We start from the raw sequence: 72089 nt of genomic DNA on the forward strand, positions 1-72089 counted from the left end.
AGGGGGAGGAACAGAGTAAGAGGTAGGTGACATCATGGGGGGGAAGGATAGATACAAATGTACCAGACTGGAGGGCAATGTAAGGTGAAAGATGACAGACAGACTTCAGGGAGGGAGGTGTGTCCCAACAGAACACTAGGAAAGTCAAGAAATTGAAGGTTTATGCAATCCCTACACTCAAAGTTTCTTGATATACGTGCATCTTGTGGCGTGTAAGGCAGGCTCAACATATGGGAGTGTGTTGCAAACCGTTTACAACGGTTTGCATGGGCGTGCACATGTGTAAGGCAGTGTGCGCGCGTTTTAACATGAATCAGCCAAGTTCACACCGTGTAAGGATGTGTGCGCATGTGTAACACCGTGTAGGGATGTGTGCGCGCGTTTAAGTGACAGTGAGCGTGTTTAAGCTGGTGTGCACATTGCTCCCCCTCAGGAAACAGAGAGGAAACAGGAAACAACTAAAATACACGGAAACTGCCAGAGGATACTGCTGCAGTTAATTGTTGGAAACAATTGGAAGCAGGCAATTATGCAGGCAGACTAGAAGCCCAACCCAGCATTTAAACCACTGCAAAGAGCAGTGCAGGATGTTTCTCACAAGAGATACTGCAAGAAAGTAAGCTATCAGAATTGAAAACTGAAAAAAGCTGAACTCAGAGCAGAAATGCTAGGGGCTACCATAGCTGTTATAATCAGGCATAGGTGAATTGCTGAGGGTGGTGACAATGCAGATGCTGACAGACAACCCAGAGTGAGGAGAAGGAGAAGAGTATACAGGCCCAGGGTCACCTACCATGGGTTACATGAGCTGGAGATAGTAGAGCGCTACAAAGTGGACAGAGACCTTTTGCAGCAGATTGTTGAGCTGTGCAGGCCACATCTCACACACAGAACCAACAGAGGGGAACCCATCCCAGTGGAAACCAAGGTATGTGTTGGCCTAAGAATACTAGCAACAGGTACCTTCCAGAGACCAACTGGTGATATGATGGGGATATCACAGGCATCAGCCTCCAGGGTACTGCACCAGTTCCTGGATGCCATGTCAGCACATGTCGGTGATCATATATATGTCCCTAATGACCGTGAGGTTGTGGCCAGCAATATGCGTCTCTTCCAGCAAATAGCGGGATACACTGAGATGCTGGGTGCAATAGACTGCATGCACGTACGCATCAAAGCACCAGCTGGTGAGCGGGGTAGAGTCTACATTAACCGCAAGGGATTCCCCTCCATCAACTGCCAGGTCGTGTGTGATGCCCAGGGCATAATAATGAATGTGTGTGCTGGCTGCCCTGGGAGCTACCACGATTCCCACATCTGGCATCTGACGCAGCTGTACCAATCATTTGCCAGTGGGGACTTCCCACACGGACACCTAGTGGGGGATGCAGGTTATGCACTTGAGCCGTGGCTGATGACACCCATCAGAAATGCACACACACCTGAACAGGAACGCCATAATGAGGCACACGCACAAACACGTAATGTCATAGAGCATGTGTTTGGGCTGCTCAAGTCATGGTTCCGGTGTCTGGACACATCTGGTGGAGCCTTGCAGTACACACCAACTACATGTACCCAAATGGTCATGATATGCGCTATGCTACATAATATGATCCTGCGGAAACAGCTGCAGCAGGACCAGCACAGGGCTGGGCCTAACATCCCCCCACCATTGCCAAGGCCACAACAGGCAGAGGGTGACTCGGAGGAGGAACAACCTGACCTTGTCCCAGTAGGCAGAAGGAGGCGTGCCCAGTATGCCCTGGCCTTGGCAAAGAGGCAATGCATAGCACATACACTTGGTCAGTAGGAACACTGGGACTGATACCCGCTCTGACTCACTCATATAGTAACAGGGATGATTAACATGACACAACCTGCTTCCAAACATGTACAGGGAGTGTAGTATGTGCATCCGACAGAGTCAGCCCTGCAGCACCACCTGAGGCATGAATGCCATGTGTTAAGTAATGTAATACCATGTACCATATGCACACCTGAGGACCTGACTAACATCCACCCTCACCAATCATAAACCACAAAAAACACAAACCTAACTCATAGGTACCACAAGGGATAGTAACCTAGATGTAATGCTACCCAATGCCAGAAGTATAAATCGTGCAGTGTAGCACACAGTATAGAGAATGTAGATATCAGTGCTGTAATAGAAAACAGGGTCAAAGCCCACATCAGCACCCTGACACTACCAGGTCACACCTCTGTCCTAATAGCAGGAACAGCCCCAGGCCTACTCTGGCAACGTGAGTGTCAAATGAAATATTACTGTCAACCTGGGTGCCCAGGTCCCTGATAACCTCTTCTGTGCTTAGAGGATTGCCACCTAGAGGGGAACTAGGGGTAACCCTGTTGTTCCTGAAGGGTATGACTATGCATTGTTTAGCGTTTAATGTAAGGCCATGGCTCTGGCACCAGTTATCTGTGTCTATGAGACCCTTCTGAAGGATGTCTGTGTCAGATGGGTTTCCAACTATGGTTCCCAGTTTGCAGTCATCTTCAAACTTTGTCAGCCATAATCCTCCTGTGTTTGCTTGTACTTCTGAAAAGTAGATGATGAACAAAAGTGGGCCCAGGACTGAGCCCTGTGGGACACCACTTGTGACAGCTCTGGAGTGTGACATGGCACCAGCAACGTTGACCCTGTGTGTTCTGTCACTTAGCCAGTTTGCAACCCATCCTGTGATGTATGGGCTCACATTTAAGCTGGTGATGTTTTTAATGATACCTGAGTGGGATATTGTGTCGAAAACCTTTGCCAGGTCAAGGTAGGCTGTGTGGACTGCCTTGCCCATGTCAATAGCCTGGGTGACTGTCATGAAAAAGTCAACCAAGTTTAAAAAGCATGATCTGCCCTTGACAAAGCCAAACTGGATTGGATCCAACGTCTGCAAGTCCCCTATGTCTTCATTTATCATTCCCATTATGATCCTCTCCATAGCTTAGCAGAGCAGGCTTGTCAAGCTGATGGGATGGTAGTTTCCGGGGTTGGTGGAGGCACCTCCTTTGTGAAGTGGGTCCACCATTGCCGTATCACCTCCTTGGGCACATATCCTGAGGTGAGGCTAAGATTAAACAGCTGCCCTAACTGCGGGTGTAATTCCTCATTGAGTTCATGGAGCACACAACTGAGGACACCATCTGGTCCCATGGATAAAGTGTTTTCCACCTTGGATAGAGCAGTTCTCACCCCAGCATTGGAGATGTTTGGAGGGCTACAATCCTCTGGCGTAGATACCCCTCCAGTTGGGGGGAGGGGGGAGAAATCCGCACTGAACCTGTCAGCCAGTATGTTGGCAATGTCTGTAGGTTCAGTGATATTTACATCATTCCTAGCTAATTCTGAGCATATCTGGGAGTTCCCTCCCAGGTGTCAAACATAGGTAAAAGGCCTCATGATTGTCCCTTGAGTCCTGAGGTTTACTTCAAAACTTGCCTTGGATGATTGTATGGGGAACCAGTGTTTTACTCATAATGAGCAGGGGTGTCTTCCCTTCTATGGATGTCGCTCTATGTTGTAGTAGCTCCTTCCTTTTGTTGTAGAGCTTGTTTATGGCTGGGGTCCACCAGACTGGATGCTTGCCTGTGGTACAAAGATTCTTTGTTTTGTTTGGGATTGCTTGATCCATGCAGTCCTGGAGGTGCTGGTAGAAGGCATTTGTAAGTGATACAGCGTCTTGGGTAATGGTGTCCGCTGGCTTGGGGGCCTTGAAAGAGACCACACCAGTCCTTAGAAATGTGAAGTCTGCATTTGAGACGGTCTTCACTGTTTGTTTTCCATCTGGGGTGTGGGTGGGATGTGGACTCCCACTGAGATTAGTGCATGATCTGATCTCACCAATGATGGGTATACTGCTGGTGTTGAACAGTGTGACCCCATGTTCGTGATGATGAGTTCTAGTATGTTGTCTCCACTTGTGGGGATGGTGACCAGTTGTTCCATGGCATTTGAGTGTATGAACTCTTGGAACCTTTGGGTTAGAGTGTTGGGGCTTGACTAGTGATCCCAGTCTATATTTGGATAGTTGGAATCACCCAGTATGATGGTGTTTGGAGATACAGTTATCCCCTCCAGTGTTTTCGGACAGCTGTGTGAGGTACCTGAGTTTGAGAGGGTGGCATGTAACATGCTACAAACTGCAGAGCAGTCTTGCCTACGGTTACTGGCACCTGGATGGTCTCCGATGCATAGTGTGTTGCCACCAACCTTGAGGTGAGGGTGTCCTTGATGAATATGGACATCCACCCTCCTTTCCTGGTGTTGTCTGGATTTTGGTGCCGGAACGCATGATATGAGGTAACACCCGATAGTGCCAGGGTGCTGTCAGAAGCCGTGAACCAGGTTTCAGGCACAGCACAGACATCAATGTGCTACATACTGTGAAGGGCATCGAGTGTGTGCAGCTTGAGGTTGAGAGCTCTCACATTGAGCAGCATTACCCTTAGTGTCTTTCCTTTTCTGTGTTCTAGGGTGGTAGGTGTAGAATATGATTCTTGCATAAAAAAGGCACAATGGGGGTGGCAAGAGCATCATCCAAAATCTGGAAGCCCAGGGGTGACAGGTGCAAGCCGTCCCTTGCAAATCAGCGTGGCCTGTCCAGCATGTCATCCCAGGCAGACAGACATTGGACCCCCTTTGAATGACACCATAGTTTAAGCAAATTATTACAGCTGATCATCTTGTCTTTGTTTATGTGGCATCATACTTGGTAAAGGTAGTATACTGCTCAAGGTCAGGGTCATACCTGCCTGGCCTACATAATCAGAGGGATCCTCTATGTCTCTTTCCATGTAGTCCAGGGAGGTACATTTCAGGTTGTTCACACCAGAATGGATAATGACTGGGCCAGACTTGTAGTTGCAGTTGAGTGACCTGAGTGCTTGCATTATGTGGTGGATTCCAGTGCCCGATAGGCAGCTTACTGTGACCTCCTCCATACTCGATCTGGTGCTGCGGGACGTCAGTGTGTCTGACTATGGCGTCACCTATGACAAGTGTGTCTGGCATTGTGTTTGGCCTTAAGGGCTGTGACTGTTTGGCACAATGACTCTGTGGTCTATGTGTTGCATGTGCTGTGCCCTGTGGAGGCAGTTGTGTGGGTGTCTGCTGTGGTGGCCGCTGCTGTTTTGGTAGAAATCTGATCAGAGCCTCCGAGAATGTCTTTGTGTGTCTATATGTATGATTTTAAGTTGTGATAGTGCTATGTGAGACTGGGTTTGTGATGTGTGTGGCTACCTTCACCTTCTCTCTGGTCTTGCTAGTCCTATGCTGAGAGAGCTCAGCCTCCACTCAGAGCCTCCGAGAATGTCTTTGTGTGTCTATGTGTATGATTTTAAGTTGTGATAGTGCTATGTGAGACTGGGTTTGTGATGTGTGTGGCTACCTTCACCTTCTCTCTGGTCTTGCTAGTCCTATGCTGAGAGAGCTCAGCCTCCACTTTGGCTATATAGTTGCATCTCTCACATGTATGTGTGTTTTATGGGAGAAGGAGAGGGTTGTCAGTATACATGAGGCAATTGTAACATTGCCTCAATATTCCCAGGTTCACCAGCTGAGCAGGAGAGGACACTAGCAACTGATCCCTAGACATGCTAGAAGGAATAGACAAAACAATGTTGGAATACAGTGAGATATCAAGCCCCCCAAACCACATCATAGTGCTTGACTGACAATACCTACACATACACCATAGTTTCATAGTGTCATAGTTTACTAGTAGGCTATCTGCCCTAGTGCATGTATATGCCTAGCCATAGTGATGTGGCTATTGCCACCCCTTATAGTGGTAATAAGTGTACAGAATAGATTCGAATATTGTGCCTCTGACTTAGTAGTGACACATTATGACCCCTTACGTAATTGAATAACATGACTGTGCCTCTGTCTAGTCTGTGCCTCTGTCTCATATGCAGTTGTCCAGATGTCTCTTGAAGAGAGTCAGTGAGGGACTCTGTCCAACATGAACTGGGATAATCTGCTAGAGTGTGAGATGCCTCTGAGTTATGAGTCTGTCCCTCCAGCATGTCCTATACATGTATGTGCTGAGGTTCAAATCTGCAGCTCTCATGGTTCTGGTGGATTTGGATTGCTCGCAGTGGAGCATGTCCACCAAATCCTGATTTGACATGGTCTTGTATGTCAGGCATAGGTCACCTGTAAGTATGCGGTATGACACTGAATAAAGCTGGGTTTCCTCTATTCTGGAAGCATATGACATGTGTTGTAGACCCCTGATCTTCATGGTAAGGTACTTTTGAGGTCTCTCCAGCTGTTGCAAGTGCTGGGTGAGGTACATACCAAATGGGGCTTTGTATTCAATCATGGGCCTGATAAGGGAGAAGTATAGTGGTACAATGACCTCCTATGATCTGGATGGAAAACCCTCCATGATAAGGTGGCCAAGATAGATAGTCTTTCTAACCACTTTGGCAACATGGGTGTCAAACGAGATATCACTATCTACACGTGTCCCCAGGTGTCTGATTTGTTTTCTGTGCTCAGTGGGTTGCTGTCTATGTATTGATATGTGGGTACTTTGTTCCTCCCAAAGGGGATGACTACACATCAGTTGCATTCAGTTTCAGGCCATGAGTCTGGCACCAGCTATCCGTCTTTGTGATGGCATTCTGTAGGATGTGTGTGCCGGCTGATGTATTCACTATGGTGCCTAGGTTGCAGTCATCTGCAAACTTTGTCATCCACAACCCTCCTATGTTTGCTTTCACATCTGAAAAGTAAATACCAATTAAGAGGGGTCCCAGGACACATCCTTGTGGGATACCACCTGTGACTGGCTTTGAATCCGACAAGGCACCTGCAATGTTGATTTTATGGGTTCTGTTTCCTAGCCATTTTGCAACCTATCCTGTGACATATGGTGTTATATGTCAGCTATTGAGCTTGTCTATGATGCCTGAGTGGGGTATTGTGTCACAGGCCTTAGCCAAGTGCAGGTAGGCTGTGTGGACTGTGTAGCCCTCATCAATGGCCCTACTGACAGTTTCATAGTAGTCAACTAGGTGCAAAAGACATGATCTGCCCTGTACAAAGCTGAACTCGGTGGGATCAAGGGTCTGTAGGTCAGCAATGTCTCTGTGTAAGAGCTCCATAATGACTCTTCCCATAGCTTTGCAGACAAGGCTGGTTAAGCTTGTGTGGTGGTAGTTGCCATGGTCTGTGGAGGCATCTCCTTTGTGGAGTGGGACCACTGTTGCCGTACACCAGTGTTCAGGTACATATCCTGTAGCAAGGCTAAGGTTAAATAGCATTTGTATATACGGGTCCAGCTCCTTCTGGAGTTCACATAGCATGCAACCGGGGATACCATCAGGTCCCATTGATGCTGTGTACTTGTCTTTGCTGAGTGCGGCTCTCACATGGACATCCAAGATGACAGTGAGGTTACATACAGCTGTGATAACTATCTTCTTTTGGGGTGAGGGAGGGGTAAATCGCACTGCACTGAAGCTGTCTGCCGGAATGTTGCCAATATCTGTCAGGTCACTGGAATATATGTTGTTGTGTACCAACTCTGAGCATATCTGAGGGTTCCTAACCAGGTGTCTGACATAACTGAAGAAAGCAGTGTGGTTACCTTCATTGTCTTTGGTGATTTATGTCCCCGAGTTGACCTTGCATGTCTTTATGACATAATTTAGCTTTCTACTAGTGCTAATCACAGCTGTCTTCCCTTTTGGAGATGTAGCTCTGTCTTGCATTAGTATCCCTCATCTGTTATACAGTTTGTTTATGGCTGTGGTCCACCAGACAGGCCACTTTCCCTTTGTGGAGAGGGTCCTGTTTTTATTTGTGATTGCATGGTCCATGCTTTCTGACATCTAGCTAAGGGGAGGTCATTGTGGTTCTGCAGTTATCTTTCATTAGCATTAGAAATGACCACAACAGCCCCTGTGGGGTGTACCTCATGCAGACACATCCAGCAACTGTAAAGTCCACAACAGTACCTCACCAGGAGTATGAAAGAGTTGGAGCACATGTAATGTGTCACCTGATTAAACAGAGTGCAGCTCCACACACTGCCATGCTGTCCACCCAGACGCAAACTGTGCCTGATGTAGAAAGCCATGTCCAAGCTGGAATCAATGCACATGCTGCACCTTGTACAATCTGAATGGCAGGGAGCTATGCACATGAGGGACCTGAACCCCAGCACTGACATACATAGGACAGGCTGTACTGCATTATCCATAAGACAGAAGCCACCCCCACGCATGAGTAAACTACCAGTACAGGTTATCCGTAGAGTCACTCGTTGATTCCCCTCAACAGGAATTCTAATGAGTGGATGGGAGATGGTAGGTTTACCCTGGGTATCAATGTTATGTCACAGGTAGACAGAGGCACAGTATACTAAACAAGACATATGTCATGGCAAACTACACTTACAATGTGTTGACGGACAAACACACTCTCCGACTAGCATTAGAAATGGCCTAGGGCACATCGGTAGTGTTTGCCAATGTACACCCATGTTGTGGAATACACTACTGATGTTGGATGAGGCTGTTGTAAGTAGTTCACATCTGAACATAATGCAACATGGTCAGATAGGTTCATAGGTACATAGGGTTATACTAGGCTATCTTCCCTAAGGCAGGTATAAGCCTAGCCCAGAGTTTGTTGGCGTACACCACCCCTTATATGGAAACAGTACTGTGCCCATTATTTTGTCATGCCTCTCTCCAGCAGTGACACAGTGATGATCCCCGGGTTAAACGTATGACCTCCCATCCACAGGTCAAGATACCTCTTGAACACAGCCAGCAAGGTGCTCTGCCTCACATGGACTGGTATTGTATTCCACAGCATAGGGAGTCTCCAAGTGACAACTCCATCACTCCAACATGTCCAACGTACATCCATGCTAAGGTGTAAGTCACTTGCACTACTGGTTCTGGTGGATCTGCCGATTCTGAGGTGGAGCATGTCCATTAATCCCTGTTTGGACATGGCCTTGCATGTCAGGCACATGTCACCTCTAAGCAGATGGTATGTGACTGAATAGAGCGGGAGTGTCTTCAATCTGGCAGCATATGATAGATGTTGGGGTTCCTTTATCCTTTAGGTGGGGGACATTCAGGGTGTCTCCAATTGCTGCAGATGTTGGGTGAGATACATCCAGAATAGAGCATTCTACTCGATCACCGGTCTGATAAGTGAAGAGTACAGGGGAACAATGACCCACTAGATCTGGATGTGAATCCCATCCTGATCAGGTGGACAATGTAGAAGGTCTTTCTAGCCACTTTAGCAACGTGAGTGTCAGAAGAACGGCGACTGTCAACCTGGGTCCCCAGGTCCATGATAACCTCCTCTGTGCTTAGAGGATTGCCACCTATATGGTAGCTTGAGGTTACCTTGCTTTTCCTGAAGGGTATGTCTACACATGTTGTGCACTTTGACTTCAGGCCATGGCTCTGGCACCAGCTATCAGTTACCGTGAGTCCCTTCTGAAGGATATCCGTGTCTGATGCACTGTCCACTATGGCGCCCAGTGTGCAGTCATCTGCAAACATTGTCAGCCAAAGTCCTCCCATGTTGGCCTGTACTTCTGGGAAGTACATGACAAACAATAGGGGACCAAGGACTGAGCCCTGTGTGACACCACCTGTGATCAGCCTGGAGTCTAACATAGTGCCAGCAAGTCTAACCCTTTGGGTCCCGTCCTTAAGCCAGTTTGCAACCCATCTTGTGACATATGGGTTTACATTTCAGTTGTTAGGGTTTTCCACAATACCTGAGTGGGGTATTGTGTTGAAAGTGTTTGCGAGGCCAAGGTAGGCTGTATGGACTGCCTTTCCCCAACAATGGCCTAAGTGACCGTTTTGAAGATGTCAACCGAGTACAAAAGGCATGATCTACCCTTGACCAAGCCAAACTGGGACGGGTACAATGTCTGCATGTCCCCTATATCTTTGTTTATGAGCTCAATTATGATCCTCTCCATAGCTTTGCAGACTAGACTTGTTAAGCTTATGGGGCAGTAATTACCAGGGTCCGTAGAGTCACCGCCTTTGTGCAGATGTGCACAACTGGACCCTAACCAGGCTGTTGTGCACACTATGGAAATGTAAAGCAGTGATAGGACTAAAGCCCAGGATACTGACCACCACAGTGAAAGTACTGAACCACTACACTATACAGTACTACAGTGTTAGGTCAGTATGAATGGATGCTGACAATTGTGTGCAAAGTATCCCATGCAAAACCTGCAGGCACAGTATACTCCCTGTTGTGTTCACACAAAAAGCATTTGGACAGTAACTACACAACATGGCACAGAACACACAACCATAAACTGGAGGTATTTGTTGAAGGTCACACTCATCCACAAATGTGATGGGCTGCAGAGTTCAACATATGGAAAGCCCACACTGGGCATGCTCACACACTTAGATAAATGAGACATCTTTCACACAACATGCCATGGGAAGGCTGAACTGGGCATGCTCACACACTTGGTCCATATGTTACTTCTAGCAACTGTGAAAACACACCAGAGGATGCTCATTCCCCTTTCTAGACACTGATCATGTAAGCACCCTATAAGTATATCAGGAGAAAAGGACTCTTGCAGTAATCTGAAGAGCGTGCTCCGCTAATGTGTCCGTTTCTAGTGTCATAACATAGTTAGGTAGGGGTTTGAATCCAGCAAGTGGCAAGTGTGTGTGTGAAGGGGGGTAAGTGTGTGTGTATGAAAGGAACATCCCTTTTGGCAACTGGGGAAACACACCACAGGATGCTCATTCCACTTTCTAAACTCTGATGATGTCAGCACCCTATAAGTATATCAGGGGAAAGAAAATTTCTCAGTAATGCGAATAGCGTGCTGCGCAAATGTGTCCGTCTGTAGTGTGGTAACATAGTTAGGTAGGGGTTTGAATCCGGCAAGTGTGTGTGAAGGGGGTTAAGTGTGTATGAAAGGAACATCCATTTTGGCAACTGGGAAAACACACCACAGGATGCTCATTCCACTTTCTAAACTCTGATGATGTCAGCACCCTATAAGTATATCAGGGGAAAGGAAACCTCCCATTAATGCGAATAATGCGCTGTGCTAATGCATCCGTCTCTAATGTCCTAACATAGTTAGGTAGGGGTTTGAATCCAGCAAGTGTGTGTGAAAGAGGGTAAGTGTGTGTGCAAATGTGTATGAAAGGAACATCCCTTTTGGCAACTGGGAAAACACACCACAGGATGCTCATTCCACTTTCTAAACTCTGATGATGTCAGCACCCTATAAGTATATCAGGGGAAAGAAAATCTCCCAGTAATGCGAATAGCGTGCTGTGCTAATACGTCCTTCTCTAGTATAATAACATAGTTACATAGCGGTTTGAATCCAGTAAGTGTGTATGACTGAAATATCCCTTTTGGCAACTGGGAAAACACACTACAGGATGCACATACCCCTTTCTAAATGATATCACAATTATGTATGGCTTTTGATTACAGACATGCCACGTGTGTTTTGCCCACACAGAATGCCCATGTGTGTGGGTTGTCCCTCGCAATAATGCATGACATTGATTAAACCAGTTATGGCAATGCACACATGATGTATGTGTGCCAAATACACATATGTACCTGTGACCTTCAATAGTTACCATGTGTGATGCCTGCCACATGTGAATACATGGTATTTGCACAGGGTAACATTATGACTGTGGTCTTCTGTGCAGGTGCTGCATGTGGGATATGTATATACAGTGTGAGATGTAGATGCTATCAGCCTAGTAGTGAGGGATACACACCTGGTCTGGGGCATATAGTCTACATGTTGTTGATGTACAGGTGCTGCATGTTTTCACCTGTTGTGGGAGTGGTAAGACGTTATTCCATAGCAATGCAGTGACTGCATGCTAAGAACCATTCAGCTAAAGTGTTGTAGCTACACTAATTCATTAGCATTCAGTAATATGTCAGAATCCCTGGTGAGGGTCTGATGCCAACCAAGGTCAGGGGTCTACCAGCCTGTGTCACTTGCTCAGTGATCCCTTCCATGTTCCCTATCATGTATCCCAGTGAGGGACATCCCACATCAGCTGTGGTGGCATGGACAATGACTGAGTCATATGTGTCCATGCATCTGACTGACCTGTATGTTTGTGTTATGTGGTGGACCACAGTGCCCCATGAGCATATCACTGTGACCTACACCTTGTCCAGCCTGGTGAGCATGTTCTCACTGTACTGGACAATAAAAGTACCTAACACAACTGCGGCAGTAGTGTTGTATAGCTGTACAGACTGTGCTTGTTTGACACACAGGATTTGTGTGCTATGTGTTATGTGTGCTGTGTGCAGGCCTAATGTATGCCTGTGTGCCAGCTGCAGAGATGTCTGCCAGTCATGCAGGATGCTATCCTTAGGCTCCACAACTGACCCGGTGTGTTTCCATGCTTGTATTGCTGTCCGTGTAGTTCCACATCAGATTGGTATTGCTGTCACTGTAGTATTTCATGCCACCAGACAGGTTAGGCCAGTACTGGGTTCAGAGTACTTAGTCCACAGTTTGGCCATGTGTTTCCATCTCATACATGTGTTGTACATCCATGGGTAGGGGATAGGGTTGACTGTGTACATGTGGCAGCTGTGACATTACTACATGACACACATATTCCACAACTGTACCATAGAGGTGACTGACAACTGACCTTTGCACATGCTTCCATATTATTGAGATTGCATTGGTGATTAACAGCACATAGGGACAATGGTGATAAAGATACATAGGTCCATAGGGTCGTACAGGGATGTCTGCCCAGGGCATGTATCCACCTAGCCAGAATGTGTGTGCCTTTCAACATGCATTGTGAATCTGTCTTGCTATGCCCTTTTCCAAGGTTAGTATACTGTGCCTCTGTCTCACAGTGACACATAAGTGATAACCAGGATAACCCTACAATGTCACATCCAGTCATTAATATCACTCTTGAAGATAGTCACTGAGTCACTCTGCCTAACCTCTATTGGGATAATATTCAAGAATGAAGGGAGCCTCTGAGTTGTGAATGTGCCCCTCCAGCATGTCCTATGTATATCACTCCTGAGGTTCAAGTCTTTCCAGCGTGTATCCTTATGGGATCTGGATATTCTGAGGTGCAGCATGGCTATTAAGTGAGGGTTTGACATGGCTTTATATATCAGGCACAGATTGCCTATGAAGAGGCAGTATGCCACTGAGTAGAGCTGCTGTTTCTTTAACCAGTCAGTATGTGGCATCTGTTTGAGCACTTTGATCCTCTTGTCGAGGTACGTATGTGGTATCTCCAGTTGCTGCAGGTGTCTGGTAAGGTGCATGCTGACAGGTTCATCATAGTCAATTATGGGCATGATGAGGGATGAGTAAAGGGGCACAATGTCCTCCCCTGATCTACATGTGGATCCCATCATGATGATGTGGTCCATATAACATGCTTTCCTAACCACTTTGTCCATGTTGTTGTCAAATGGTAGAATGCTATCAACCTGTGCACCCCAAGGTCCATAATTCCTTCGTCTGCACTTAGTGGATTAACACATATGTGGTACTTTGTGGTCACTTTGTGTTTGACAAAGGGGATGACTATATGCTTTCTGTCATTCACCTTGAGGCCATGGCTGTTGCACAAGTCGTGTGTTTGCAAGAGGCCCTTTTGGAGGATGCTTGTGTTAGCTGGAGAGTTGATTATGGTGTCCAGTTTGCAGTCACCTGCGACTTGCTCAGCCACAGTACTTCCATGTTGGCCTGTACCTATGATAAATATATAATGAACATGACAGCTCCCAGGGCTGAGCCTTGTGGGACACCACTTGTACCAGGTTGGAGGCTGACATAGCTCCAGCAATTCTAGCCATGTGTGTTCTACCCTTGAGCCACTGTGCAATAACCATAGTGACATAGGGGTTAATATGTACACTGGTGAGCTTCCCTAGAATGCACAAGTAGGGTATTGTATCAAAGGCTTATGCAAGGTCCAGGTAGGCTGTGTAGCCCTCCTTCCCCTTGACAGTGGCCTTGGTGACTGTTTCAAAGAAATCAAACAGGTTTGAGAGGCAGGATCTGCCATTAACAAAGCCAAACTGTGTATGGTGACATGTCTGTAGGTCCACAATATCTAGATATGTGAGGTTCATGATGATCCTTGCCATAGCTTTGCAGACAAAGCTAGTCAGACATATGGGGCGAATAGTGTCCAGGATCTGTGAAGGCACCCCCTGAATGTAGAGGGACCACTGTTGCTGTACGCCACTCTTTGGCCACATATCGTGTAGTAAGGCTGGGATTGAACAGTGGTGTTATGTCTGGGTGTAGCTCTTCTTGTGGTTCATGTAGGACACAGCCTGGGACACTGTCTGGTCCCATTGATGCAGTGTTTATTGCTTTGGGAAGGGCATCTCTTACCTGAGCATCTGTGATGTCAGGGGGGCAGCACTCTGCTGTGAGACATATTTGCCCTTTTGGTATGGTGGGGGGGAGAAGGCAGCAGTGAACCTGTCCACTAGGATGATGGCAATGTCTGTGTGTTTTGTATTTTGTGTGACATCTTGGATTACCTCTGAGCATATCTGGGTAGTACCACCCAAGTTCCTAACATAACTACAGAAAGCCTTGTGATTATCCTCAGTGGCTTGTGGAATCTTCTCTCAAAGATGGCCTTAGACAATCGTATGGGTGCCTGTAGTTGTCTTCCAGTACTCATCAGTGGTGCCTTCACATTTTGGGAGGATGTTGTATCATGTAGTGGCGTCATCCTTCTATTGTATAGTGTGTTTATGGCTGGTGTCCGGCACACAAGACATCTGCCTTTGGAGAATTGGGTCATGCTTTCATATGTGGTTTCATGGTCCATGCATTCCTGAATGTGTCCATAGAATGCCTTTATATAGGTATCTGCAGTCTGGTCCATATTTTCAACAGGCCTGGGGCCTTTGAAGGTTTCCACATCATTTATGAGGGGTGTGAACTTGCTTGACATGAGCTGTTGACAGACGTGCCGCCCTCCAGACAGAGCAAGGTGAGGGTCACATTTAGCTACCTGTCGGGTGATAGAATGTGCCACATAACACAGGCACACAGGTCACTCCACAGCAAGTACAACTATGAGGCAGTCATTGTCCATGCAGGTGCAAACAACCTGAGACGTACCTCCCTGGACCACATGGAAAGAGACACAGAGGAGCTCTTACAGCACCCTCTCAAACTCAGGACTCCACACAGCCTTCATGCTGACACAGGAGAGTATAGATTTCTCTGCAAACACAATCATACTGGGTGACGTCAGCTACCCAAACATAGACTGTGAACATTACACAAGCCACAATACCCAAGCTCTAGGGTTCCCATAGATCAGACATTCTTTAGCTATGGAATAGGTAACCAACCTTCCCACAAGAGGGGCAGATATACTAGACCTGATCATCACAAACATGAGTACAAAATGCTCACCACTGGGAGTATATCCCTCATTGTTGCAATCAAACCATATACTAATCACACTGGAGTACTGGATCCCCCACATATGCAAACCTGGAACACATCGATGTGTGTGTGGGAAATGCCCCTATTAGCAACTGTGACAGTACAGTACAGGATGCAGACCCCCCTTTTGAAACACTGATGATGTCAGGACTCTATAACTATATTAACTGTATAAAAGTCCTCCACTGATTCGCATAGCGCGCTCTGCTAATGCGTCTTTTTCCAGTGTCATAACATAGTTAGGTAGGGGTTTGAATCCTGCAAAGGTAATGTATGTGTGTTAGTATGAGTGGGGCGTATGTGTGTGTACTATGCTGGGAGTGATAAGTGCCTTTTGCCAACTGGGAGAACACACTACAGGGTGCACATCCCTGCTCCTACACACAGATGATGTCAGCACCCTCTAAGTACAGCATTAGAAAGGATTTCTCCAACTACTGCAAATAGCACACTCTGCTAATGTGTCTGTTTCTACTGTCATAACACAGTCAGGTATGGGTTTGAATCTTGCAAATGGAAAGTATGTGTTTTACTGTGGGTGGGGTTAGTGTGTGTGCACAATGATGGGGTGGGAAGTGGCATATGCCACATGGGGCTATGCACTGCATGGTGCTCATTACCCTTAACAAGCAGTGATGTTGACAGCACCCTATACAAACAAAACTACAAAAGAGAAGGTGGTGGTACCAATAACACATGTAAGGTAACACTTCTTCAAGTAATGTCCACAAAACGAAGTAGGATAATCAAACAATTCTTTTATTCTATACAAACAACATGACAACAGACAACTGCCAGTACTCAGTATAGTGTTACATGCTACTGTAACACGCACATGTACCAGAATATACCTAGATAGTGTTTTGAAGCCTGAATGTGGCAAGTGTGTGGATGTGGGATGTGTCTGTGTGTGCATTTCCGTATGGGAAACATGTTTGATGTGGCAATCAGGGAACCACAGTACCTGATGCACATTACATCTTTGAACTGATGAGGTTGCCTGCACCCTGTGAGTACAGGTAGAGAAGAGGAAGTCAGTAGTAAACAACATAGTGCACTTCTCAAATGTGTACCTGTCATGTATCGACATCTACTCATGTAGGGTAATAAATAATGGGAATGGCAGGTGAGCGTGTGCATGTGTGTGGGTAGCAGGGTGTGTATAAATGCATGTGTGACAGAACAGATACATATAGCAACAGCACATGATGCGCATTCCTATAGTCAATGTTAGCATGTGATGGTGTGCAGCTGGTACACTTTGGTAAGTAGTATGGGTGCAGATAACAATTGAGGACATTCATACAGTTACTGCAGCAGGACTGCTGGGATATACACACAATCATACTGGAACAGTGAACAGTTACCAACATGTTACTACTTATACATATCTATGTAGTCACCCTGTGCATCAGCAACGTGTTTACCTTTTCCTGCACCAATGTTGTAGTATGCAGGAGGTGGCACAGTGTCATCATATGCACAGGGTGTGGGTTAGGTATGCCCAAGCCAGCCACTGGTAACACCAATTGACATGTGTGTGTATGTGTGTTTGTGAGGGGCAGCAGTACAGGGTGGACCAGTGTTGGTGCAGTGTTTGTGTGTATGTGTTTGCCCTAGGTGTTAGGTTTCTGCATGTGTGTAAGCACGCACACAGTCCCACATGATAGCTGCCATGTACAGGGTTTTCTGGACAGCCACAGACTGCACCTGTCAGGTCATCCAGATCAGTGTCTGTGGGCATGGACACGGTACCTGTGCCTGGCAGGGGTGCTACGGGCCGTATCCGGTACTAACCCAGACTGGGTACTGTCATCAGAAGCAGGGGTGTGTTGACTGGACACAGTTCCCTGTTGGGACTGTCCAGAGCCACATGCACGTGGTCTCCTGGGGCGTCTTGATGACAGCACAGACCCAGCATTGCTGGGGCTGGTGCTGGCACTTGAGGTGCGTGAGTGGGCCTGTTGTCATCCGCGGCCACTGCCAGCTGGTGCTGTTGCTGACATACGGCCACGTCGACGTCGCAAACGCACACCATCGCCCTGGCCCATGGACATCTGGTTGTGGAGCAGCTGTTCTATGCCCCCACAACGTCTGTCAACGACATCTGTGAAGTTACGGATAGCATTCGCAACGTCACGCATGCCGTCTGTCATGGCTGTGCGACATGCTCTCAGCTCCCTCAGACCCTGTCTGGTGTACCTTTCCATACATGCCTGTTCCTGCATGACAGTTCGAAACATAGTGGAGGTTGACATACCTCCTTGGGCACGTCGGCCAGAGGCAGTACGGCCACGGATGCCCCCACGAGAACCCATGGGCGACTGTCTGCGTGGTACCATTGGAGGACCCTGCTCATGGCTGCCTTGTGGGGATGCATGTACCACAGGTACCACATTACCCTGATCTATGCCCACTGCAGACTGTCCATCACCTAGGGACAATGGTGACAAAGGATGTAACGGCAGGATGACTGTGCGCATTGGGGTTGACAGCTGTGTACTGTCAATTGGCTGACCAATGGTGGACCCAGACACACCTTCCTGCACCATTACAGACATTTCATCATCATCAGTACCTGGGGCACAAGATTCAGGTTCCCTGCTGCAGGTCACCAGAGCAGCACCAGAACCTACGGGAGGAAAACAGGGAACCCAGATTACAGTCTCAACACATATTTGACAGAGATGCACTTCAATACTAATGCACACATTCAGAAATGGACACATGCCCTCATGGACACTAACACACATGCACACATGGGCACAGGCACACTCGCACACATGCACACCCCACAGTAAACACACACATCAGTACCGTGTTACACTACTCTTAATTTAGTACAACTGGGTATTACAGGTATTATTAAACACACTCACCAGCATGTCTAATACAGAGTTACACTACTCTTACTAGTATTATAAATTGTTTTTCAGGTAATGTTAAAAACACTCACCAGCATGTATGGCCTGCCTCGTTGCTAGATGGGAGGGACCTGGAAGTGTGAAGAGAGTAATGTCAGTGGGCACAAGTGTGCCATTTGTTTTGCACATGATACAGTACAGTAGTACACTAGTTCCCTTATACACATCAGCTGCTCATAATGTCTGTATCACACATGCACAATTACATATCATGATGACAGATACATACCACATGCACACCTTATGCGTGCATGAAGTAACAGTGTACAGAACAGTCATATGTACATACCAGGAGTTAACTCTAATCTCACCCTTACCTCTCTTCAAACGACAACTCAAACTGTACTTCCAAAACCACTGGCTTTGTTCTTGTTGGACTCCAGGCTAACGTCCCTCTCCCCACCCTCTCTTTACCTTTAACCCCTCATTGTGCATAAAAACTAGCTTCTACCCTGTTTCTTTCACCTTGATGTCCTTCTATGCTCTGACCTACTTCTCCCATCCCTCCCACCTCCTCTTGATTGTCTTCCTTCTTTTCCTCACTTCCCTTCTTGACTCCTGCCTCTTCCCTATTATTTTATCTTTCATACTACTACTTCTCTACCCTTCTGAGCCCTAACTATTATCTATATGGCTTTTGCCTTACTGCATAACCGTTATGCTTTAGGTAGAATTGTTTTGAAACCGACAGTACATTGTGTATGACTCTAAACTGTTTGAGTTCCTTAAATGTATGTTGATTTAATTAACAGGCTGGTGTATATTTCTATTATGCTGGTTGTCTGTATTAACAACTTGTCTGTCTGCCTTTATTATGTTATGTGTGGAGCTTTTCTCCCCAGGCCTCTACTGAAAATGGACATATATCCAGCTAGACTATCTTGGTCAACAAATGTAAAAGTAATAACAATAAATAAATATGGCATCTTACCTGCACGCTCAGTGTCTTGCTGCTGTGTGGATCCAACCTCCATCATGATGCATGACTGTTACTGTTGTTGTTCTGGGGCTGGATCCACAACACTTAGCAGTAGCCCCTCCTGTCTGGTGAGGGGGGGATATGTGGCCACCCCCCCACCTGTGGCAACCTGTTGCCTGTGGATATCTGCAGCATGCTGGCAGACATTTCTAATCAAATCACTGCAGTGATGTCTCACCTGCTCATATGTCCTATCATGCATGCCAACATCATTTATCCTGCTAACTAGGTTTTGCCACAGTGCAGACCTCTCCTGCTGATTCTGGGTGGTGCGTGAGAACAGGATGGCATAGTCACGCACCAGGCTCTGGTGAATCACGTCATCCTCTGCAGCAGAATATGCTGGGTTCCTTTTTGGAGCCATGTTAACCTGGAAAGGTACACAAACAGGTTATCAGCATAGTATCTCAGTAATACATGGTACACATTCTATACAGGGAGTATTAAATTGTACTTATTACTGCTTGGTTGTAACTTGATTACAGTGTAGCTATCATTCTAAGTCATTTGGACTAAGCACTTGGCCTTCAGACCAGTTGTTTTACATTAGGGAGGTTTGTGGCAAGCACTGTGGTGGCAGGACACATATCTTTCATCCATTGAAGTTGGGAACTGCTGATTGAGGGCCCAGTGTACAAGTGTATTAGTTCTGGTATAGGCAGTTGGCCTTCAGGCCAGTTATTTAACATTAACAAGGTTTGTGGTCTGCACTCGTGTGTGACAATAGGCTGTACTCTGCCATTCATATCTGGGGACATCTGGTTTCAGGTTTATAGTGCCTGCATATCTGAGCTGTATCTTACTGACATTGCTACACCTTGTTTGCTGTAGCAAACACTACATCCAGGCCTCCTGGATCTACCTTTGTTTATATGCTTGTTATTTGTTAGCGTGTTATGTCACTGGTATGCTATTTCCACATAATACACAGCTTCTCAACACGTCTGTGACTCACTACTGATATCTGCATTGCTTACTGTACGTATTTCCATGTTACACATGACAGCAAGTGACTGCTTGTCATTGTTGCATTTACTTAATTGTGACACATTGCACTTAGGTTACCTGGCACTTGCTCACTGACGCTTTTATATCAGTCAGCAGTTGTAGGTAATATCAGTACACCCTCACTCCCCACTGGACCTTGTTTTCAATTATTACGGCATTCACAATAGTATTCTAGCATGTCCAGAGGTCAGTTGTCAGTTCCCTCCCGAGTCCAGCTGGTGAGTGTGGTACTCCAGAGACAATGTTAGAACAGCTGCATGTACACAGACAACCCCCTCCTCCTAACAACAAATTCAAACTCATGTGAGTGATGCAACCATATACCAAACTGGAGGCTAGGCTCTGTCTACTCAATACCGCCATAATCAGTCAGGTGGCGAAGGAAACCACACTCACTACACTTCCAGTCTCACATAGACCTACCACGACAGCAGAACTAACACATGATCACACATGAACATACTTGTAGGCTCGGACTACAGGTCTGCCTACGCAGCAGAGACCTCCTAAGCAGACACTCAGGCAACCACTACCATGGAAACGAACACGTGCAACACATATCACACAAAGCCAATGTGCTGAACACTCACAGCCATTAACAGTAAACAACACACCTCATACACCTGTACTAGGTGCCTCTATCATCAGGCACACTAACATCACATTCACCAGGCTTAACGAGGTGAGGGTCACGGTGTGCAGCCTGTCGGGCACTATGACCTGCCACATAACACAAACACTCAGGTAACCCCAAGGCAAGTACAGGTATGACTCAGTCAATGTCCATGCTGGTGTGAATGACCTGACACATACCTCCCTGGAATGCTGGTGTGAATGACCTGACACATACCTCCCTGGACTACATGACATGAGACAGTACGGAGCTCTCTGAGCACGTAGCCCAAGACAGTTTGACCCTGACCTTGAGTAGTATCCTACCCTCACCAAGAACGATGCCACAATATCAAGGCACGATGATCCCTTCCAACAATTGACTGACATACTGGTGTCATTCACAGGTGTGCCAATGCCTGCCATCGTGGGGTGGTATGCTTTGCTAGGGACAGCTTGCACCTGTCACCCCTGTCCTATTGGAATTTGGCGGAGCCTCTTGCTACACCCATAGTGCCTGTATTAGGCAAGGCTCATAAGGCAAACCCACATCCATTTGTATCACAAAGGATGAGGAAGTAAGAGTGATGCTACTCAACACGGAAGTCTAGACCTCAGGATGCATGCACTCAAAACCCTACTTAGCATTCTGGACATCGATATCTGTGCAGTAACATAAACCTGTTTCAGGTTTCACAGGAGCACACCAGTACTACCAAGTTATAGCTGTTACCATTCTTGCCGGCCCCAACACTTGAACAAGGGAGGGGGAGTATCAGTATTCAAAGCAGATTCCCACGCCTCCACATTGGTGGCAAAGTACAACATAGGTGTTAGGCCATTGAGTACAGAAGACGTAGTTGGGGACCTGGGGAAGAAACATGGTAGCAGTCTGTCATTTGTCAACCACATGGCCAACGTGGATTGAAAGACATGTTATATAGCCCAGCTAATCATGAGGGATTCACATGTATGGCAGGGGAGGTCATTGTGCCTCTTTACTCATCCATCATCAGGCCTATAATTGCGTACAATGCACCTTTTGGGATGTACCTAACCAGACACCTACAGCAACTGGTACAGGACAACAGTACCTCATCAAGAGGATGACATGGCTCAAACAGATGTCATATGCTGCCCAGGTAAAGGAAATCCAGCTGGACTCAGTGGCATACTGCCTGTTCAGAAGCAATCTGTGCGTGCCATATACAGCCATGTCCTACCCAGCAGTAATGAACATGCTGCACCTCAGGCAATCAGAGTCCCATACAGCCACATGCTCAGGAGACCTGGACCTCAGCACTGACATACATGGACATGCTGGAGGGGCATATTCCTAACCAAGAGGCTCCCTTCACTCTGTAATGAGCTCACACTACAGGTTAGGCAGAGTCCCTCATTGACTCTCTTCCATAGGAATCTGGATGAGTGGATGGAGATCATAGTTGTACCCCAGGTATCACTTCTATGTCACTGTTAGACAGAGGCACAGTATACTAACGTCGGACAAGGGCATAGCAGCATAACTTGTAATTGGGTGGCGAAAGACAAACACATTCTACTAGGCTTATCAATGCCCTAGGGCAAATAGCCTAGTATGAACCTATGAACATGTGTGTACTGCTATAGTACTTTTGCCATATGTTGCATGTGTGTGTGTTGTGGGGGATGCACAGGTAATGGCCAGATATTTCTGCACAGGCGACACGTCTGACACACTCTGGGTGTTCATCCCTACATACTGGATGTGTGTTGCCATCCAACCCTGTGATGTGGACACACATTACTCAGCCTGGATATACATATCCGAACAACACCACAAGCACAGTACACTACCTTGCTATGTATGCATGTAATTACACAGTTATTCACTAGTTATGACAGTGATGCTATCCATGCAGCCCATTGGGCCAGTGGAAGCCACAACACACACCGCCGGCCTTTGCATATGCTTACCACAGACATCCCACATACTGCATGTACTGTGCACACACATATCTAACCCAGAACATCTGCACACCACTTATTAATCCTGTCCAGTGGACTACAGATACAGGCACATTGTATAACAATAGCAAGAGGCTACTGCAGCACAGGGCAGATTCACATGAAGGCAAGGCATCTGTGGTCAGCAGTGTTAAGATGCTTCACATTCACCAAATGCACAGATATTGGCAACATTGTTGCAGACAGTTTAGGTGCAGGTACCCCCCCCCCATTCTCCTACACATGTGGTATTAATTATCCCAGATGACTGTAACCTCCCTATCCTCTCACATGTCCAGGTGAGAGCCACCCTCAACATTGCAGAACACATAGCATCACTGTTACGAAATGGTATCCCTGGATGTGTGCTACATTCACCCCTGGAGGACATAGCACCACATGACAGACTGATATTAATCCCTGACCATACTACGGGATATGTACCTGAACAGTGCCATACATACACAGTGGTCCCACACCAATGAGGAGTAACCTCTACTGACCCTGGTAACTACTGCATCATATGCACAACTGGCCTTGTGTTCTAAGCTATGGAAGTTTTAAGTATGGGCAACATGTACAGCAATATTACATATGTATATATTTCAGGACTATGTACACACAACCTATCTCATGGACATACCTATAGATAGTGAACTATGATACATTTGGAGGTGTCACAGTAAACACAGTATTAACCTGCTACTTTGCATTACCTGTGTTTGTGGCAGCTGTTGCTGTGTCAGTGGTGCTGCTTGCTGTTTTCTGCTGCTGCTGCTGGTTTTGCTGCTGTCAGTCTGTTTATTTTCTTATTTCTGTTTCTCTCTCTCTCTCTTTCTCAGGTTTGTGCAATGATTGTATTGCATGTGTGGAGTGTGGGTACTGAATGCTTTTGTAGGTATCTGCATAGGCCCATGTGATGGCCTCTGCACCAATTGTAAGGCAGCATTGGCTAATTGCATACAGCCAGTTGTGTACTGATTGCATGTCTCACTGTGATTTCAGGACAGTGCTATAAAAAGGTATGTGAGATAGGCGTTGCCCTTTCAGATTGTAAGGGCGTGGACCATGCTGGTATGCTGTTGGGAAATGTTCTGTGAGTGTGAAGGTTAGTACATCTCTCATGCTTCATGCTGTGTTGTGAATTCAGGTTGCTGCATTTCTCCCACCTGTTCCCTGTAGTGAGTGTGTATGCATACTGACACCCACAACTATATTTATTATGTATTGCTATATATACATATGTGTACATATACATACTGTCATATATGTACATTAGCTGACAATATTGGGTACAAGCTAACAATTTTCAGGGCTGTTTCTGTTAACATACACTAGTATGGGAATCCGGTAATTGGGACAGTGAAAGTCTGTCTGCATGCTTAGGGTAGTACACATACTATATTGCCTTTATCTTCATTCCTACTATTACATGTTCCACTTATTTAGCACTATATCCCTGTATGAGAGTCATGTCTTGCTGGTAGGTCATACAGACTAGTGTTACAATGGTCTTGTGGTAGGGCCTACTAGTATGCTTGTATTTTGCTTTCAAATTGAGTACAGGGTCTATCAATCAAAGTGCTGGAGGCACCTTCCAGCAGTTTAGGTCTCACAGGAGTCAGGCTGTGTTGCAGATTCTGGCTGCTGCATTTATCTTCACTGTCTCCTGTAGTGAGTGTGTATGGATACTGACAACTACGACTATATTTCATATGTATTACTATATATTTATATACATGTATGTGTACATATACATACCTTCTTATGTGTACATTACCTTACATCATTATGTACAAGCGAACAATTAGTAGGGCAGTTTCTGTTAACACTGAACTAGTGTGGGAATCCAGTAATTCGGCCATTAAAACCCTACCTGAAATGCATTGGGTAGTACACCTCCTATATTGCCTTTATATTGATTCCTACTATTACATGTTATATTTATTTTAGCATGATGTTCTCATGTGGCAGTTGTGGCTTAGTGGTAGGTCATACAGACTAATGTTCCAAAGCTTCTGGGTTTGAGACTGGCAGTGGGAATTTATTTTTCTTTCCAAACCTTCAAAATGAGTACAGGACCTTTCAATCAAAGTGCTGAAGCCACCTTTAAGCAGTTACAAGGGTTAGTGGGTCTCAGAGGGGTCAGGCTGTGTTGCAGATTCTGGCTGCTGCATTTATCTTCACTGTCTCCTGTAGTGAGTCTGTATGGATACTGACACCTACGACTATATTTCATATGTATTACTATATATTTATATATATGTATGTGTACATTTACATACCTTCTTATGTGTACATTACCTTACATTATTATGTACAAGCGAACAATTAGTAGGGCTGTTTCTGTTAACACTGAACTAGTGTGGGAATCCAGTAATTCGGCCATTAAAACTCCACCTGAAATGCATTGGGTAGTACACCTCCTATATTTTCTTTATATTGATTCCTACTATTACATGTTATATTTATTTTAGCACTATGTTCTTGTATGGTAGTCATGGCTTAGTGGTAGGTCATACAGACTAATGTTACCAACATCCTGGGTTCGAGACTAACAGTGGGAATTTTTTTTCTTTCCAGACTTTCAAAATGAGTACAGGACCTGTCAATCAAAGTGCCATAAAGGCACTTTTAAGCACTTAAAACCGGGTCTGCGCTCGTTTGCGCGGAGCTCACGCATGCGCACTGACGGTGAGCTCCGCTAACACAAGCGCACACCCGTGCTATTTTCTTTGAAAGAAAAGAAAAAGGGGTGACAGGAAAGTGGTGAAAAAGGGGTCACAAAGAGGGTAAGACAGTAGGGAAACAAGCGTGGGATTTGCAGGAGGGATGTAGGTAAGGCCCATAGATGCCCATGTCTTTAGCAGCAACAGCTGTGCATTTCCATGTATTTTGGTGAGACATTTGAAACCTTCCACCCCTGAGAGAGGTGTCAGGACAACATTAATGTTTGTTGTAGAGCCAATTGTAATTAACAGTTTCAATGTCAAGCTGACATGTGTGCGACATGGACAGCTATGTTACAGACTGCCCTTTTTTTTTTTTTTTTCAGGTGAGAGTGGTATGTCAGGTGAAGGAAGTCGGTATAGCTGGGGAGGTAGGTTGGGTAGGTTAACAGACAAGACAGACAAGATGCATACAGGGGCGGTGTATGACACACGTTGGGGGGGGTTACACAATTGACGGGGACGGAGGTTGGGATATCCAAGACGCATGAGCCCACAGATGGCAACAGTGGAGCTGATATCCCCACCCATAGGCAGTTGCCACTGTTTCTTCACAGCCCAGGACGGGGCTGTGCTGGGGGCTGTGTAGGCGGGGCAATGGGCAGGGCCATTAGCTGTGCCACACGAGCCTCAAGCTGGCATAGGGGCCCAAGAACGGAGTCTTGGATCTCCCTTCGCACCACAGACCGGACACCTTGGAGGGTGAGTGGACGAACTCCTCCGGCCACGCTTGCAGAGGGGGGACGGGCCCCATCCCCTGCAGTGCTTCCACCCAAAGGTGGCACAGGGCCACCGGAGGAGGGTCCGGCCTGGGCACTAGTGCCAGGTGCAGTCGATAGCTGAGGTGGGAGAGGTGGGTCCGCTGGGACCTGCCTTCCCAAGCGTTCTAGGTTTGTGAGTAATTATGTTAGTTTGGGTTAGTGGCATATTATTCCATTCAGATTAGTTGTAACAGCATGCATTGGTATTCCCATTAAACAAACACCCAGATATTAACACCATTGAACAAGGGGCATATCAATATCACATGCATTATTTGAACGGAAATACACAATCAAATAACATGCAGGGTTGATTAATGGCAACAGGCCATCACATTTGCAGGTATGAACAGGGCACATGCACGAACAGACATGCATATATTTTTGAAACGGACAAATGTCCATGATTAATGAAATGTTCACATACCAATATTTATTGGGTGTTGTTATATGGAATTATAGGGTTGGGTGGAGATAGAAAGTGATGACACATTCATAAGTTACACATTGATATACATTTGTAATAGGTACACAATTAAGTTGAGGCTGATGTTTCAAAATAATTTTTATTTGACTGTCATGCTACACCTGTTACAAATACATCACTATCCTACTTATTTTGAATTTGATCAGATACATCATCCTACTACACTTTGATGACAGGACAGGGGACAACTATGGCTGTTTAGTCTGTCAGATAATCATTCATTCTATCTGCAAATTGTTTACTGTTATCACCATATACAGATTTTGGCCTAGACATTCCAGATTCTGACACACTGAAATCAGTTTGGGATGTTAATTAGTACTTCCCACATGCATTTAGTTCTGTAGAAACACACTGGGGCTAATATATTCAGGGGTTATTACTACTTTATTTATTCATACATGACCCTTTCTGTCACTCTCACACATCCTGCAACTTCACAGTTCAGGTTGGTACTTCTAGGCTTTGTTCACATATTAGACTGGTGGTGATTCAAACACTTTCCAACAGCCTCACTTCTGTCATGATTCAGCATTTCAACAGGGGATATATCTCACATGTGACTACCTCAGATTCTGAAGCTGTACTCTTGAGACTACTGCAGGTTACACTATATTTAATTAATGGTGGGGCATCTGTATTACAGCACTATTTATTTCTATCAATTATATTTCCAGTTACACTTGCATACTGATGAACTTGTTGCAGCCATACCTGCAGACTTTCAATTCTTGCTTGCACATTATATTACTTTTAATCAATACACTGCAGTGTTCTGATACATGCTACAGTATAATATTTATTTACAAGTACTGGGTGGGGTTACTAACCTGCATGGTGGCGCAGCCACGCCAGCCTACGGGCATGCGTCTCGCGGTTCGCAGAGCGGACACCTGAAGCTGTAATACGAAAGAAGTAATATTGGACTACACATCTCCATGGTAACAGCCAGTTGATATCCTTACATACGTAAGTAAAATGTAACTTACTCAGTAGTGGGGCGTTGGGCATATCCCGGGCCTCCTGGATCCATTCGGTCAACTGGTCTTGCTTACGTCGCTTCAGGTCCGCATGGTGGTGACGGACCTGCTCACCAGTGCGTGGAATGCCAGTAGCACTGGTCAGATCATGAGCCAACTGGTCCCATGCCTCCGCCCTGTACGCTCCCCATGAGACCTGGCCCTGCATGAGTTGGGCCTCGTGATGATGGACAAGGAGCCAGACCATGTATCTGGACTCCTCATTGCCCCAACGCTGTGCTCAAAAGCAACGTCCCTCACCTTCTCCACTCATTCTGACTGCAGGTCTGTTCTACAATCGGTTCTGCTGTGTATTCCCACCTATGGGGCTTATATATGCCGCTTTTCCCACACATTTCTCTGATTGGCCGTTTTGGAATTGTATCTACTTCACTGAAAATGCTTTATCATGCTCCATTCTGGATTTTATCCCATATATATGCTATTTCTGCATTTCTAAGTATTGCTGTCATGGCTTAGTGGTTTAGTACCTTGACTCCAGTGCATGGTATCCTGGGTTTAAATCTAACCACTGATTTTTAATTTTCCTGACAGAAATGAGTTGAGGACCTGTCAATCAAACATGCCATAAGCACTTTTAAGCACTTAAAAGCAGGTCTGCGCTCGTTTGCGCAGAGCTAACGCATGCGCACTGCCAGTTAGCTTGTGGGAGCAGCGCGCAAACGGTGTGCGCTGGGATACACCTTAATTGGCTAGTGACACACATGTTAAGCTAAGCACAGCTAGTTGCAAACAGTTTCAGCCTGTTAAACCGGTGCTTAGCAACGGGCATACAGTTTGCAGCTTTTTAAACACTACGCAGCTACGGGCACTCTGTCTCACAGCAGCTTAGCTATCAGTACATTTCTAATTATTTTAATTATTGTGTTACTTCAATATATATGCTCCATTTCATTCCATTTTACAAAAGGGTATACTTTTACATTTGGACAATACTGTCAGGGGCCTTTTTAGTGCTTATTTACAAAAAAAAAAAGGTTGTTGTGTGGGCTCAAACCCTGCCTGCCTACTCTTAAGCCGGCAACTCTACCGCTAAGCTATTTCTTCTTGGTTTGCTTTGCATATTTAGTTCTCATATCCTTTTCACTGATTGCTAACTGCGGTTGCGCTAGTAGCACACCCTTTATCTGGCGCACACAGTAGCACACATTTACGGGGTTAAAAAAATAAAACAGTTTTTATTTTCATTTTATAGCCTCTGTTCACTTTGTACACTGATGGTCTGTGGGGGAATGTGTTGTGTAGTGTGTTTATTTACATTTCCATGGCCTCTCTCGTGGCTGTTTACTTTCAGCCATTCTACACTTACGGGGGCATGTCCGCATGCAGGGCTTAGCCTACGGACACGCCCCCTACTCTCTTACATGGACCGTGTAAGAGTTACAGTGTGATTCAGCATGCCTCATGCACCTCATGCATATGCATGACATGCTGACATCACACCGTTTAACTGCAGCCTCCGTGTAAGAGTTATAAATATTACACGGAGGCTTCCTGAATATGGCCCAATGTATTTCAAGATCCTCACTTGTTGTCAATTATTTTGAATGCATATAAAACCATATAGAATATATAATATATAAAAGAGCCAGAAGAGAACTGGCTACAAGGCTGAAAATATCTAATGAGAAGGGCTAAGCATAAAATACTTAAATCATAAGTGCCAACTTAAATGCAATCCTATCAGATTTCTTCATTTGATATAACTTATAAAAGTGGTAATATGTACAAATCAAGTGAAATTACCAGTATTCATTTAAAATAAACACCTATTTATAGTATATGTATAAACAAAAAATGACTAGAATGAGAAATAAAGTTAGTGTGTGTATTGCAGAGGTAATGGATATATAAACAGATCCTTATGAGAATTTAAGCTGGAGGGACAAACAAGTACTGCTGTAGTTTTAATTCATACTTCTTTTTAAGTGTGACTGTAAGCATGAGATAATGTCATATATTTAATAAAAATGGCATTTTGTAAGGTGCACAAAAATAAAACCAAGTAGGCTCTAAAGAATGTATGAGCTGTTGAACAACTATGAAAATGGAAATACTTAATATAGTGAAATAAGAATGCTACTATGGCATCTAAATCTCTTCAGTCAAGAATCCATGTCAGAGAAATTATACGAATTAATGGAAAACATATTGATATGAAACCAGAAATAAGTCCATAATATTATATTTTAACTTAAAAGTATACTTAAAATAATATAATAAAATATAATTAAAATAATATATATATATATATATATATATATATATATATATATATATATATATATATATATATATACATAATATTTAAGATATTTAAAAGGTGCTCAGCTATTAGATGTTGTACATTGTTAAAACCGTGTGGTATCATTCATCAAAAAACAGCTGATATGTACATATAAAAGTTAAATATACATAATTCTCTTTGAAATAGTAACACCTTAAAAAGTCTATTATCTTAGTAGTCTGGGTTGTGAGAATCTAAAATGGTAAAACAAGTTCACAGTGTAAAAACAAAGAATGCATCAGTGCAGAAAGAGTTGTACAGCCACAGATGAAGCTAAATAATGTGTTAAACCATAATAATGATACCTATATGATTATCCTGATTTACTTACAGTTTTAGGAAGCTTTTCATGTGAATACTGCACATAGATGAATAAAGATAGTATTCCAGCAACACATATTGTCAGGAAAGTGAGATTACATCTCACAAAATACAAAAAAAAAAATGAGAATTAAAATTTAAGGAAAAATCATTGTCATTTCATTATATAGTAATCAGGGTCAGCAGAATGGGTGAATGATTGTCCCTTTTTGAGGAAAGTCAGTACTCTCATTTGTACTGATTTGCATGTTCTGAATAAAGTGATGCAATACAAACATTCTGTCATGCTTATAACTAAAGAATGAAAAATGTTGTGTTCTTTTTAGCACTAGAGAGTCTAGCCAAAATAGCCATTTTCCAAGCCATCTATAATTGAAAGGGGCCCTTCTGCACCTTTGTGAGAGAAGTATGCTGATTGGAAAGTTTGTTTAGGGCTTGGATTCATAATGACCAGGAAAAGAAATTAAAGAAAATAAGCAGAAGACCTTGTAAAACTGAAAAAAGAGAGAGACAACAGCTATGTAGGACCAGAAAACCCTAACAAAACACGACCCTTGAGCCAAAAGATGGACTAAGGAAAAAAAACCTTAACAGCAAGCATAACTAGTCTTATATGGCTGAGAATGAGAAAGAGACAGCCTGGCAAAAAGTCTGACAAAAGGAAGAAAATAAAAAAATAAACAAGACACCAAACAGTAGTACAGGACATAAAAACCAAAAAAAGAGCAAAATCGTGCTAGGATCCAAACACACACCCCAAAGAATCCAAACATAAAAAAGTAATAAAGGATCACTAAATTAAATACAAATATCCTCTAATACTATGAAAAGAGACAAAAAAGAAAAAGCTGCAAGGAGGGTAAAATGCTGGGGAAACCAACAACAAAAAGGAGTGCAGTAGCTGGTGGAATACACAACATAAAGCAAAGCAGGAGAGAGATACACTTAAAACACAAAAAGCACTGATGAAAACACCAGTGGAGCACACTCGTCAAAAAAGGTAAATCTCCTGTCGTGCAAAAAAGAAGAAACAAGCCCACCCATTATGCCATAACTACATTCACAACTGCTGCAACAAATCAGGGACTGAAACAATCTTCCCAGCAAGTACCTCACTAAAATAGGCAGCCCAAAGAAGAAGAAGTAAAGCTGACATCAATAGGAAATCAACCCTAGCAACAGCTGGCATCCAGGCAAAACCGTAGCCCCCATATAAACATTTCTCAATAGTGAGAGAAAACACATGTGGCACTGAATAATGATGCTGAAGACCCTTTCAAAAAACAGTCATCCTGCAACACTGAGGAAAAACATGCTCTGCTGCATCTAAAACCTAACACCCATCATGTGGACACAACTGCAACCCCACATGGTAAAAAACATAAGGAGATCTAACAGGCAACTTATCAGCAGAGCAACTCTACAAAAAATCAAGCCAGTGAGGAAACAAAGCACAACACTGCCTAGACTAACTCAAACCTAACATCTCCCAGGGGATTAATGTTGATACCCATGAATGGCATAGAAATGGGCCAAAAGAGAAGAATAGCATTCTTTCATAGAAGAAGGGAGGGAGTCTAAAGATACATGCCAAGCAAGCAGCAAAGACTGGACTTCCCACAGCTCCAATGAAGGGACCCTGCATGCATGCTTCCCAGCCAAACAAGTCTGCCAAAACTGAACAGGCAATACTGGGAGCAAGCAACCAAGAAAAGAAAGAGCTGCTGCCTGTAAATACTGCAATACAAGAAAAAAGAAAGTGTACAAGAAAGGGTGGAATCTAGTAAAATAACACCACAAGAAGCAGGAGTAGAATACAGACTACCCCTCCTAACAGGTGTATAGGAAGTGCCCCACCAAAACGAAAGACCTCAGACAAAAGACAGATGGACCAGGAATGTGAAAATAAATAGGCAGAAAAAACATTCCCTAAATTGCCCAAAAAGGTAGCGTTTAACAAATAAACCTTTTTTCGAAAAGACAATGGAAAGGAATGCCAGAAAGCCAAGTGCTGAACAGCTGTACCAAGAAGGGCTTCACAAGACTCAGAGACATAAAAAGGAGACCCAAAAGGCACAGCCAAGATAGAGATACATGTACTAGTGAAAGAAACATCTCCAACACTGGCAACTGCACCAAAACCACAGGATTTGGCAAAACAAAAGAAAATACTGCAAATAAAGCAAAAGAACAGAAGAAGACCATACAACAATAGTAACATCATCTGTGTAAGACAGAAAATGAGGCACCAAAACTCCTGAACATGAAAAGGAAAAAGGAGACAAGGAAAGTGTGCCCTCACTTTAAAAATCCAGGACCCGCCACCAAAGATAACTGCTCAAGGGAAAACCTGCATTGAAGAAAAAGAGGATACAATCCATGAGTCTTCAAGATGGCAAACAAGGCTGAATGACTAACATTGTCAAACATACCTCTCAACCTCTTAGTGCAAGAAATCTGGACAAAGACTGAAAAAGTGGGGAGACAAAGGCACAGAAATAGGGACACATTATAAATATTACTCTTATAAACTTAGAAAGTTGTTAGAATAACAGGATTTGTGTTAACATACATTTTTCTGAAGGATATGAAGTCTGAAACTCAAATGCATGTTATTATTTAGTGACTTTTATCCTTAAATCATCACAGTGATTTGTCAAAAAAAAAACATTTTTAATGAGGAACAGGCCAAAAATATGAGACAAAAATCTGGACAGTCTATGAAAATCTGTACAGTTGAGAGGTATGTTGTCAAATGCTTTGGTCTGGTCCCAAGGGAGCAGCAGAGCAAAATCAGAAGCATGAACAAAGGAGGCAAGAGACTTCAACAAAAGTAACAAACCTTGCATAGGCCTAACAGAAATACCAGAAATACCAGGGTCCAACAAATATTACATATTTGACTGCAGACATAATTGCAGTTGATCTTACAAAGCAACTTATAATTGGTATTGCAAAGAGAAACCGGATACCAGTTAGACAAGATCCTGTGGTCATCCTTTATCCAAAGGAACTTAATGGCTTTCCATAACAAACCAGGATGGAAAAAAACATGAGAAAACCACTCATTAAAAAATTGCAGGAGTACAGACAACTAAGCACCAGATAGAGAGAGAGAGAGAGAGAGAGCAGTAAAAATGGTAAGAAAGACCATCCAACCCTGTGGCAGTATCAACCTTCAAAGAAGTAATAGCACTATGAACTTTGAACAAAGTAATAGGGACATCAAGAGCCACCCTAAAAACAGCAGGCATCACAGGTACAGACCAAGATTCCATAGAAGGAGGTTTACCACCATACAAAGTAAACAAATAAGAATTAACTTCTTGCAGAATACCCTCACTAGTGGTAACACCATCACCTGAAGAGGACAACAAACTGCCAGTAAAGGTCTCCTTCCAAAGATTAAATTTACCAACATAAAATTAAACTTCTCACCCCTTCCTTTTAAAGAATGGGCTAAGTTCGAAAGACCCACTCTCACCCTAGCAAGGTTATGCAAATACAACTCATGGAGGTGCTGAAGGGCACTGGCAGGCACATAATGCACAGCAGACTGGAAAGCAGCATAAAGAGACTTGGAAGAACCCTTAGAAAGGAAACAATAAGAGTAAGCAAACCAAGAATAATGGGAAACAAACATCTTTAAAGGCCAACCACCAAGAAGAAAGAGAAGAATAAAAAGGCAAGAGTAAAATGGTCATGCCAAAAGTCAGTAATGCCCTCTGGCCAGGCAGAAGTAAAAGTGCAAGGAGCAGTAAAATGAGAAAGGCCCCTACCCTTACATAATGCAGAAGAAACTCAAAAGGAAAAAGACAAAGTACAATGATCAGTAAATGGCACAAAAGACAAGGAAGAAGAAACCACTTGTAGGAGAACAAAAACAGTAATCAATTTGGTGCGAGCAGCCCCATGAAAGTAAGTAATTACAGGAATACTACATACAGTAAGCGAGGTCAAACATAAAATGTCCTTAAAACAACACACACTAGAGTCTTGTCTGACCGTAGAACACCCTGGTAATATACCACAGTTAAAAGTCCCCAAAAAAGAGAATAGGACAGTCAATTAAAAAATAATATTGCAAAAGCTGAAATAATAAGCAACACTGGAATAAAAGCGTAAACAAGCACTAAATATACAAAATAATGCATACACAACAAATCCATCACCAAACCTCTACCAGGCAAAACATAAATAACATCCCTAACAACCACAACAGATTTATGATACAGCAACCCAATGCCAGACCTACAATCTGTCCCTAAAGATGAAACCACCCTCTCCCTCTACAAAGTTTCTCATTGGGAACAATAAACAGAGGAAAGCCTACCCACATCTAGTAGACAAATAATATCAGAGTGTAACACAGAAACACAGGAAAAGACAGTCAAACACTGGGGCAATGACACTATACCATTAATAGTACAAAAAGTTAAAGATAAATTAACCATTAGTACCATAGGTTCATAGATTAGTACTAGGCTAACTGCCCTTTTTGGACATTTTAAGCCTAGCTAATCACCCCATGTGAGAATCAACCCTGCACCTTGTGTTTGTAAGGTAGGCATTTTAACTATTATGCCAATCTCCCACCATGACAAGAAGTCCATTCAGAAGCCCTACTATGATGCTTGTTTCTAAGATGTCTGCTTCTAGAAGTTGAGGATCACTGCTGAGAAATCATCCATATAAGTAAACAAATCAGATTCACAACTAATAGTATCCTTAGAAGCAATACCACCACCAGTAGAAGAGGTATCAAACTTACCAAGTAATTTCCTGTTAGACTCTAACATATCAGAACCAGTAGGGACAACAAAAACAACAGGAGAAAGAGACACAGTAAAGTGACAACCAGAAGTAACAGAAAACAGGACAAGGAGGACTAGAAGGCAAAAAAGGCAGAACAGACCCCTCCAGAGGGGAAACAGAAGTAAAAATAAAGACAGAAGAAAGGGGAGCAAGGGACAGAGACAACAGCCTGTACTGGGGAAAACTCCACAAGACCAACAACAGAAACAGAAACATCAGAAAGAAGTCTGAGAGGACTCAGTGGAAACAGATAACACAGAAGGTACAGCAGGACAAAGAGAATCAACATGAGAACAAGAACATAAATGGTACCACTGTGGACAAGCTCTAGCAAAATGAGCTGTGGAACCACAATGAATGCATTTCCTAGCAGGACAATCAGACACCAAGTGAGGAAAACCATCACAAAAAAGCAGGACTTAGGCTGTCCTGCATACCTCAAAATACCCCCCTGACCAAACAACAAACACCAGGCATATGGGAAACACCGGAATCAAGGACATGCAAAGCCACCCAAGTCACCCACACCACATCCCAAACTCCGCCAGCATCACAATCAAAAGATTTCTTAATAGAAGAAACATCAGCACACCGAGAAAGTAAATATTCCCTAATGTGTGCTTCTGTAACATAAATACCATGAAAATACAAAATAAGTTTACTCTTATAAGAAACATCTACTTCAGAAACAACAAAATCAAACCAAGGCTGCTGATGTTTATGTGCAGCAAAACAAGAAATAAAAGCAGAAGCAGCCTCCTGCTCTTCAGAATAAACAACAGCAAAATCCCCCAATGAAGAATAGCACACAAAGACTGAGGAGACACAGGCAATGGTTTTAATAAAGAATGCCAAATAAATGTATGTGAAAGAGGCTGACTTGAAGCAAATTTATGATGAACCAAAGGCTTAAAAACAAGCTTGGACTGCCTCAGAGAGCTGGGCTGATTCCCAGAAGCAGAAGCTGCCAGTTTCACCCCAGCAGCATATGACTTGGCCTGAGAAACAACTGCAGAAGCAAGAGAAGATACAGCAATAGCATAAGTAACTAGCAGAGCCACATTGGAGCCAAAACAGCAGAAACAGAAAGGATTGTATCCTAAAAGGCATAATAATGTGAAGAGACTATTGCACTGGGGATTGTGGAAACATTATGGTATCAAAGTGGCTGAAAAACACTGGAAACATGAGCCATAAAGAATCACAGAAAATTATGAAGTTTTTATCACATGGGATCACCATTACCAACAATCCAAAATATTGTTGGTAATGCTAGAAAACCAGATAGAGTGGTCCAAGAAATAAAGACAAAAGTAGCATTGATTATTAAAATCACCACACCCAGTGACTACAGTGTCTTGCATACAGAGAGACACAAAGTCATAAAATACCAGGATCTGCAGGCAGAAATGAGAGCCATGTGGAAGAAAGGTACCCAGACAGTTCCAACTGTAGTAGGAGCAATGTGTCTTATAAAAAAGAATTTACAATTATATTTGGATATCTTACCAATCCAAGTAACCCCGTATGAATTGCAGAAGGAGTCATAACTGGGCACATTGCGGGTGCTGTGAAGCGCACTACTGGCTGACATCAAAGATTGAAACAATACTAATTTCATGAACTTTAATCGTACTTTGACTTAGGAATGGGGTCCATTCCCATCATGGTATTGAAAACCCAAAAGACTTGGAGAAATTAAAAAGGCAGAAACAGAAACAGCAGAAGCCAAAGAACTATCCTAAAGCTCCATTTCATCACCCTAATCAAGCATAGACAAATTACCAGAGTCATGCAACACAGCTGAAGCCTGTGATGAAGTCAGAGACACAGATAAAGTTGTAAAATGAAAAGAAGACTGTAAATCAGTAATAGAAGGCAAAGTAGAAGAAGCAACAGGAGAAACAGAACATTAACTGCAGCACTCACAGGAGAAACAGCCACCATCTTGCTTCACCCAGAAGTGAAAGCAAGGACTCCTTATGGCTTTGATTAAGCACTCTCATTAGTTCTTTTGAGTTTTTAAAGGTTTTTTTTTTTTTACATTTTTAGATTCTGGTATTTAAGCCCCATGTTTGAGCAGGTTCTGCTTGTTTGTGTACTGTGCAGCACTACGCACTGCCAAGCAGCAGTGAACCATAGCCGGACAGATAATTTTGCCGATTTTTTCCATTAGATACAGCTGTAGTACATTAGTATAGTCCTCATCTTTAGTACATTTCTGGTCTAAGAAATATTGCTAGTGAGCTGTGACATATTAAACCACCAGTCAAAACCCACGTCAGAAATCTCCATCTACAGAGCATGTCCTAGATCAGTCCTGAAAGCACCCCCTTTGTGATAACATTTCTTCAAACCTAGCATCATGGACAGTTGGACTACCTTTATTTCTCCTGCCAACATTGTTGACTTGGGTCTCCTGAGGCAGTGTGGCAATTGCCTCATGTACACTGACAACCCTCTACTACTAACTTACTCTAGTACAGAGTGAGAGAGCTGCATCTACTCCATGAATCTTGAATCACTGCTCTCTTGCACATGAAAAAGTAATATTGAAGAAGTGGTCAGCTCACCCACCACTAATCATGTACATAGTACCACTACTCATACACATAGTAAACATTCAACACATAAATCTACATACACAAAGGTTCTCTAAAAAACTTACTAAAACACCAGAGACCTCCAAAACAAAAGACTGCTACAACTAACACAGTTCCCACAGCACCTAAAACACATAGCAACACCAGTGTCTCACCTACCAAGCCCTTAAGGTGTCATTGGAGACTCCATAGTAAGAAACACGGATGTCCAACTCACTAGCTTAGATAAGGAGAAAGTCATGGTCAGCTGCCTGTCTGGTCCCAGGAATTATCAGATCACGCATGTGCTCAGGTCTCTCAGCAACAAGTACTATTATGACTCTGTCATAACTCATGTTGGAGTAAACAACCGGAGATGTACCTCACTGGACTATAGGAAGAGAGACATGATTGAGGTGTCCAAATATGTGTCTGAGGCAGGTATGTCCCTAGCCTTGAGCAGCATATTACCCTCACCTAGAATGATGCCACAGTATAAACAAAAATGATTGATTTCAATAATTGGCTTAGTTGTTGGTGTCATTCAAAGGGGATCTAGTTTCTGTCAGCCTGGGATGACATGGTCAGCAAACCTCACTGCTTTGCCAGAACCGGTTTGCACCTGGCACCACTAGGGTTTTGGCTGCTGGCAAAGGCTCTTGCCTTTCCCATAGTGCCTTTTTAAGCAAGGTTTCAAAAACAAAACTGCCAGTGTAAAATTTGCCAACCGTAACAAAATAAGGGCTGTGCTGCTAAATGCTAGGAATGTAAACCAAAAACTGCACACCCTGGAAGCATTTCTATCACTGGAAGATGAAGATGTCTGTGCAGTCACAGAAACCTGGTTGAAGGCCTCAGAGAGTACCAAAGATTTGCAAGATTTGCCTTCTATACCTTCACACCGCAAAACGAACACTTGAGAACCAAAGGAGGTTGTGTTTCTATCTATATTAGATGACTTGAATAGGACATGCTAGAGGGACAGATTTGATTCCCAGTGACTGCTGCATCTTTGTAATAGGCTGCCAATTCATGTGAATCACAGCACCTGTATGACACTGTTCAAAAGGAACCTGGATGAGTGAATGGGGCACCATAAATTCTTACTGGAGATAGTGCCCACAAGCCTCCTGGACATTACTAAATACAATCCTGAATACTGAATAGAGTATCTACGGTATTACATTGGAAAGAAATGGCCAAGCTTGAAATGACCTCCAGGTTGATAGCCTAGTAATCTCCTATGTTCCTATGAGTAAGGCAAGCTTCAGAGTATGTGCATTCATTGCGCTGTTAGGAAAGAATATATTCCTTAGAATTTCATACAATATTTCATTAACATGAAAGGGACCCCGAAGAGCTGTTGCATAACTGAATTATCAAATGCTGTTGTCAACATAACTAGTGATCATTAAGATGGGGTCAGGCACAAGAGGAATATGACAAGAGACTGATACAGTTGCTAAGCAAATGCAGATAATATAATCTGAGGTCACATAAGAACAGTTGTAACATAACAGCAATTAGTCTGAAGTAATCATTCTGGCATTAAAAGAAATTAAGTCTTATGGAAAGAAAATTACAGTAATTGCACAAATATGAAATACAGAAGGCAAACAGGCATTGCAAAGTTTTTTGGAATGAATTATTATCTTGCTGAGTTTGCAGCTAACATAAGTCTGAGATAACTATACCTGTAAGATAGCTGTTTGAGCAAGGTGTAGCTTGGAGTTATTGCTAGATATTGCTAAGAAATCAGTTAGAAAGATTCTAAGACACAGCTGTAATATATTTAAGGTTTTACCAGGCTTATCTATATATACCTCTTATAAGCAGGCAAGATGACACAACCTCATCTAAAAGCATGAATGCACTGCAATTCAGTACATGCATAGGCCAAGCCTACCATTTAATGTAATTACAAATCTGTTAAAAACCTGCATTGTTGTTATGCTCCTTCATGCATCAGATTTCATATAGAGCATTTAGTCACACACAAAGGGATGTCTTGGGTGCATTACAAAATCATTTTGTGCAGCTTGATTTGTAACTTTAGTTAGAAAATATGTGAAATCCAGTTCAAAGAGACAGATGCCTGTTACATCTTACATAAAATTGGTAGTTATGATGTAACACTTTAATTTCTTCCCTTTGCTGTACTGAATGAAATACTAGCTAGATTTAAGGACACTTTGATATAATACAATCAGTTACTATTCTCAAAGACAAAATCTCAAACATTTCAAATATTATATATCAAGTCATATCAAATCATATTTCTTTCACAAAACATAACATGCTTTTCAAATGTCAAATTTTGTAAAAAAAACCCTGTTGTCAAACTCTTGCCATTCACACATACTTCAGTAAAATACACAAAACATAGGATAGGTAGTTTATGAAAAATGCATTTGATCTCTCTAGGTAATATGCATGTCATGATTCTCTTTGATAATTATTTTTATCCTACTCTGATTAACTACACATACTGACTTACTATTTATTTTCAGGATAAATTGTATAAACAAAAACAAAAAGTCAAGGGCAAGTCATGCTTATTCAACTTGGCAGACTTCTTTGAGAAAAAAAGATCACCAAAGAAATGGATGAAGGAAATATGGTTCACTATGCCTCCCTTGAGCTGGCCAAGGCATTTGACGCAATACCTTACTCAGGTATTGTTGACAAATTGAAGAAGTTAAGTATAAATCCTTATGTCACTCAGTGGATAACCAGCTGGCTAACAGGCAGGAACCAGGAAGGTAGAACTAGGGACTCCACCTCTATAAACAGGTCAATCACAAGTCTTGCAACTTCTCCTTTTTGGTGTTTACTTCTCTGAAGTCAAAGCCAATGTCAATGGCCTCTGCTTCACCAAAGTTGCAGACAATTGCAATTTAGGAGCAGTCATAGAATCCCCCACTGGCATTAGTGTTCTCCAGGAGGGGCTGACAAAGAACAATAACTTGAACTAAAACTGAAAGCCAATAACTCCATAATAGAATCCTTCTAGAAGTCATCAACTTCTGGTAACTATCATATTGCCAACACATCCCCTAAGAGTCGACCCAGTAATCATGGACTTGGGGACACACATAGACAGTAATCAAGTCTTTGACCATCACATGTCTACAGTAGTAAGGAAATCACTCCATGCTGTGCAACTTAAAAACCAAGGTATGGTATCTGGGTCCAAGGAAGCCATTGTTCCACACTATTCAACATTCATCAGACATATCATTGAGTGCAATGCCCCCTTCAGTATGCACCTAACCAGGCATATGCAACAATTGAAGTGCCCACAGAGTTTCTTCACTAAAAGAATGCAGGGCATAAGTAACAATTCTTATGCAGACTGCCTCAGAGTCCTATCCCTGTATTCTGTTTCCTACAAGCTGTTGAGGGGAAATCTATGATAGGCATACAATTCATTGTCAGAATCCACTCTGGTGGACTTCCTGCATATCCACAAAACAATCAGCACTAGAATTACCCATTCTAAACACTTAAACCTCACCTGTGATATAAATAGCACCTGCTGGAGAGACAAGTATGTATCCAAGATGCTACGCCTTCTCTAGAATAGGCTCCCCATCCATGTGAAGCAGAGTTCTTTCATAAACCAATTCAAGTGCAACTTGCACAATTGAATAGATAACAAGAAATACATCCCTGGTTTGGCACCTATGCTCTAATGGACATAGGCATTGGGTAAATGGTTTATTTTTCAGGGCCCAGCTTGTAAATGATTCATCTCACAAGCCCCTACTTACAATTATCAATGGTACCAGAACTCTGAAACAATTTGAGATGCATTGTTAGGATTAAAAAGTCCCTAATTGCTTTGAGAGAGGAAGAGAGTATAGGCTAAGATGGAAGGAGGGAAGAGGGGAGGGTAAAGGCAGATAATTATAAGCTGGCTATCTTGCCAGAGAAGGAACCGTTAGCTGTATTAGCCCCTGTTATTATTTGTTGCACAACTTACATTTGTAACACATCTTTGGAATGTCTACAAGTATGAATCAAGTCACTGAACAGCAAGTAATATGTCTTCTTCCAGGTTTGAAAGTCATATATAACCAACATAGAAATATGAAAAGCAAACAATGCATAAGCAACATCAAAAATATAATGCCTTGTAGTTGGTGCAGAGGGTTAAAATTGTGAGCTGTATTCCTTGTGGTATGGAGTTTGATTCCCTCAGCCCACATTTGACTACAGTGTGACCTTGAGCAAGTCACTTAACAAGACATTACTCCCAGATTCCTCCTGAAAAGGAACTATGTGTTCAGTGTTCTATCTAGTTAACATTTATATATTATTATAAACATGTCACTGATCACCATTTGATGTACATTCTCCCCTTATATTGTACCTCCTACCACACACAATCTCACACATCCAAACCCACATACAGATGTGCCAAATAATCACTCACACTTTGAATCTGTACAGTTTCGCCAAACAACTAAATAAATACGTGGCACCATTTCAGCAAAACCTAGGAGTTTAAATTTAATTAATTGGAATTTGTGGATGTTTAATGATTGTTTAACTTTACATCATTTTAAGACCACACTTACAATTCCTTGTAGTAATTAATACTGCAGGTTTTCTAATCTGTCATGAGTAGTTCAGTAAAAAAAGTCTTTCTTTATCATATAACTTTCTAATCTTTAATATTCAGTGTTCTCCACACTATTTAGGAAACACTCAATTGTAAGAGAGCGCAGTTACTTTCACTTACATTAGATGAAAAGTCTGACTGCATGGAAAGTATTTGCATATCTTGTCTGAAGTTTCAGTTCTATTGTTTGTAATAAATTAAAGAATAGTTTAGAGATGCATTAAAAATAGACTCTGTTTTCAGCTGTATCCAAGATGTCCATAAACTTTACTTATTAAACAATTGCACTAGCAGTTTACATTCTCTGTTGCTGCTGTCCTTCATTTGAAACCTGCATAAGATAGCAAAACGCAACAGCAAAATGTCCCCATTTTACTTTTTTTTTACTTATCTAAGCAAAGCAGCTTGCTCCATCAGCAAAGTGAGCATATTAATAACAGAATAAATGTGTAACGCTAATCATGATGGACACTTAATGTATTTATTTTAGCTAAATATATAAACTTTTCATCATCTGAAATAGTAAGCCCACTTTTGCTTCTTTTGTGTAGAGGCGCACTCAAAAAATAAGAACCCGTAGTAGCAGGTGTCCATGATAAACAATGCTGGCTAACTGTAACAGATTTCCACACTAATACACTTAATCAAAACATATTATAACAGCTTGGTTCCCTTCCTCTTCCTTGACCTATCCAAAACCTTTGATATTTTCTTCCACCAAAAGCTGTAAACATGCTAACCTAGGACTTTCACTCTCTTCCACAACTATCCAATGGAAGGAGAGGAAGCACAATGAAGTGACATGGAGGGAGGAGTATTACTTGAGGCAAAAACTGAGAGGTTGTAAACAGAAACAACAGCTGGTGAAGGGGAGAGACTGCAGGTATTCTAGATTAGTAGAATATACTGCTGCCACAGTTTTTTTTTATCCGAGTAAGAAGAATTTATGCAAATACAGCAAGACAAGGAAAAATGGAAAAGGGAACTGAGATGGAACAAAGATTTGTGAGTAGTATCATTTTCCACAAGGCTTTGACATTAAGGACATAATAGCATTAATTCATTTTGGAAAAGAAAATTTTTGTAAAGAGACATTTAAAAGTTTAATATGCTTGAAAAATTTAAGACTAAGGCCAAAAAAGAAATGCATTAGCACCACAGAAACACCATTTCCTTCAGAGCTTGAGATACTATATATGTGTGTGTGTGCAATTCAGGACTTCAGATATGGATGGGTATGAGTTAAAACTGTTTTCCTTTCACTAGGTAGTAAAATAAATGTAGTTAAAATGCGATGAAAGAAATGTATGGACTTGAGACTGGGAAGTGTTGATAACAATGGATGATAAGGATGGGAAAATTCAATGTATATCAAATACAATAACTGTGAATGTTAAAAGAGGATTTGTTAGGTGCTGGGGTAAACCTAAAGCATGTTTTTTGTGAGAGATAAAAATCATTTAGTGCAGGACTGCAACAAATGAAGGTGTAGCCAGTGTGGGGAGAGTGAACAAAAACTGTAATCCTGTTTGTAGAAAATGTATAGAATTTGGACACATTTGCTTGTCTGTCCCATATCAGAAAAGAAAGGAGTAGATGAAGAAGAAAGCTCAGAAGAAAATAAAGGTGGTATGGGAGGAGGGAATACCACAAAAAGGCTAAAAAAGGAAGACAAGAAATAACAGTTCAAACAAGGTTATTAATATAAAGGAAGATAATGATTTACAATTTTAGTAAGTATAGTGGAAGAAGTGGGACGTGGAGACAGAGAAGAACAAGAATAAAATAGTGAACAAGCAGATGGTGACACACATTCTCTGGAGCTGCTAGGTGGCACTAGATAGCTACTACTGCAGTTCCAGGAATTTCAAGATGTTGGACAATGCAGCAAAGATGGAGGGAGGAGCAGGAAAAACTTATTAAGAAAGGATAAAGATACAAAAAAAAAATTGTACTTATTTAACATTTGTTTACCGGAATAAGTCTGACTTGGAATCAACCAGTTTTCAGCAGAGGCCTGGAGAGAAATGCTCCAGACTCATGTATTTGTAACATGGGTGGAAACCCACAAAAATGCAGGGAGGACATGCAGACTTCACCCAGAAGGCACCCCAGCTGAGAATCAAAGCAGAGAATCTCTTACCGTGAGGTGACAATGCAAACTGCTGCACCATTGTGCCATCCAATGGTATTACAGAGTTTCAAACTGGAGGATTAGAGGCACACGTGTTTGTCAATTTTATAAACCAGGCAGAGCCAAAGGAAAGAGAGGAAGCACAACCAAGTGACATGGTGGAAAGTGTATTAGAGGAAGAAGAAACTAGGAGGTTGGAAACAGAAGCAACAGACAGTGAAGGGAAAGCAATGGTGGCATTCATGGCCAGAGGAGTAGTGAGTTTTAAGGGTTTACTGCTGCAACATGAGTTTTTGTTACAAGAAGGAAAAAGAAGTTGTGCAGATGTACCAAATAAGAAAGAATGGGAAAAGTAGCTGAGATGGGACAAAGACTTGCAGTTTCTCAACAGACACAGAGAAGACATCCAGTGGTAAGAATAAAAAGTAAAAATGATGGCACTGTGAACTAGTATGACATTGTGTATGGTACCATTTTGCTGCAAATATTTGACATTAAAGGCATGAGTATTAATTCATGGAATAAGGAACTTACTGGAGACAAATATCTCCAGTTTTTCTACAGCCACAGAGAAGACAAGTGTTGAGAATGAAAAGTAAATATGATGGCAGTGTAAACAGGTATGACATTATGAATAGCATTACTTTGCCACTAGGTTTTGACATTAAACACATAAGATCATTAATTCATTTGGGAACTAAAATTTTGGAAAATGATATTTGAAAATGTAACCTGCTGGAAGCAATTCTGACTTAGCCTGAAAAGAGAAGTACAGTAGCAGCATGGAAAAGGTATTTATTTCAGAGTTGGGGACTATAACTAGAAAAGAAAATAAATGTGCACTTTACGTATCAGCATGAGTTAAACTGTTTTTTTCCTTTAACTATATAGTAAAATATACAAACGTAACTGTTAATGTTGACACACCCACTAGAGTAAATGCCTCTTCGCTGTATAAAAAATAAGTGATAATAAATCCAAAAATGAAAACCAGCAAAAGGCAAACAATCGGCTCTTGAAAATAATCCAGTCTTGGTCGTAAAACATAAAATAATACGTTTTATTGTGTACACAGGTTAGCACTTTCACCAAAGCTTCTTCAGACCTTAAAACCTTCCTTACCTACAAACATTTACTTATATACTTGTCATGTGATTTGATATCAATTAATCAATTCTCTTCCCAATGAACCAGTAGTACATAAAATTTAAGGATACATTGACTAAAGCATTTAACTAAGTTAGTATATTACATTGTTGTGCATCCTAAAATCTTTAGCCTATAAAATAGCGTTTCAAAACACTTTGTTCTATACTAAATAAAACTGTCATAAATGTTGAATAATATATACACATCTTTCATAGGTATAAGTCTCCAATCTACTTAATACTTAATTATTCGACGATGATCATGGTTGTGAATTTGTGAAAACAAACGTCTTCTCAGCAGTGAACTTCTAATGTGTCATTGCCATCTAAATAACACTGGTGCCCTAATAAATTTGAAGGGCTCCATAATGGTTTGATTATATTCACAGCATTCATTGATTATTATAGGAAACTTCCATCTTAATAATTCTAATAAAATACATAATTTCCTTGCATAATATAAGCCAGGAACTATATGCAATAATTTCACAAATATGCATGAAAATTCTCTTAAAATAGGTGCTTCCATACTATATAATTTTAACAGGAAAATCCCATGAATCAATCATATTATATACACTTTACATATATAATAGAATGGAAATTCTTCATATAAACTAGTTTACGCATCTACAAAGTACTATTTTATGAGAAATCTAATAAATTCAACCTTAAATAAAAAAAATATATATATATATGTATGGTGCACTAAAGACTACAGGTAATACGACTCAAACATATTCCAAAGAAACTATAATATATAAAAAATGCATTCATGTATACAGAAATGCTAATATTTGATAATAAACAAACCATGCATAATTTATATCTACCTAAGTTTTACATAAAATCTATGGACTGAACAATTACTATAGGGGGTCATAATTTTACTTCTAAAGCAAATGCTACTATCTAGACAACTATCTTACATCATATTAGTATGCTATAATCACCTACTCATCATGGCTTTTCTGCCATCTTATGTTAAAAAATGTAGTTAACACTGTAAATTATATCATCGGTGATTAAGTCCAGGTGCAACGCATTCAAAGCAGTCACGACTAACAAATGGTGCTCGCCACAAAATCTTAATATAGCACCATGCATACTTTTACTCACTCTTTGCAAATAAACCTATAAGTTATTATATGACCATCATACTGTAGAGTTCTCAGATAACTCAAATCAACTTTAACTATAATCTATTTATAAGACTATTAATTTAACTTATATATTGTCACTTTGGTTCTATAACTGAACCATGACATTTATTTTCCACTCTAATGCAAAACATTTGTCATTTCAGATTATATTAATAGTAACTATTATGTTGTTGTTTTACCTATATAGTGAATGTTATAAAAGGTTTCTTTATTTCATAACCTTTATCCTTCTATTTCTAAGGACTGGTTTTATTGTAGCTCTTTCATTCAGGCCTCTGCCCTTATCCACTCTTAGTCTAATAATCCAGTTGACCTCTTTGTTCTCTGTGGTATTTCTAATATTCTCTTCATGTATCCCAGGCCTATATACATCTATTACCTTAAATTTGAAGGTATGTTCTTTACCTACAGTCATTACATGTTTAGCTAGAGCATTATTCTCATAATAAATTCTTATGGCATATAAATTCTCTCTAATTTTGTTTTGGAATTTTCTATCGGTCTTACCGACATAGAACAAAGAGCATTTCTGGCAAATGTCCAGATATACAACATGCATTGTGTTTCAATCTGCTATAACTTTAAAATGATCTTTTTTCCTGTATCTGCATGTATAAAATCTAGGCTCTGGTCTATATAAGGACAATAATTACATTTGCCACAGGGTACAGTTCCTAAATGATCATGTATGATAGAATTTTCCATCTGATGACATAATAACTGTTTAAGGTTAGGTTTATTCTTAAATAAATACTTTGGTTTTGCACCTACTATTTTCCATATATCTTGATTATCTACTGTATAAAACATTGGTATTCGTATCTGTTGATATTCATTACTGTGTATTTTTTCTCCTACTGTGGATCTACCTGAAAAATACAGTGCTGCCCTATCTAACCTCACCGTATCTATTTCTTTTAGACTATTATCTATATCATGACTTTATATCCTCGCTTTACTAATCTACTCCAAAATGTATCAATCTCTTCATGGTAACCTTGTTCAGTGACATTCAAGTGTGATATTCACATAGCTTGCCCTTTAACTATGTTGTTAAACACATGTTGTGGATGCATGCTTTGTCTGTGAAATATTGTATTCTTGTAGCATTTCTTTCTATATACGCCTGTATTAATATATGACCCCATTATTCTTTCTACATATACATCCAAATATTCAACCTTAGTATATGAATAATGAAATGAAAATTTCAAACATTCTAACATTTCATTCATTTTGGAGATGCTGTCTATTAGACTTTTTTCATCTCCTTTCCAAATAAGAAAGACGTCGTCTACAAAACAACGATAGAAGGTTACATGATTTATGAACCAAGTTTTTAAGAATAAATAGTCTTCCTCCCATAGCACTAGGAACATGTTGGCGTAGCTATTGGCACAAGATGTGCCCATAGCTATGCCTTCACGTTGGACAAAGATGGTATTGAGGAAGACAAAAACATTATTTTTCAATATAATCTCCAAAAAGATACATATAAGTCGAATACAAGATTCACTATAATCACTATATTTAGTTAAATACATTGATACATATTCAATGTCTAAGTCATTTGGTATGATTGTAAACAATGACTGACTATCTAATGTAACAAACATCATATTAGTTTGCAAGGGTGTATTACTCGTATGTTTGTATAGATCCATAAGAAATTGTTTTGTATCTTTCAAAACTAGTTCATTTTTATCCAGAATTGGTCTAAGCTGTTTCTCTATATAAAGTGAGAAAGTTTCTGTGCACCAACCTCCACCAGAGACTATGGGTCTCATAGGGGGATTTCTAGGATTTTTATGTACCTTAGGTATTCCTTGTATTACAGGTATTAATGGGCATTCCACTTCTAGAAATCTAGCTAACTCATTACTAATAATGCTTTTATTAAGTAACTCTTGTATAGTTTGAGTAATATTTACTTGTATATCTTTAATTTTTTCTCTGTTAATTATACTATACTATAGTATGATACATCTTTAAGCATATGTTGCATCACTTGTACATATTCAAGTCTGTCCATTACTACCAGGGGTCCTCCTTTATCTGCTGGCCTAAAAACTATGTTATGATCCTTTTGCAGTCTCTGCAAAGCTCTTCTTTCATTATAATTAAGGTTATACCTACATTTGATATTATGATATTTATATTTCTCATTATACAGGTGGTGCACATCTTTCTCCACTAAATTATAGAAGGCGTCTACCAGAGGATGATTATTTGGAATAAATTGACTAGGTTTTATAAACTGACATGGCTCTTTGCTCACATGATTTTTAAATAGATACTTAAGCATAACATTCCTAGTGAATAGTTTAACATCTATCAAAACATATGTGAGTTGGGTCTTACTAGGGGGAATACATTTTAACCCTTTATTAAATACTCTTAGTTCAAAATTGTCCGATATGCGATGTGATAAATTCCAGACTAAGCTGTCTTCGTCTTTTGGTTCCACATTTTCTTCAGGGTATGGTTGGTCTCTCTCTCCGCTGACCATTCGTCTTCTGCCCCCTCGACTCTCCAAATGATTCCTTCAGTCCCCCTTCTCCTCTGAGATGGGAAGGGGGAATTGATGAAAAACCACTGAAGTATCAGTGGTGTTACGTACATTGGGCTTGCTGATGTTCGAATGACTTGTTTTTGGTCATACTATTGGTTGTTCATTATTGGAATTTCTCAGTGTACTGCCCCCAGATATTGCTGTTATTTCTGTTAATGAGGGTGAACATTGTATTAAGGTATTGTTAGTACCCTTTCCACTGTTCATAGTTGTCATATCCTTGATTAATTCTCCTGGCATCTCATTTATTTCTGTTCTTTGTTGGACCAAATCCGAATTCTTAGGATTAATTTGAGAACATGACTGGGGCTTATTACGAGTGATTGTTTCTTTATGTAGAGTATTATTATATTGTCTATTAGATAGATTAGGTTTGGGCCAAGTGAAGACATTGCCCAGTTGGAAATCTTGAATGTCTCTATCTATTTTAATACGTTTTTGCTGTATTTGCCTTTTTTCATATATCATAATGGTGTCTAAAGTTATGGTCAGTGCTTTATCCATTCATTTATATGAAAAAAGGCCAATACAGCAAAAACGTCAGTGGTTTTTCATCAATTCCCCCTTCCCATCTCAGTGGAGAAGGGGGGTCTGAAGGAATCGTTCGGAGAGTCGAGGGTGGCAGAAGAGGAAATGGTCAGCGGAGAGAGAGACCAACCATACCCTGAAGAAATTGTGGAACCAGATGAAGACAGCTTAGTCTGGAATTTGTCACATCGCATATTTGACAATTTTGAACTAAGTGTACTTAATAAAGGGTTAAACTTTATTCCTACTAGTAAGACCCAACTCACAGATGTTTTGATAGATGTTAAACTATTCACTAGGAATGTTATGCTTAAGTATCTATTTAAAAATCATGTGAGCAAGGAGCCATGTCAGTTTATAAAACCTAGTCAATTTATTCCAAATAATCCTCCTCTGGTAGAGACCTTCAATAATTTAGTGGAGGAAGATGTGCACCACCTGTATAATGAGAAATATAAATATAACAATATCAAATGTAAAATCCAAAAACTGTAGCAAGAGAACAAAGGCCCCAGTGGAAAAAACAGGAAACTGGAACACACAAAATCCACTGGAAACACCACACGAAGATGACCACTGTTATAAGGGAACAGTGGGCTGAGATTATACAATTTTTTATACAGTGGTGATTTTTTGTTTTGATGGTGGTCTCTTACCAGAATCGCTATCTGTGTATGATAGTAGTTTTATTCACATTTCTTGACTGTTTAAGATACTCAGTTGTTCCCATGTTGTATTCTTCTCTTTCATGTTCTGCATTATTGCACTTATGATATGAAGGCGTTTTTTCTATCTTTGCCTCCTGTCACTTAAGATAACTGGATTCTACTACAGGTGTTATTGACTTTTATCCAGTACTCCGTCATCTGCCCTGGCTAAGTGCTGTTTTTGTTATGCTAAATGCACTTTCTAGTTATTATTCATGTTTATAGTATAGTCTGTATATTTATTTGCTCGGGTCATGCTCCCTAGACCTTTCAGTTTTATCTGGGGGTTGACTGTTGACAGATTCTGTGTTTGTCTAATGTTGATACTTGCCGTCTTACTAACATCTTGTTGGGTCCCCAGATGTTTGACGTTGTCAGAGGTGAGCCGCTTGGTTGGGAGCTACCTAGCATTTGATCGATGGAAACCCTTTTTTGATTTAGATATTTTGGCAACTTGTATTTCTTAATTAAGACTGTCTAGGTTGGCGTTGTTAGCTGCTGGATCCCCTGTCATGCCAAAAGACACCTAGTGGTGTTTTAGCGATTCAGCAACTGGTTGCTGTCTTGCTATTCTGCTGTCTAGCTCGATAGTTGCTGTTGTCAGTAGGATATTTTCTACTGACGGACCGGCTTTTGTAGGTCTGCTTGCCTTCTGCATTTCTCTGTCCAGATGATGGTAACGATCTTTTTGAGCATGATCGCCAAGGTTGGATTTCATTTGAATGGTCTTCTTGAGTGGTAATGGTGTTTTCTTTTTGTGATTGAATGCGAATCCAGGGCACTTTGCAGCTGCGGTTTAGACCAGCTTCACTTGTTGTCTTGCTGCCGCGATGGCCGCACCAATATGCTTTTAACAGAGATTATGGTTTGCAGTTGTCAACAGTTGCAAATTATTGCTTGTTTTAAATGATCAGTTATTTAAGGGAGCTTTCTGCTTTACAGTAGTGCCTGGCAGTATCTCTTTCTCACGCATATTTACATTGCATTATATACTTGGTTTTTTGATGCGCATGGTCTGTTTACTAACCGTATGTTATAAGGAGTTGATTACGAGCTCCGATGAGCGGTTTTAATAATAGAGTTAGTTCTAAAATTTTAATTATCCTAGTAATATCTTAGGGTCATATGTAAAAAATTTTTTTGGTTTTTGGTTTATGATTCGTGTTCCGGTTAGGAATACTTTTATCTAGGTTTATAGCAAGCTTCGTCTGTTATCAGGCTTATATTGTCAGCTTGACAGATGGTTTTATTCATGCAGCACAGTTCATTTAAGGCATTTTTTTGCCAACTATGATGTTTAAGTCACTTCTAAACATTTCCGGATTTTTTATTTTGTTTTACACGGAATTGTTAAAGCTGTGTTTTTAACTAGCTTATCATGATTGCCATAATTATTCAATTTAGGTCTTAATTGACAAGTTTGAGCGCCAAAAGAGTCTGTATAAAAAGCTATCTAATTTTATGTTTCATTACACCTGAAGAAGCGTAATATCAAATGTAGGTATAACCTTAATTATAATGAAAGAAGAGCTTTACAGAGACTGCAAAAGGATCATAACATAGTTTTTAGGCCAGCAGATAATGGGGGACCCCTGCTAGTAATGGACAGACTTGAATATGTGCAAGTGATGCAACAGATGCTTAAAGATGTATCATACTATAATATAATTCATAGAAAAAAAATTAAAGATATACAAGTAAATATTACTCAAACCATACAAGAGTTACTTAACAAAAGCATGATTAGTAATGAGTTAGCTAGATTTCTAGAAGTGGAATGCCCATTGATACCTGTAATACAAGGAATACCTAAGACCCATAGTCTCTGGTGGAGGTTGATGCACAGAAACTTTCTCACTTTATATAGAGAAACAGCTTAGACCAGTTCTGGATAAAAATGAACTAGTTTTAAAAGATACAAAACAATTTCTTATGGATCTATACAAGCATACTAGTAATACACCCTTGCAAACTAATATGATGTTTGTTACATTAGATATTCAATCATTGTTTACAATCATACCAAATGACTTAGGCATTGAATATGTATCAAGGTATTTAACTAAACATAGTGATTATAGTGAATCTTGTATTCAACTTATATGTATCTTTTTGGAGATTACATTGAAAAATAATGTTTTTGTCTTCCTCAATACCATCTATGTCCAACGTGAAGGCATAGCTATGGGCACGTCTTGTGCCAATAGCTACGCCAACATGGACCTAGCGCTATGGGAGGAAGACTATTTATTCTTAAAAACTTGGTTCAATAATCATGTAACCTTCTATTGTCATTTTGTAAATGACGTCTTTCTTATTTGGAAAGGAGATGAAAAAAGTCTAATAGAGAGCATCTCCAAAATGAATGAAATGTTAGAATGTCTGAAATTTTCATTTCATTATTCATATACTAAGGATGAATATTTGGATGTATATGTAGAAAGAATAATGGGGTCATATATTAATACAGGCGTATATAGAAAGAAATGCTACAAGAATACAATACTTCACAGACAAAGCATGCATCCACAATATGTGTTTAACAACATAGTTAAAGGGCAAGCTATGCAAATATCCTGCTTGAATGTCACTGAACAAGGTTACCATGAAGAGATTGATATATTTAGGAGTAGATTAGTAAAGCGAGGATATAAAAGTCATGATATAGATAATAGTCTAAAAGAAATAGATACGGTGAGGTTAGATAGGGCAGCACCATATTTTTCAGGTAGATCCACAGTAGGAGAAAAAATACACAGTAATGAATATCAACAGATACGAATACCAATGTTTTATACAGTAGATAATCGGGATATAATGAATATAATTCAACAGCATTAGCGTGTTTTAACTACAGATGAAGATATATGAAAAATAGTAGGTGCAAAACCAAAGTATTTATTTAAGGATAAACCTAACCTTAAACAGTTATTATGTCATCAGATGAAAAATTCTATCATACATGACCATTTAGGAACTGTACCCTGTGGCAAATGTAATTATTGTCCCTATATAGACCAGAGCCTAGATTTTATACATCCAGATACAGGAATTAACCATCATTTTAAAGTTATAGCATATTGTAACACAATGCATGTTGTATATCTGGCCATTTGCCAGAAATGCCCTTCATTCTATGTCAGTAAGACTGATAGAAAATTCCAAAACAGAATTAGAGAGCATTTATATGCCATAAGAATTAATTATGAGAATAATGCTCTAGCTAAACATGTAATGACTGAAGGTAAAGAACATACCTACAAATTTAAGGTAATAGATGTATATAGGCCTGGGATACGTGAAAGGAATATTAGAAATGCCACAGAGAACAAAGAGGTCAACTGGATTATTAGACTAAGATCGGATAAGGGCAGAGGCCTAAATGAAAGTTACAATAAAACCAGTCCTTAGAAATAGAAAGATAAAGGTTATGAAATAAAGAAACCTTTTATAACATTCACTATATAGGTAAAACAGCAACATAATAGTTACTATTAATATAATCTGAAATGACAAATGTTTTGCATTAGAGTGGAAAATAAATGCCATGGTTCAGTTATAGAACCAAAGTGACAATATATAAGTTAAATTAATAATCTTATAAATAGATCATAGTTATAGTATATTCATAGGGATAAAGTTGATTTGAGTTATCTCAGAACTCTACAGTATGATGGTCATATAATAACTTATAGGTTTATTTGCAAAGAGTGAATAAAAGTATGCAAAGTGCTATATTAAAATTTTGTGGTGAGCACAATTTGTTAGTCGTGACTGCATTGAATGCGTTGCACCTGGACTTGATCACCGATGATATAATTTACAGTGTTAACTACATTTTTTAACATAAGATGGCAGAAAATCCATGATGAGTAGGTGATTATAGCATACTAATATGATGTAAGATAGTTGTCTAGATAGTAGCATTTGCTTTATAAGTAAAATTATGACCCCCCTATAGTAATGGTCCAGTCCATAGATTTTATGTAAAACTTAGGTAGATATAAATTATGCATGGTTTGTTTATTATCAAATATTAGCATTTTTGTATATACGAATGCATTTTTTATATATTATAGTTTTTTGGGAATATGTTTGAGTCGTATTACCTGTAGCCTTTAATGCACGCATACACACACACACACACATATATATATATATATATATATATATATATATATATATATATATGTATTTTAATATATATATATATATATATATATATATATATATTTTTTTTAAGGTTGAATTTATTAGATTTCTCATAAAATAGTACTTTGTAGATGCGTAAAATACTTTATATGAAGAATTTCCATTCTATTATATATGGAAAGTGTATATAATAGGATTGATTCATGGGATTTTCCTGTTAAAATTATATATTATGGAAGCACCTATTTTAAGAGAATGTTCGTGCATATTTGTGAAATTATTGCATATAGTTCCTAGCTTATTTTATGCAAGGAAATTACATATTTTATTAGAATTATTAAGATGGAAAATGCCTATAATAATCAACGAATGCTGTGATTATAATCAAACCATTATGGAGCCCTTCAAATTTATTAGGGCACCAGTGTTATTTAGATGGCAATGACACATTAAAAGTTCACTGCTGAGAAGACGTTTGTTTTCACAAATTCACAACCATGATCATCGTTGAATAATTAAGTATTAAGTAGATTGGAATCTTATACTTATGAAAGATGTGTATATAATATTCAACATTTATGACAGTTTTATTTAGTATAGAACAAAGCATTTAGAAATGCTATTTTATAGGCTAAAGATTTTAGGATGCACAGCAATGTAATATGTTAATGTAGTTAAATGCTTTAGTCAATGTATCCTTAAATTTTAGGTAGTACTGGTTCAATGGGAAGAGAATTGATTAATTGATATCAAATCACATGACAAGTATATAAGTAAATGTTTGTAAGTAAGGAAGGTTTTAATGTCTAAAGAAGTTTTGGTGAAAGCGCTAACCTGTGTACACAATAAAACATATTATTTTATGTTTTACGACCAAGACTGGATTATTTTCAAGAGCCGATTGTTTGCCTTTCCCTGGTTTTCGTTTTTGGATTTATATAGTAAAATACATGAAGTTAAAAATTATGATGAAGGAACTATACAAATGGGTTGGGAATTGTGGGTAACAATAAACGCTGAGGATGGGAAAATTCAACATATTTCATGTTCGATAACTGTGAGTAGTAAGGGGGAATTTGTTAGGTACTGGTGCCAACCTAAAATATGCTATTTTTGGAAAATAATTCAGTACAAGACTATAACCAGCAAAGATGTGGCAAATGTGGGGAGAGAGGGCATACAGCAAAAATTATAGGCCTGTTTGGAAAAAATGTGAACCATTTGGGCACTTCTGGTTTGACTGTTCCATATTATAAAATAAAATGGTAGCTGCATAGGAAAGTTCAAAAGAAACACAGGCAGTAGAAAATATTACTAAAAAGACGATGAAAGAAAAGGTAGTATCAGTGGAGAGGATAACTGAGGAGTTGTTAAAGAAAAGGTTGCTAGGGAAGAAATAGTTCAAAATGAGGTTATTCATACAAGAGAACAAATTTGCAATTTTAGAAAGTATAAATGAAGATGCGAGAGAAATCGAGAAAGGAGAAGAACAAGATAAACATAGTGAGAAATCAATTGGTAGAAGACTTAGGAGAAGGGAAAAATAAGATCTGGAAATAAAACACTTGAAAAAAAGGCAATAATATAAGAAATTTAGGAATAAAAGTGAATTACATTAGAAATTATATAAGAGAGTTGGTGGGGATGCAATGGCATAAGAAATAAAAACAGAATTTTTTTGCTTGCTGGATACCAGATGCAACAAAGAAGAAAAGAAAATAATTCAGGCAGTAAAGGGGGTACAAGTGTTTGGTCTGAAGGAAATGAGACATGTTTTAGAATATAAACCATTATAACAAATGAATAAAGATGAAAATGAAAATTAATTAGATGAAAATTAATTGAAAACATGTTTTTAAAAAAGCATGTCAAAAACGGCATGACATGATAAAGTGTCAGACTTAAAAAACTGTGAACATCTGCTTGGGAGGTGTAGGAAACTCTGAATGTAGAACAGGGCAAAATACAGCATTTATGTAATATGGTAGTAGTGTAATATGCTGGCCTGTGATTTAAGAATAAAAATGAAACCAGAGGGATTACCTGCTTTACATGCATATTATTAGGTTAGGTGTCATTTAAATGTACAAAATTACAGTATTCTCTTTGCATACGTAGAAATGCAGCCATATTAAAGCAGGCTTCACACTCTGAGTTTCATAGAATAAATAGCCTTCAGCCAATAATACTGATAAGATCAGAATGTGCTGTTCATTTTAGTACAATCATATTTTGTTTATATGGTACAAGGGTCTATATTGGAGCATCGAAGTTTCAAAACTTCGAATGTTCTAATATCGACCCCTATTCAGTAAAAGCTGAAAATATCGAAGCAACAGAAAAACTAATTTTTTCCTAGGGAAAGAATTTGGTGGTCCGTTTCTGTTCCTTCGGTATTTTCAGTGCTGTGGTGGAAAGTTATGGGTCGGGTTCAGGTAAGTGTGCAATTGAGTGCGGGTTAGGTTAGTTAGGGTAAGAGTGTGGGTTAGGTATGTGTGCGATTGTGTGGACATGAGGGTTAGGGCTGGTTAAGTGAGTAAGGGTTAGGGCGCAGGTCAGGTAAGTGTGCAATTGTGTGGACATGAGGGTTAGGGCGGGGTAGGTGAGTTAGGGTTAGGGCACGGGTGAGGTGAGTGTGCGATAGTGATGGACATTAGGGTTAGGATTTGGGTTAAGGTAAGTGGATAGTTAGTGGTGTGTGTGTATACTTTAGTGTAGGGTTAGGTGTAAGATTTTAGGTGTATGTGTGTGGATTGCTGTTTGTTTGGTGTGCTTGTGTTGTGTGTATGTGTTTTGGAACAGCAAATTTTTTCCATAGGAAAAAATGTGCTGTTCTGTATGTTCGATGTTTTCAGCTTTCACTGAATAGGGGTCAATATTAGAACATTCAAAGTTTTGAAACTTCGATGTTCTAATATAGACCCTGGTACAAGGCTTGGGAACCAAGGCTAAGGAGGGGTGTGGAGATTTGTAGAGTTTTGGTGTTAATGCAAAATACGTCAGACACAGTTAGTTATGTTAGTTTCATTTGGACTGATATGCAGATAGTCATGGCAGTGCAGTCCTCAAAAGGCAGTATAGGCACTTGAGAGTAGGTGCAGAAGTCAAGTCAAATATCCAGCATTCCAGAATATTAATGATACTATTCAGAAGGAAAGAATTATCAGGGCTGTTATCCAGCTTTCCAGAATTTACAGAATTTCTACAGACTATTTTATGAAAATGAATGCAGAGGACTTTTTCAGTTTATCGGCACTGTTATTGCAGACAGTATTCTGATATTGTTGACATCTATCTTCATGTTTAACTGAACTACAGTGTGTACAGACACTGACAGAATACAGGAAGATTTGTCCCATAAAGGAGAGACTGGCATGTGTTCAGCACAGTTCTAGGTAATTAACATAAAAAGATATTTATTCCAGTTGCATTGCAGCTGTCTCCAGTTAATTCCAGTATTATACAATCATATCAGTTATTTTGCATATACAGATGTGGAAGAGGAAAAAGGAATGTTTAATGGGATAGAAAATGTGATAACTAACTTATCTTTAATTATATTAATTGATTATAATGGCAATTTAAGAAAAGAAAAGGTAAAATGGCACAGGATGTTAACATAATGAAAGAGGTGATGAAAATTGTAGATTATTGTTAGAAACATAAAACAGAATTTACATATAAAAAGGTAAATTTAAAGATGGAAATAGATTGTCATATATTCAGAGGATATGATAGAAACTGATGGGTGAAGTAAAGAAGCTATATTTTTGTAACAAAGCAATATGCACATGTCTAGAACAATTAAGGTATAATAGATGAAAATGGATACAACATTAATAGGGAATAAGTTAAAAAAGGAATATTTGATAAAATAGGAAGTAAGTTAAAAAAGGAATATTTGCCATAAAGAGAGAAAGACATTGTGGAAGAACTTCTAACAATTAAATAATTTTACAAGAGTATAACATATTCATGGTAAACATATAATAAAGTATAAAAATGTTATATTCACAAAGAGAGAACCAAGAGAAAATATTAAAAAATAAAAAGAAAAATATGACGAAGAAAAGGAACATTATGTTAATTATTAGAGATAAAAAGTAGTAACTATGAGAAAAAGGAGAAAAATATATGAATAATAAGGAGAAAGTTAAAAATATTCCCCCGGATTCATGAAGCTTAGCGCAAGGCCGGTGTAAGGCCTGCGCCGGCCGTGCGGCGTATAAATGGTGTAGTAGCACCATATGCATATTAATGAAGGTGCGCCGCTACAACATCCAGTGCATAGGACATGTGCACAAGTGTATGGGGCATTACTAAGCTGTGACCGGAGGCGTGTCAATGTCGGCTGGTGATGAGATACCTAAACTGCTGAATATTATAGCCTGCCTGCAATAGTAATCGCACCTATCAGTGTCCGTGGATAATGAAACGTATGCAAAGCATGCAAGACAGTTCCCGGCCACACAAAATGGAGAACCAAACAGAAATGCACGCAACATAAGATAATATCCCGTCCATGGAACAAATGATATTTAAAATCGCATGTCTGTAATGTACTACACTGTCAGAAGTTATACCCAGCGGAAGTGAAGCACATCATGTCAGCGTGCCGCCAATACACACGTCTAGCCCCATGGGTATGGTCACTAACAGTTCCACAGTGGTAGTGATAGTACACAGCAGGGCAGTTGTGGCTATATAACAACCATAAAGAAACCTGACAGTCCAAATTGTATACCAAACACACACAAACATATGTATATTAAAATGTGCTATACACATGAACAGGAACGTACCCGTCACATACACATAGGATGCTATACGCGGAACTGGGATATCCAAAAGTAGAACCCATGCATGCAAATGCAATACGCAACAACCCCAGTATAGCACATAACCCGCACTCATGTCCGAATGCCCACCAAATCCAGCTACCAGCCTTGCGCATCCGTACACCTGCACATAGCAAGTATTCCCCATATGTAGTAGGAAGTATCGTCCTAGGCAGTGTCCGGATTGCAAATATGGATCCCACGATTGTAAACATCCCATCACAGGTACGTAAATCCAAATGCCCGCGCGTTAATGTTACGGCAAAATGTGTGTAAATCGTGCGTGGGATAAGTAACCTGTTGAAACCTCAGAGTTGTGTACATGCCACAGTGTCCATTACTGTACACATCTGGACAAAACATGTATGTGTAGTCATGGTACTGTTCAGTTTCTACACAGACATGCAATTCATACTACGCAGGATGGAACAGCTGTCCACCATGCAGGTCACCCCACTAGGGTTGCCACCTGTTCAGATGGCCAAGGTGGGACATCCCTTGTAGAAATGTGAGAATTTGCAGGATAAAACATACCCCCGGCCAGTGCAAAGGACAGAAATACACGTGTATGCCAAGATAAAAGCTCATGCCATAGCATTTGAATAGCTTATGCTATCCCAAATAATAGTTATGTGTACCAGATACAAAATACCTGTATCATGCAACTAGTACAGAAAATAAGAAATATATTATTGTCTTAAAATCACAGGACATTTGCCATGTCTTAGGTGTCGCATGAGGACACAACTGTCCAAAGTGGGACCTCCCCTCGCAAAGAGGAACAAGTGGTAACCCTACACCCCACCGAATTGTCGACAGTATATATTCAACTCAATCACATACCGACACCACCTCTCAACCTATTACAGCAACAAAACTTGTACAAAGCCCAAAAGGATGGGAGGACAAAGAGGGACAGATGTAATTACTGCTCCCACAAGCTTCGAAAGTTCACTGAATAATAGTATGTACATAAGCAGGAATTGTTGTGAAGGATGTGGGGAAGTCCCCCGTATTACAGAGGTCCATACAAATATACTGTAACAAACCGTCACATATGTTGACTGTACTACTGCATACCCGCAGTTAATTCATAGTTACATCATGTGCAAAATAATAACCCCCATAAGAATGAATACAGGAAATAGTCAAATGTGAATGGGAACACCACTCACTGTGGATCATGTATCGTAACCAACCCCACCCATATTATGTATTGCCAACATCATAAGCTGCGGACAGGTGCCCAAACACCTGTGTCTGTAAACAGATTAAATGTACAAAATGTACAATCCCTGTCCATGTGCTTTGTCTGACATTTGAAAACAGTCAGGGCAGTTCCATTCACCAGTCAGACAAGCCTAAACCCAGATCACCACATGAACACCCTGACAATTAAAGACCTGTATGTGTCAGGAATATAAGCCTTTGGGTTCTGAATATCCCTGCAGTGATGAAATATGCAGCTTGGGTCCAGAGCAGTAGGGAATAGGGAATGTGTAACATGTAGTACCGCATTCTTCCCAGCAGGAGAATGGATGCCTGTGATGTAAGTGAAGCAGAGAGGCATATGTTAATGTAGCTATGTACTATGGGTATGCATATAAATGAGTCAGAACACCAAATGTATACTGGTTACAGCATCCGGCCAACGTGAATGCAGTCCCGGTTGAACAACGACTACAGCACATATAATGTGAAAGTGTAATGAATGTGTCTGTGCTGTACAGACAGTTAAATATGTAAAGGTGAACGTGTGTTTCGCAAACGTCCATTAACGGGATTACAGATAAGTACTGGTACTGTCACAAGTAATAAAGCCCACGTAAGCACAAAGACTTAGTAAACATATGTAACCTACAATAAGGATATGTATGCGCGCCCGCGCGTAACCTACAATAAGGAAATGCAAGTGCACCTGTGCGTGTGTGATCCACTCACAGCATAGTAAATGAATACTGTTTCCCCCATGTTAGTTATACATGGCTCAAACCCGTTAACCTCGTAAAGTATGAAACCAGATGAAGCCATGCAAACTACCAGTACATATAGGGACAAACCCCAGATATGTGCCAGAACAAACATAGAAAGTGGATAGAATAACGAGTGTGTCAGTAGCATGGATTCTCCGAAGGGTATGCAGTCGTAACCTGAACTGCTTGCCAGAAATCCCCACCGTAAGTCTCAGATGAAATGCCACTACATTGCCAGATAGACACAGGTTTATGTAAAACACAGCGAAGATAAAGGGGCAAGCAGCTGTACACTCAGCGACAATCTGTATAGTGGAAAGGTATGGTATGGGTATAGATATATGTGTATACACATAATCCACAGACGTAAACCAAAGCAAGTTATGAAATGAGGATTGTACATGTATATATGTATACACAGCTGACTTATGTCCCGTAGATATGACATATGTACATAAATAAGCGACGTTACATCTAATATGGGTAGACAAACAGACATGCAGGAAAGGTGAATAAACCGCAGAATTCAAAAATATTGACCAGAAAGTGACAGTCCAGCAAGTTCTACACTTTAAACATGCAGATAGGTGTCCATTGCAGGACTCCATAAATTGGAATACGTAGTGTCAACCGACATTGATGCAAAAGAAGTGACCGCAGCAAATACGAAATAGCTGTACATGCAACAGTATCAGGTGCAAGGGTGATGACACGTGTCGATAGAATGTATGATGTACGAACTGATATCCGGAGAGTGGGGAGTGCATATAAGTGTCTCCACACTTCAGTAACGCACACATTAAAAATGTGTAATGGGTACTGTAGAGGGTTGTCAAGTATGGGAAGCATGGGTATGCAGATATGGGCCTAGGTGTTGTTTGGCAGGGATTTCATAGGCCCACCCCGCGGGAGTGATGTGGGTATAGCACACGCCTATATCCCCAATAATGGGGCAAACCATCCACTGGATATTGCGAAAACCATTTTGGCAATATGTAGGGCCCTATATCAGTGTCATGTAGGTGATAATCATGGATGGGCATGCGTATGACCAAGATGGTACCCATAACTGGCAGACTGTCAGAATAACACAGCTGCACTAAGGCATAGTACATGAAATACAAATAAGGACTATATTAGATATACCCCAGACAAAGTAAGAACGTGGTGAGAATACTGGCATACCCATGAATACGGATGTTATGAGTGTTACTAATCATGTAATGGAAATGTCAGTCACTATTATCTACCGCACAGTCCATAATGCCTTGCCAGCAATTTACCAGAAAGGCACATCACTATGACAAATGTAACAAGGTCAAACATCAGGGTGTTTACCCATAATGTGTACAGGTTAGGGGTATGAAGGTAACCCATCCAGAATACATGTACAGAACTAGTGATACTAGGTGGACAGGTGAGAAGAAAGACATCAGGATAAATGAGAAAACATGTACAAGTAACACGCATGTACACCGACAAATGTGAATGACAACGTATGCCCTGTGAATGTCAATGTGGAAGGTTAATAGACACAAACGTAATGTGTCCCTCAGGGTGTCATGCAGTGTCACTGTAACAATGTCCAGTCCCCCAGACACGTACGTGAGCTCTGCCACTGATGGAAAGCGCAAATACCGGCGCACACATATGGCACATGATAGACCAATTAGTGTGGATAAGCAGCTGTTGGCCTGTGTGAGGAATACAACTGTCTGGGTGGGTGTGTCCTGCAATATAAATGTAATGGCATGTGGCCTGTGATGCCACCATACAGTGTGTGTATTGGTGTCAGAAAGTTGATATTTTGTTACAGACACATACTCCGCAACTGTACAGATTTACGATGAATGTACAGAGTTCTGCCTCATATGTTGGGTGTGTTCCACGTAACAGTAACATTCTGGCACTTCCATGATAACTGAAGACATGAAATGATGAAAAACATGTGCGTAAGACACCAAATCCGACAGAAAAGCCATACTAATGCAAAACCTATTATTGTGCCAACTATTTACGTTTGTAAGAGCAACATGTCAATATTGCCCCTATGTGTCCCACTATCAGATAAGGCCTTGTCCAGCAACTTGCTCTAGGAGGTGGAGTGGTATGAACAGAAACAGATACATGTGTGAGGAAACAGCAATATTGACTGCAAGATAACGCAGAAGGAATGGCATGCGCTGCAGTAGGACGTGCAGTACTGTCCGCAGGTATGTGCTGACATTGCAAATGACACAGCAGTCTACATGAAGAACCTTTAGGGCTGTCACCTTTACAAATGATGATACTGGGACATACCCACATCCATGCACACAGCACAAATAGACATACACACATCAAAACTTGGCCATGATACATGAAGCCTCCGGTGTGTACGAGTACAGTGAGGGTACAGCAAGGATAGATGTCTGCCAAGATATACAGCAAATGCCTGTAAGGGTGTGTAACACCGCCCGTAACACGGACGTTGCATGGACAATGTTGGGAGTTGCAACATACCCCATTGGTATGTGAAAGCTATGCAAATATGCGATACATAAAACAGTTAGCTGCCCATGCAAGAGCAGGGTTATGGGCAGAAAATATATATATATATATATATATATAGAGAGAGAGAGAGATACAGACATACACACTCACACATGGCAGGGCTGGTAATTGAACCTACACATGACTACCCTATCACACTACAGCATGACGCATTTACAGAACACGCTACCGAGACTACTCAACACAGCAGACACACAGGCATTCTACTAGGTGCGTGTCAACATCCACAAAGACAAAGATGGCAGCAGGATACGTCTGTATTGCAAAGCATCTAAAAGCATAACCTGAGTCCCCAGGTGCACTGGAGCATGCGCACATGCACACACACACACACACACCTGGCAGGCCTGGAAATCGAACCTACACCTAACTACCCTATCACCCTACAGCATGACGCATTTCCAGAACACGCTACCGAGACTACTGAACACAGTACTCCCAGAGGCATACTTCTAGGTAGGTGACATCATCTGCAAAGGCAAAGATGCCGAGAGGGAATGTATGTGTTGTGAGGCATCTAAAAGCATTACTGTGTCCCCAGGCAGCTGGAAACACCCGCACACTTGGAAGGGGCGGGAGTTGAACACACACCTACTTACTCTAACACACTACAGCATTGCGCATTTACAGAACGCGCTACCGAGATTACTGAATACAGCACTCTCAGAGGTATACCTCTAGGTGGGTGACATCATCCGCAAAGGCAAAGACGCCCATAGGGAATGTATGTGTTGTGAGGCATCTAAAAGCATTCATGTGTCCCCAGGCAGCTGTAAACACACGCACACACACACAGACACACTTGGAAGGGCCGGGAGTTGAACACACACCTACCTACTCTAACACACAACAGCATTACGCATTTACAGAACGCGCTACCGAGATTACTGAGCACAGCACTCTCAGAAGCATACCTCTAGGTGGGTGACATCATCTGCAAAGGCAAAGACGCCGATAGGGAATGTATGTGTTGTGAGGCATCTAAAAGCATTACTGTGTCTCCAGGCAGCTGTAAACACATGCACGCATATACACACACACACTTGGAAGGGCCAGGAGTTGAACACACACCTACCTACTCTAACACACTACAGCATTACGCATTTACAGAATGCACTACCGAGATTACTGAACACAGCATTCTCCGAGGCATACTTCTAGGTGGGTGACATCATCCGCAAAGGCAAAGATGCCGATAGGGAATGTTTAGAGAGTGAGCGGTCTGAAAGCATATTACCGTCCCAAGGTAGACGTACACAAACACACCAGTGCTGTCAACGGGCCAACTAATCATCTACAGAGCACAACAAACACTGAATAGATATGGGATGCGCCACAGACAATACACCCTTTGAGAGAGCAACAAGTGTGTTCAATGTAGGCATCCATCATGACATTGAAATTGGACATCTGGTGCCTGGATGACCATGATGGTTATACAGGATGTCAATGGCCATGCCCACATGCTTAGTATCACACGTCTGTTTGGAATGTACTGTGTGTCCATCTACACAACAGCGTACTGGGCATGCTCACACACATAGCTGTTGCAAAGGGCCATCTTGCATGCACACGGAGTCTAATCACGGACGGGCGCAGTGTGGAATGTACTGTGTGTCCATCTACACAATGGCGTACTGGGCATGCTCACACACTTAGCTGTTGCAAAGTGCCATCTTGCATGCACATGGAGTCTAATCACAGAGGGGCGCAGTGTGGAATGTATTGTGTGTCCATCTACACAACGGCGTACTGGGCATGCTCACACACTTAGCTGTTGCAAAGGGCCATCTTGCATGCACACGGAGGGGCGCAGTGTGGAATGTATTGTGTGTCCATCTACACAACGGCATACTGGGCATGCTCACACACTTAGCTGTTGCAAAGGGCCATCTTGCATGCACACGGAGTCTAATCATGGAGGGGCGCAGTGTGGAATGTATTGTGTGTCCATCTACACAACAGCGTACTGGGCATGCTCATGCACTTAGCTGTTGCAAAGGGCCATCTTGCATGCACATGGAGTCTAATCACAGAGGGGAGCAGTGTGGAATGTACTGTGTGTCCATCTACACAATGGCATACTGGGCATGCTCACACACTTAGCAGTTGCAAAGGACAATCTTGCATGCAGATTGAGTGTACACACAGAAGGGCACAGTAAGGTATAACTGCCCTCATGCACAGGGCGGTCACACATGCAGTGACCTGTACACACACAGCTGCCATCACAGCTGTCACAGGTGCAGGTCACACACGTATACACTGCAGTGTACACTGTAGCTGTCAAGTCAGCACCATGTCGTTGGTGAAGCACTACACAGCCTTACGGTCCCACAACACCATGTTGCACATGACCACTGGGCTGTACAGTGGTGTACAACAGCTGTGCAGAGTACACACATACCAACAGGGATCCAACAGGTGTTATGCATTGCAACAATGCCAGTATACATGAACAGGTTGGCTCGTGACATACCATGGCCCTTACACAGCTGTGACACCTGACTGTTGCTGTACACCAATGAACACACATCTGGGTCCATCGTACATGAGATTGTGTGCATGTTTGCATGGACTGCACACACAACACATACATACATGGCCTTTGACGCACCTCGTGCATAAAATTGGCCCAATCAATGCTACACATGCGAATTGAAGGTGGGCCTATGTCTGTTGAATGCTCACACTACAGGGGGTAGCAGTGTTGACCGGAACACATACCCCTGTACTGGTCGCCTGTGACACCCGTGATATCATACCGCAGTCCATGTGTCATGTATGTCAACACACGTCCAACAATAGCAATACATACAAACATGGCAACAGGAGACACATGTGACATCAGTACTGTGCATGCAGCAAACATGCAAGTGCAGTGGCCGATGTCCGTAACATAGTTGCACCTACCTACGACATGCAGATGCAATGCAGACCCATCATTGACATCTGTATACGGTGACATACAAACAACACGTATGGAGGGATGTGTGTACATAACATGGTGAGCCACCTGTCTAGATGTATGTGTGCAGGGGGTGGCTCACAGTTGTGTCACACACCATCCTATCTTGCCATGTGCTAACTGTACGCTATGTAGCTGTTACGTGACGGTGCTGACATAATGCATACACAGCGGTCAGGTGTTAACAACTATATGTCATATGGCACCTGTAACACCTAAAACCTCCCGTGTGTATATAGCAGCACATTTGCCAGATATAGCGTTGGTACACATAATGCAATCAATACCACTGCATGTCCAGCAAACGTGTCATCATATGGCTGGTGTATCATTCCCAGCACTGCCATGTGTGTCCAAATGTGTGACCAGGGTTGCCACATATTGCGGGGAATATGTCCCAGTTGCTACACATCCCTGTACACCATTGTAGAGAACTGTACATACGTCAGTGTGGGAAGCATGACGTTCACCGGTGATGTGCATCACACACATCGGCTGTCCGTATACACATGTGTGGTCACCACAGTGTGTGTGTGTCTGTATGTATGTCTGGTGCTTGGTGTGAGTGTGTATGCTAATATACGGTGGGAAATTATCACTGGCCCCACGTGTTGACTAACCCATAATGGTGATGCATTGCACAACCCTGTTGATGTCATAGGTCCCAGCCATACTGGCTACCTGTGCATGTCCCTTCTCTGTGACTCTTTGCATGGGTGCATAGTACTGTGAGGGTGATGACCACATAGGCAAGGGTCCCCAGCTGCACACTATGGGGTGTGCATTATAGTGGTGTACATCCCGTGACTGTGGCCATGTTCACGTACTTTTACGGGTCCTACTGCTGCACAGCGTGGCCTCCAGCTACCAAGTGACACCTCACATCATCATTGGCCAGGCTGCTGTGTACAACCCCTGCACCATGTCACCATACCTGTAATGTGTCCTGCTATGTATGTCACGTCTCTGTCCAGTGTAGTCTGTGGCACCGACCACATGCATCAGGTGCAGTATATGTGCAGACATCTGTGTCATGTTTGTGTGTCCAACACTCAGGATGAGGGTACATGTAGCATGCTGATATTGCCAGACATGCCTGTGTGTACTCCACAGTTAAACGTGGGGGACTGAAAACACTGCTACCTGTAGGCACATGCAAGTACACCATAGGGGGGAACCAGGGTATCACAACAAACATGCTGCTACAGATGTAACCGAGACACATACCATGAACACATCACAATGCATGCTGCACCTGCACTACATGGTGTGACTGGTGCATGTTGACAGTACACAAACCTATGTCACATACACAACTCAGTATTCACACACAACCACTGCAACATACACATCCCTCACTATGCATACACATCTCTCACTATGCTGTTCACCCTGTGCATCAGAATATTTGTGCATAACCCTGCACCAATGGTGTGGATGACAGGGATGTGGCACAGGCTTCATCATATGCACAGGGTGATATGTTTGCCAGGGGCATAGGCTGCACCAATGGATAACATCATGTCTGTGTGTAAGGGCCGGTGAGTCGACTGGACATATCTGTGCAGAATACATGTGGGTGTTGTGGAGCCCTACAGTTGTGTTTGCTGTGTGCGTGTATGTGTGTACACAGTTCTGCCATTTGTGATGCCTACACAGGGTATAACTGACAGCCCCAGATGGTACAGTGCAGGTTGTACAGCTCACTGTGTCCATCCACGGCCACATGACCTGTGCCTGCCTGGGGTTTCACGGGCACTACCAGGTGGAGGTACAGAGTGGCTACTGTCCGATGACACATGTCCGCTGGAAACGTGTCCCCGCTGAGACCATCCAGGGCCGCGTCCACGTGACCTGCTGTGTCCTGGTGTTGACAGCGCAGCAGCAGCTGCACTGCTACTGCTACCGGCACTATGGGAGCGGGCATGTGAGGTGGCACGGTCACGTCGACCTACACTAGGTGGTGTTGCTGGCCTACGTCCATGTGGCCTATGCCTCACTCCTACCAGGTGTTCCAGCACAGACAGCTCCCGCTCACGGATTGCCATGCCTCGGTCAAGGATACCGACCATTTCACCTAGTCGCCTATCCAGAACATTAGCAATCTGCTGTTGAACATTCGCCAATGCCTGGATGTTGTCATTTAGGGTGTGGATAGCAGCCCTCTGCAGCCTCTGCCCTTCTCTGTTCTGCCATTCAGCACGTGCCTGTGCTGCCATTACAGTCTGGAACATGCGTCTGGTGATACCAGCTGCTGCGCTCTGTCCTGCAGGTGCATGTCTGCCAGAGGTCCTCCTACGAGCAGCACCGGCCACATGCCTGTGTGGCACATCTGCAGTCATTACACTGACACCATGGTGTGCAGACACACCTTCTGTAACCACTACACGTTCCTGTCCCACGCCAACAGATGCTGACTGTCCTTCCTCTATGGCCACCGGTGATGTGGTATGTGTTGGCAGCAGAACTGTGTGCGGGGAAGAGGCGGACATAGCTGGGATGGTAACCATTGGCACAGATTCAGCCCCTGACAACCCTGCCTGTACCTCATGCATATGTTCATCACCGCTAGTATCTGTGGGGACACTAACATCAGATGAACAGCAGGAGGGTAACGCACCTACATCACCTGTGAATGCAAAGAAATACTGTAAAGTACAATAGACACAGACACACACACACACACACACACACACACACACACACACACACACACACACACACACACACACACAGACACACACAGACACATACACACACACACACACACACACACACACACACACACACACACACAGACACACACAGACACACACACACAGACACACCATGCATGTGATTTGTCAGATGGCTTGCAGCATGCCTGCGATAGAGCAGAGGGCATTCAGCTCAGACATTAATAGTGTTAGTAAGCATACCTCCCTGGGGTGCACAGTACAGCAAGCAGGTGTCATATCAGTAGCCATGCAGGTCACACAATCATGGTAGTATGCATGCATCTCCATGATACACCATGTGGGCCAGAACAGGATAACAGTACACGTCTGATGTGTACTTGACGTGTAATCTGCTGACATGTGCATTAACATGCATACATGTTTGACACAATGGTGTCCTGACACATGTACACCATCATAATGGGCTTCACATTGCAGTGTTGTGTGTATGCCCTACAGATAGAATGCATGTTTATTAAATGTGCATGAGCACGGGAGGGTAGTGTGAGCCATCTACATTGCTATACAGTGTGAAGTACAGACACTGTGCCAGTGTATGGCAACATGAGGCATGTATGTTGCTGTAGAATGCATAATGTGTACACATTGCATAGCCATAACTGCAACACAGTCGTGATGTTCGACAGATGGTATATGGTAGACTTCTGTGACACCTCCAGTAGCTGTGCACAGGCTTTTAGGTTGTCCACTGTACCACATCAACTGTGTAGTTGGTCAACTAGGGCTATAATTAGACCATGTGTAGACAATGTGCAACAGGGTGTATACACATCCCATGTACTGTGTGGCTACATGTCTCAGGCCATCGCCCATGGCCATGTGTGCACATGTGGTGGCCATTGTGTGTGATGAGCATCTTCTCCACATGTCTGTGTGGTCCCATATGATATACACCCATACATGTCAGATATGTCACATTCCACAGGTCTATGCAGACAACGGGTTGTATGTTTGGTATGTGGGATATAGGTCATGTGATAGTGTGACAATATTGCAGACAGGACACTACATGTCTGGGACATGTCTGGTGGCACATCACAGTGTGTGAACCCGATGCGGGGGCATATGACACAATGGTGACACTTGTGGGCTGCCCATATCACAGCTCACTGTGTGGTACTGTGTGCATACCACACATGTAGTTCCAATGCATACTACATATGCCTCCATTGTAGAACACTTCCACCGTTGTATGCAAAGCTGACCACACATGTCGCAATGACATGTACTATGGTTTCAAGTCAGTGTATCATTACGTTTGCATATATTGCACATGGGTGGCATGTGTGAATGCATGTTGGTGCGACCTGCATATCATGACTGGAACAAACATCAGGTGTGCAAGTGTTAACTGGCCACATGGCAAATAGATCTACACTGTAACATGCCTGATACTGATGACAGTCTCACCTGCAATGGACCCATGTCTGTGCAGCATGCCAGAGGTACCTGTATAGGGGTGACACACCAGTATGCACATTATTAATGACTGTATGACAGCCACAGGTTGCACTGTGCATGTGCACACATTCACCTGTGTAATAGCATATAGTATGCACATGTGTGCATACACAACATAGCATACTGTACTATGCAGCATGTGTGTCCACATACCTGGCATATGTTGTTACTTTACATTATGTACAGTGACACATGCAACTACATGGGATATAATAGCCATATGTGCATTACTGACTTACCAGGCAACTCCAGGCTCATTGGTTGGGAGACACCCACCTCCACGATGGCAGCTAGTGTTTCTGGATGCTGTTCCCTGGGTGTCCCCAGACTGGCCAGTAGCTCCTCGGTGTGTGTGAGTGGGGGCTGGGTTGGTGGCCCACCACCTGTTCCACCTTGTTCCCTGGCGATTGCAGTGGCATGCTGTTTTGCATGTCGTATCAGGTCCGTGCAGTGTCTGCGCACCTGCTGGTAGGTGCGGTTATGGCCA

This window comes from Protopterus annectens, chromosome 7.part0 (genome assembly GCF_019279795.1).
Source record: "Protopterus annectens isolate FY-2018-M chromosome 7.part0, PAN1.0, whole genome shotgun sequence".
In the NCBI taxonomy this organism is placed as follows: domain Eukaryota; kingdom Metazoa; phylum Chordata; order Ceratodontiformes; family Protopteridae; genus Protopterus; species Protopterus annectens.